This window comes from Eptesicus fuscus, chromosome 9 (genome assembly GCF_027574615.1).
Source record: "Eptesicus fuscus isolate TK198812 chromosome 9, DD_ASM_mEF_20220401, whole genome shotgun sequence".
Lineage (NCBI taxonomy): Eukaryota > Metazoa > Chordata > Mammalia > Chiroptera > Vespertilionidae > Eptesicus > Eptesicus fuscus.
Window position 1 is genome coordinate 877,514 of NC_072481.1, and position 54,063 is coordinate 931,576.

Below are 54,063 nucleotides of genomic sequence, written 5' to 3' on the forward strand. Positions count from 1 at the left end.
TCCGTTTGGCTCCGCTCAGTGACCTCCGCTCCCCGCGAGGAGGTTCTGGTCCCCTCTGCCTCGCTGGCTCTGCTCTCGTCCCGCTCCACATGGCCCTGGAGGGGAGCTGGGTAGGGAAACCCTGGCCCAGGGCTCAGCCCTCATGTCCTGCAGGGGGTCCGCCCACCATTGATTGGTGCTGAGGAAAAGTCGGGTGGGAAACCTTCCAACAGAAACGCCGGAGGGCGGGCGATGGGGTGGCGACCAGGGCAGGTTGGGAAGGACTGTCTGACGTGGGGCTGATGCTGGGCTCTTGCCTTCCAAGTAAGAACAGTTCCCATGGACCCACCTCCTGAAGACAACCCACCTCTACTCCACCCACAGTCACCTGACCACCCATCTGTCCGTCTGTCCATCCATGTGGACTCATCCATCCACTAATCTACCCACCTACCCATCCACTCACCCATCCACCCACCAATCCATCCATCCACCCACCAATCCATCCATCCACCCACCAATCCATCCACCCATCCACCTACCAATCCATCCACCCATCCACCCACCAATCCACCCATCCACCTACCCACCCATCCACCCACCAATCCACTCACCAATCCATCCACCCATCCATCCACCATCCACCCACCACCCACCAATCCATCCATCCACCCACCTACCCATCCACCCACCAATTCATCCACCCACCCACAAATCCATCCATCCACCCACCCACCACCCATCCATCCATCCACCCACCCACCCACCCACCCACCCACCCACCCATCCATCCATCCACCACCCATCCACCATGCACCCACCTACCCATCCACCCACCAATCCATCCATCCACCACCCATCCACCATCCACCACTCATCATCCATCCACCCACCCACCCACCATCCACCTCATTTGTTCCTCTACCCACCCACCAACTCCCCACCCTCTTCTTTCCATCTGCTCCGCCGACCCTCCACCATCCTTCCAGCTGGTCACCTGTCAGTCCTCCTGCCCCCCCCCCCCCACCTGGCTTGTCTCCAGCGCCTCCCACACTGCCTGGCGCAGGCAGAGCAGGTGCTCCAGATCCTCGCTGACCAGCACAGGTGAGCGCCCTCCCGGAGGCCATGCCGCGCTGGGCGCTGAGGCCGCACCCGTGAGTAAGACGCCCCCGCCTTCGGGAGATGCGGACAAGACAGTAAGTGAACGCGGGCGTGCGAAGGCGGGAAGAGGAACCCAGGAGCGAGTGGGAGGAGTCGCGGGGGTGGGTGAGTGAGGGGAGGAGGCCTCCTGAAAGGGCCGAGGCAGGGGAGCGGAGCAGCAGAGGAGGCCGAGCGGGTCCAGCTGGGGGGGGAGGGGGGATTGGGTCCTGGTAGCCACTGGGTGTCACCTGTTGTCACCTGCTGGGACGGGGGTGGGGGAGAGGGCGGGGTTTGAAGGTGGGACCAGAGTTGTGGCCACAGAAAGAGAAAGCAGCGGTGTGACTGCGGCCCCGCACTGGTCTGGGGCGGGAACTCGGCTTGGGCCATGTCTAGTCTAGTCTGCCTGCCTTCCACACCCCGGGGGCCGCTCCGTCGTCGCTGTACCCCGAGCCTCGCAGCTGGCCGTCAGGGTCTGGAGCCGGGGAGAGGCCCAGGAGGAAGGCCAGGGAGGTGGGGCAGAGGGCGGCCAGCGGCCTGGCGGGGTTGCCGTGGCAGCCGTGGTCTCTGAGCCACGCGGAGGAGTGGGCCTGGCTCAGAGGGTGCACTGGGGCCCAGAGGGGGCTGTGCTGGCGAGGAGCAGGCCCTGCGGCCCCTCCCCGTGCCCACTTCCCCGGGAGGAGGAAGCGGGGTCAGCTGGGAGGATGGGGAGGAGGGGGACCAGCGGGCGTGGAGCCGGGTTCTCTGGGGCAGGTGAGCCCACGGGGAGGGGCGTCCAATGAGGTGGCACCGCCAGCCCTTCTGTGCGCAGCATGTGTCCGCTGGGCCCCCCGTCGCCCCCTGCGCACCCCGCCAGCCTGGCTCGTCCTGGCGAGGCTCGGACGGGCAGCCCATTTCTCGAAAACCAACCCCCGACACTGGCCCCGATTTCTCCTTTGGGGGCAGCTCCGAGTCCCCAGGCCGCCCGCAGGCCCTGCGTCCCCCCCGAGGCTGGGCGCGGGGAGGCGAGCGGTCAGCTGGGCCGGCTTCGCTGCAGGACGGGGAGCGCGTGGGGAGCAGCCGCCACGTGTCGGGTGTGGCGGGACTTCAGGGCTCGGTCAGCGTTGCGCACTTTATTAACAACACCAGTGGCTCTGGGAGAGTGGGGCTCCCTGGGCCCCTGATCAGGCCGCCGGGAGGGGACGAGGGTGGCGCCCCGGGAAGCAGAGGCGGCGTGTCTGTGCCTTCAGAACGAGGTGGTGTCCGGAGGGGACACTGGTCCCCGGGGGTGGGCGGCCCTCCTGGCTCCGGGCTCTGGGGCTTTCTCCCTCGCGGACACCCGGAGGTGTTTGAAGGCCATGGGCAGCCTGCGGCCCAGGAACGGGGGGGTGGTCACGTCCTGGATCATGATGACGTATTCCCCTGTGGAGACAGGAGGGGCTCCGACTGGCCCCGCGGCCTCTGCCTGCCAGGCAACTGCCCACCCCCCACGGGACCCCGGAGCCTCCCGCCCCGCCCCCACCTGCCCAGACTGGCTGCCCTCTGCCCAGCTGCTGGGGCACACGGTGAGGAAATGCATTTGGGCCCTGGCTGGTGTGGCTCAGTGGATAGAGCATCGGCCTGCGGACTGAAGGGTTCCGGATTCGATTCCCGGTCAGGGCACATGCCCTGGTTGCAGGCTCGATCCCCAGTGTGGGGCGTGAAGGAGGCAGCCGATCCATGATTCTCATCATTGATGTTCTATCTCTCTCTCCCTCTCCCTTCCTCTCTGAAGTCAATCCTATATAATGAAAGGCTAATATGCAAATAGACCGAATGGCGGAACGACCGGTCGCTATGATGTGCACTGACCACCAGGGGGCAGATGCTCAACGCAGGAGCTGCCCCCTGGTGGTCAGTGCGCTCCCAGAGGGGGAGCGCCGCTCAGCCAGAAGCCGGGCTGACGTCAGCTGGCGGCTGGCGAGCACAGCGGCATGGTGGGAGCCTCTCCCGCCTCCACGGCAGTTGGGCATCCCCCGAGGGCTTGCAGACTGCTAAAGGCGCAGGCTGGGCTGAGGGACCCCCCCCCATGCACGAATGTGGCGCACCGGGCCTCTAGTGAAAATGTTTTTAGAAAAGAAAAAGAAATGAATTTGGGCTAGTGAACCACCTGCACCCTCAGGACTCAGGCCCGGCTGCAGCGTGAGCTCCGGGGGCAGAGCTGGGGCCGGAGGGGAGGGCAGGGCTGTAGGGGGGCTGGGCAAGGCCCCGTGGGGGGCGCGGGGCGGGCGGAGAGCGCCGTTCCCGCTGAGGGGCCACGTGGCTGGGATCCTTTAGAAAACACCTTCCCACCTTTTAGGAGGAAAATAATTCATTTCCTCTAAAATGTTTTTCCAAATAATCAAGGCTCTGAAGACCTGGCTGCCTGTTTTGAAGCCCCCCCCACTCTGCTGGGGGAGCAGTTTGGGGGGTCGTGGAGGACTGGGGTGGTGTGGGGGGGACCAGGGGCTGTTGGGGGAAATGCTCTGCTAGGGGATCAGTTTGGGGGGGTTGTGGGGGAGCAGGGTGTGGGGGGACCGCTCTGCTGGGGATGGGGTGTGTGTGTGGGGGGAATGGAAAAGTCCTTCCCCTCTTTGCAGCCCGTATGCTGCCTGGAGAGCTTCAAAGTTGGGGAAACATAAAAAAAGAAAATAAGGACTAACAGAAAGTGAGGTTGCCATGGAAACCGCCCTCTCCCTCCCCCAGCGGCTGGGCTGGCAGGGGAGCGTGGAAAAAGCTCGCGGCTGGCCACTCACACAGGAATGCGCGCAGCTGAGCGGGCGCGGGAGGGCGGTGCTGCCCCAGGACAGGCCGGGACCGGACCGGAGCGGACGGCCGCAGGAGGGGCTTGGCCCCGAGTCCGTTCCTGCTGGAGCCGCGGTTTGGGCGCCGGCGGCCGCGGGTGGGAGGGGGCACATGGCAACGCGTGTTTCCCGGCGGCCGGCCGTCTCTAGGTGTTGCCAGGAGCCCGGCCGCCCGGGCAGGGGCACCGCGGGGACTCCGTGGGCAGCGGCCCAGCCCGGCCCGCCTCTGACCTCGTCCCGAGGCCTCGGGGATGGAGGGAGCCTGGCTGGTGGCCACCGGCTGCCTCAGAACCTCCGGGCCCGGCCCAGCCCGGCCGCCACGTGGTCCCGGTGGGCCCTGCGCCCGGCGTCCCCACGAGCCTGGCCTGTAAGCTCCTCCTCAGGCCCTGGCGGTGAGGCGACCCCACACTGACCCCCAGGATAGCAAGGGGCGCCCCCTCCTCCCACCCTCACCCCCTCCTCAGTCACACCTGGGGGTCCTGAAAGGGGGTGATCCCAGGGCCTGGCTGCACCCACACAAGGACCTTCCTGGAGGGGGTGGGCCTTGGACCCGGACACCCTCCTGGGCTGAGGGCACAGAGAGAGCCGGGGCCGGGGCCGGGCCCGCCCCTGCCCTGGACACCTCCCCTCCCCGCCCCACAGCCTCCCGGGGGCCACGCCCCACACTGCCCAGGCCCCATGGTCCTGCCTCTGGGGGTGTCCAGGCTGGGCAGGCAGGGTGCCCGCCCCAACCCGTAGCCCGTTCAGAGGAGGGGAGCAAGCGCCCGCCTTCCAGAGGTGATGGATGGTCTACTGGATGGGGCAGCCCGCGCCCCCCACTGCCCGCCTACCTGGGAGGGCCTCGGTCCCCGGCTCTGCCTCGGCCGCCCCATCGGGCCTGCGGGGAGAAGAAGGGAGGCCCTGAGTGCCCCTCCCAGGGCCCACGTGTGTGGCACCCCCTCCCCCCCCCCACGCACGTGCACACGCACACGCACACGGGGCCACAGTGCGGGGGCCTGGAGGCCGGAGGGTACCCGTGTGGCTGTCCTGGCCTCCAGGCCCCCCCGCCTCAGGGTCAGCGTGCAGCCTTCTGGCCGGGGGCCTGCCCTGGAGCAGAGGGGCCACGAGGCCGGGCCGCTCTCTGCCCTCGGCCTTGGCATCTCGCTGTCTGAACCCCAACGTGGCACGAACAGCCGTAGCTGGAGGGACAAACCCACCCCCTCGCCAGCCGGCGCCGCCTCCAGGGCGTCGAGGTGCCAGGGCCTCGCAGGGCGGAAAGCGGCCAAGGCACGGAGTGACCGGAGGCGCGGGCAGGGGGCTGGGGGGCGGGGCCGGGCGGCGGGAACGAACGGTCACCGCCACCTGGCGAGGCGGGAAGGGAGGGCGGTGGAGGCGGAGGGGCGGCCGGCCCGGGTCTCTGGGGCGGACAGAGCTGCCCGGCCTGCGGTCCCAGGTGGGCAGCTCCAGACCCGCCTCGGCACGTCCGTCCCGAGCAGAGGGCTTTGGGGCCGCGTTTGCTGTGCAGGAGCGAGGGGCCCACCCGCCGGCCCCCACGCCCCGGGGTCAGCTGCCTGCAGACCGGCTGTGCCCCTGCGGGGCCCCGAGGCCCGTCCTCGGGGGACGAGGCAGCGGGCGCAGTGTGGGTGCTCCGAGGGGGCGCCCCAGTCCTCTGGCCTCGGACGTGCTGCCTGGGTGGCCAGGAGACCCGGCTGACAGGCTGGGCTCTGCCCTGAATGTCCCAGCAGAGGCCTTGGAGGGAGCCGGAGCACCCCCCACCACGGCCCCCTTTCTTGCCATCAGAGGGCAGGGAGCGGGGCTCCCCGAGGGGCTCGGCGACCAGCCAGGCCGACCCCTGGCCAAGCTGGAATACCACATGCCTGGTTTGGGTGATAAAAATTTAAAGACAAAAGATTTAAAATTCCTTCATTTCGAGTGGGGGAAGCGGGCCTTGGCTGGGTCCCCGGAGCCACGTTTCGGGTCGCGACGGGGATGGGAGGGGGGGCGGGTAAATAACCTAGCGCTAAGAATAACCCTCGGCCGGGCTGCGGCTTTAAGGGAAGTAAACGGGTTACGAGGAGCCGAGGTTTTTTACGGAACCCCCAGGGCGGCGAGGGGGCCGGGGCGCAGGGCGAGGAGACGCCAGAGGCGCCCACGGCTGAGGTTCCCTCGGACCCGGCGGGTCGGGCCCGGCTGGAGCCCTGGGCGGCCGTGGGACCCAGACACACCGATTGGGCACCGACTGTGTACACGGCCGTGGGGGCTGGACACCCTGCGTTCTTAGGTTCTTGGTGCTGGAACGTGATCCTGCCTCACGACCCGAGTGAGGAACCAGGAGGTCAGGGCACAGGCCCGGGTTGCGGGCTCCATCCCCAGTGGGGGGCGTGCAGGAGGCGGCCGATCCCTGATTCTCTCAAAGAAGACAGAGTTGGACCCTTTGGGTCTTTGCTGTTAAGCTTTGCCATGTGGGTTTGAGGGGGTTTATTCCCCAGTGAGGGGGGCCTGGTGCCCAAACCCCGTGGCCACGCCCTCCCCTTCCCTGAGGCCCGAGAGGGTCCCATCAGCTGCGTGACCTGGGGGTCCTGACGCCGCCTCTTCTAGGTCAGGGCCTCGCGGGTGCGCGGACGGAGCGAGCACACCTGACCCCGAGCGGAGCCGTGGCCAAGGCGGAGGCCGTGCACCTGGGCGGCCCCGGGGCCGGGAAAACCCACGGTCGGAGCTGAGAAACCACCACAACCGGCGAGGAAGCAGCGCCGAGGGGGGCGAGCCCCGGCCCCGCACAGCCGGCTCCTCTGCTGGGGCGGCTGGGACGGGTGAGGCTCGGGGAGCGGGCGGTGGACCCGTGGCCGAGCGCACAGTGGGCGGCGAGAGGAGGGGGCCCTGTGCTGGAGGGCCCTTCCCTGTGAGCCAAGGCCCCCAGCAGCCCGCCCACCCCAAGACCATCACGACCCTCGGGGTGTGGGCCTGGCCCCGTGGTCAGACAGAGGCGGCCCGTGCTGCAGACCAGACTCAGAAACCACGGCCCGGCTGCGCGGGGGCGGGGGCGCGGGCTCGGCGTGGGCGTGGGCCCCTCCGTGGCCTGGTCAGGGAGGGCCCCACGGAGTCTGGGTCAGGCCCCGATGTGGGGCAGGCGCTCTGCACAGCCTGTGGGCGCCGCGGTAACGAGGTTCACGTGGAGCGGGGAGAGCCCAGCCCCAATTAGACACAAACTGGGGGGAGTGGTCCCCGAGGGCGGGCGGCTGCAGGGAGCCAGGGCTCTCCCACCTGACCCACCCGCGGGGCGTGAGGCCAGGCTCTCTGTGGGCGGCTCCCTGGGACCCCCAGGAATCGGAGCCACAAGCCCAGGGGCTCAGCCGGCCGTAGAGGGCCCTCTGTCCCTGGGGCAGCCGGAGGCCCCTCCTTACCCGGCTCCAGGGGTCCCGGGGGTCCCAGGGCTACGCTGTCTCTCTGAGTGAGCCCCCGCCCTCCCCGCCCCCCACAAGAGGCCAATGAACCCCCAGCCTGGCCTGGGGGTGAGGGGTTGGCACCATTTAGGGGCCCCGTCCCCTGTGGGCCGTGGGCTCCAGGCCCAGGGAAGCCTGCAGGGTGTTCTCAGTTTGGGGGTACCTGCCAAGGGGGGCCCGTGAGTGGTGCCCCAGTGACTGCGGGCACACCCCCAGCCTCCCTCTGCGTGGTCCCCGTTCCAGCCGTGCGTCAGGCCGAGGCATCGCTGGCTGCGGGGGGCGGGGGGGGGTGAGGGCGGCCAGCTGCTCCCCGCCCCCTCACACCTGCTCCGCTCACGGCCGCCTCTGGGCGCACGGGCTCCCTCACAGCCTCTAGCAGTTCCCAGCGTCACGCACCCAGCCCACCCCTCCTCTCCTCCCTGAGCGCCCGCCTGGGAGCGTCCAGCCGAGGGCCCGGGAGGCCGAGGCTGAGCCCACCCGCAGGCCCTGGCCGGAGGGACAGGGGACAGAGGCCAGGCACCCTGGGGCCTGCAGCCTGGACGCCCTGTGGCTGCACCCCACGTCATGGCCCTTGGCCTGCCCCCAGGGGCCGCTGTCCCTGCCGCCCCTGTGGCTGCTGTGCTCCCAGGAGCTCCCCCCCCCCGCCCGGCCCACCTGAGACAACCCCCGCTCTGGGGCCCCCAATTTGCCAGGACACTGCCCGGGCTCAAGCCCCCCACAGCCAGGAGGAGTCCCCTGACCACACTCCCTGTGACCGAGGCTTCTCCCCACGGGGCTGGCACCCGAGAGAGGACAGGCCGCCACCGAGCGTGTCCTCTGGGACCCGGCGACCCTGGTGGCTGCTGCCCAGAGCTCCTCGGGCCCCGCGGGGCCGGCCGCGTGGGCTCCCCCTGCCCAGGCTGCTCTGCCCTCGGAGGCTGAGGGGACGGCGGAAGGGGGGTCCTGGGGCGGGTGAGGAGTGGGGCGCTGGCCTGCGTTTACTGTGATGCTCGGCGGTCACCCCAGACCTGAGCGGAGGGGGCACGGGCTGTGAGCCCCAACCACTGACCCAACACAACTGTTAACCGGCTCCCTATGTCGCTAACGACCGAGGAAAGGCCTGGTCGCGGAAGTCCCAGTGAAACCCGTTTTCCTCTGGGCGGCGGCTGGGGATCTCCGCGGAGCCCTCACGAGCAGCTGCGGGCGAGGGCGGCGGGCTTCCCGGCCGTGGCGTGGAGCTGGGCTGAGGGCCGTGCCCGGCTCCGACCGCGAGGCGCCCAGCGCGTTTAGGGCTCCTGGGGACAGAGGCCGGGCCGGGCCCCAGGCCGAGGACCCTCGTGTGGCACCGGCTGCCGCTGCGCCCGTGAAATCCAGTCCGGGCTTTGCCGCCGACACCACGCGCTCGGCGGCCTGTCATGTTGTGAAATTCCGTCATGTGCCAGGAATGTCTCCGCAGGAATGCCGAGGCCGCGGGAACAGGCCTCCCGGGAAGCAGCGCTCCGTGACGGGCAGGCTCACCTGGCCCTGGGGCGGCGGCGGCTCAGGGACCACGTGGGGAGAGTGTGAAGCCCCTGTGGGCGGCGGGACAGCCGGTCTGGGGGCCCTCCCCCTGCCATCCTCGCGCCTGTCCGTGGCCGTGGGGGGCTGGCCCTGGCTTTGAGGGTCACCGGGCTGAGGAAGGGGGCTCCTGGCCCGGCTGAGGCTGCGCTGAGGGCGAGGAGGGCCGTGGCCGGCCCAGCCCGGTCAGCTCGACACCCCAGGCCTCCGTGGCTGAGGGACGGCCCCGGCCTTGTCCACTCGGGTCTCCCCCGTGGGGTGTGGCCCCCTGATCGCTGCTTCTCCCCGTCCCTGGACCGGGGGCCGACCCGGGAGGCCCACGCCCCACGGCCACGTCGCCCCCGTGTCCCAGGCCCGCAGACGCAGCGCGGGGAGCAGGGCCGGGCGGCCTGCTGGACTGGGCCCGGCCTTGCGGGCTCTGCCTCTGCCGGAGCCAGCTCAGGGGGGGACCCGAGGAGCCCCGTACCCCATCTCAGCAGCGGGTCAGGCCCAGCTGCCCCCGCCCCCCCTTGCAGAAAGAGGGTCTTCCCAGGGAACCCGTGAGGGCGGGGGAGGCCTCACAGCAGGTCCTCGGGGAGCGGATGAGGCAGCCCCGTGCGGAGAGGGAGGGGGGGTGGCGAGAACATTCGGGGGGCTCCGCAGGGCATCAGGGGAATCCAGCCCTGCCCGCCCCCCGGCCCCTTCACCCCCTTCCTGTGGCTGAGCCCCTGCAAATGCCCTGCCCCCCGGGGGGACCCAGCCGGGAACCACACACCCTCGGCCTCGGCTCCGCAAGGCAAGATTCCTTAATGCGAACCAGACGCGGCGTCTGTGAGGCCCAGCGCCTCTCGCCTGGGGCCGGCGCGGGGGGGGGGGGTGGCTCCCCAGTTCCAGAGGGGGGGCTTTCTGGGTCAGGAGCCAGGTGAGGGCAGAGAGGGAGCTGGTGCTGGACAGAGCAAGGCAGCTGGGGGCGGGGGGGGGGCATCCGAGGCCGAGCAGGCGGGGCCCTAGGGCAGGGCGGCTCCCCAACGTGCCCTGGGTGGGGGCTGGGGGGGGGACTCGCCGGAGCTGGGTCCCTGGTGGAGGCCTGAGGCCCAGGCCCCTCAGCAGGTGTCTGGGCGGGGTGGGCGGGCGGGAGGGTGAGAAGGAGGCCAAGGGCCCCTGAAGACGGGGGTGGGGGGTGGGGGGTGTGGAGGGGAGGGCCCTGATGGGAGGAGGCGCACGGGTTGGCGCTCCCACGTGTCCGTGTGGCCCAGCCCGGTGCCCGCATGTGCTCCTGAGGAAAGCGCCCGCCACTCGCCGCCGCCCCTGCTCCGGGTCATGTGCCCTCGTCCCCTCGTCCCCTCGTCCCCTCCTCCCCTCGGTGCTAGGAAGGGGCGCCGGGCTCCCCTGGAAGCAGCAGGCCTGGCGGGGCCCGCTGTCCAGGCTGAGGCCTATGGTGTCTGCAGGGCTGAAGGCGGGGGAAACCGAGGCAGGTGTGTGGAGAAGGGTGCCCCGTGCCCCCGCCCCCGAGAATGTGCACACGCCCACCTGCGGCCCAGCTGCTGGGGCAGCAGACGTACCCCCAACGCCCTGAGGGTGGCCCCTCCTACCTGCTGCCTCCCGGTGGGTCCTGCGAGGTGGGCGTCCCTGTCCCCGGGCTCGGGCCACCTCTGGGCCTGCCGCTTGCCTCCTGCGGGGAGCAGGGGAGAGTCTCAGGGGCGCCCCGTAGCCCCCAGCCCCCACGCACTGGCTGCAGCGTGTGGATCGGCCCGTGGGGGCCTCCCGCCCCTACCTCGTGCGGGCCGTCCAGGAACGGGACGGGGTGGTACCCGGGCGGAGGGGCCCCGAGGCGGACGCCCTCGAACTGGGCACAGCCTCGCTGCGCTCGCCGACAGCCCTCAGGACAGCGGGACGCGCGTCGCCCGGCTAAGGAGAGAGAGGTTCCCAGAAAGATGGCCCGCGGCCCCAGCCACAGAGCCCTTCCCGCTGCCCAGGTGGGGGCGGAGGGGCTCCCGCCACAGCAGCCCCCTCAGGCCGCGCCCCCCCTCCCCCACAGGAGCTGCAGGTCAGCCGCCCTCCCTCCGCGCTTCCCACAGAGACGGTGACGGGAGGTTGATGCAGGGGGCTCGGCCAGCGGATGGACTGGACGGGGCCCTGGGGCCGAGGCCCGACCGTCCCTCCCTCCCCGGAGCCCGCATGGGGGGTGGGGGGAGAGGCCATGGACCCAGCCGTGTTCCCAAGTTGCAGGTGGGGGAGGCCGTCAGGCGAGGCGAGGCCCCTCTGCAAGGACCTTGTGCACACGATCCGATGTTTGCGCCCCGGGCGATGGCGGGGACCGCGCCTCCAGGACAACAAGGACCCCAGCTCTGGGCCCTCTGCCCTCTGCCCCGGTGACGGCACATGCGCTGGACGGCGGGCACCGAGGCCGCCAGCTCCTCCGGTCGCAGTCTCAGACCCCGAGGTGTCGCCCGCCGTCTCCAGGGGCAGAGGGGACGCTAAGGGCATCGGGGTGCAAATCACCAGCCACCAAGCCGGCCGAGCCCTGCCTCCCTCAGTCCCTGGACACGCGTGTGGTTCACCGCCCTGCGGCACCCGCTCTGCACACACGTCGCGCCGCCCACACGGGCTGCACCCCGGCCGCCGGCTGGTCCACTTGTCCGTCCACGTACGTCTCCCAGCGACACCCCCACCCGGCGCCCCCAGCGGTCCTGGGTCTGAGGCACAGCCCCTCCCCCTCACCTGCGCCCCCTCCCGGCCCCACACCTCCCCTGATGCCGCGCTGCCCCCATCCTGGCCTCTCCTCGGCCCCACCTTGGGGTGCAGCCAACGCCCGGCCTCTCACCCCCTTTGCGCTGTGCCCCCACCCCTCACACTGCAGCATGGAGTCCAGCCCCCCACGCCCTCCTGCGCCCCGGGCAGGCCTCCAGCATGGCCACACCCTCCAGCCACGCCCGCCTTACTCACTCTTCTGGGTCCCCCTGGGCCCCTCGGCCTCTGCACACACCCTGACCTGGGGCGCTCACACTTCCTGCGGCCCCTCTGTACCCCTAAACCCCTGAAGCGAAAAGGCTGAGGCTGCTGGCAGCTCCCTGGGAAGGAAGGGCGGCCCGAGTTCTGGTCAAAGACACAGCTGCCGCCCTGGCCGGCGTGGTTCCGTGGACAGAGCGTCGGCCTGCGGAACGAAGGGTCCGGGGTTCGGTTCTGGTTAAGGGCCCAGGCCCAGGTTTCAGGCTCCATCCCCAGTGGGGGGCGTGCGGGAGGCAGCCGGTCCATGATTCCCTGTCATTATGGATGTTTCTCTCTCTCTCCCTCTCCTTTCCTCTCTGAGGTCAACAAAAACAGATTAAAAAATAAAGAGAAGCTGCCGAGACGCCGTGGCACGGTGCCTCCCACAGCTGAGCTCCGGGGCCTTGAGCACCCCAAGAGGAAGGAGGGTGGGGGACCCGCCTCAGCCGCGGAGGCCCTGAGCGGCTCCTGGCGCGCTTTGGGGCGCTGCCCGGCCAGGGCACCCGGAGCCGGGCCTGTGGGCAGAGGCCCCTCCAGCTCGGAGCCGGCTGCAGCAGCGGCGGAGGGTAGTTATGGCAACTACGGCTTCATCAGCAAGACGGGGTCACCGTGCAGCCCCTGGAGGGATGCGGACAGGCCGAGCAGCCGGGGGAGCGGGCGGCGTGACCTCTCCAAGGAAAGTGTCTATTAATTACCGTTTTACAGCGACTCAATTAGGTCCCTAATCACCTGTGTAGGGCACGGAGGCGACCGCGGAGAAACCGCCGGATAAACAGGACTCCGGGGGCCTCCAGGCGGGAGCCCGCGCAGCCCGAGCGTTCGCTCCGTTTCAGTGGCTCAGAAAGAGGTGCTCGGCCCTCGGGGGACAGCAGGGCGCATGGGGGTGAGGACACACCTCGCTCCTCCTCAGGGCGGACGCAGGGCCAGGATCTCGCTCCTCAGACGCCTCCCCCAGGTCCGGGGCGAGGGACTGGCCTGTCCAGCTGATGCCCAGACCCCCAAGGCCACGGTCACAGGGGAGAGCGCCCGCCATCCCGCGGGCCCGAGCAGGCGTGGCCGGGCCGTGAGACCGTGGGGGGCACGTCTGCCGACGCCAGGCTCCTGGCACCTCGAGGGGCGTCCCGTGTCCGTCCCGGGTGTGGGTGTAGTGACCCTCGGAAAGGGGGGCGCAGAGCCACACCACCGCCAGCGGGCCAGACGGAGCCCCCGCCCCCTCGCCTCTCTCTCCAGGTCCTGGAACTTCTCACCCGGCGGTCCCCAAGGAGCTGCTGGGAGGGGCTGGACGCGTGTGGGTCCCAGGCGCCCGCCCTCTGGCTGCGCCCACGTGGCCGCAGGACACAGCGAGGCAGGTGCCCCGGGTCCCAGACCAGGCCCTGGCGGCAGGAAGGAGGAGACCCGGGTGCTCCATCGGACCCCAGGCTGCCTGTCCCCCCACCCCCCGCTGCCCGGCTCTTCCTCCTCCTTCCTGGAGCCCCCAGAACGCGGGGCAGCTGCCGGGCAAGGAGCCCACGTCCTGGACAGTGGGAGGTGTGGCCTCGGGGGCCCGGCTCCAGGCAGACACACCCCTGACACCCCAAGGTTAGAGTTCACCCCACCCCCGCCGTGCTGGCCCGGGAGCCCTCCCTCTGTGGGCCGACCCCTGGACAGGGCACCAGGGCGCTGATTTTCCGCGCGAACGCGGATCCGGGGGCTGCTCTGCCGCAATTAACTAGACAATTAGCATTAAACGTGCCGTCGCCCCAAGAGGCGATGAAATGTCCACAGGTCCCGCGGCACAGCGTCAGCTTAATGGCCGGATCGGTTTAGCGGCAAAGGGCACCTTGATTGTTCAAGTCCCCGACAGCTGCGGGCGCTTCTCAGCTCCCATCGGAGGACGCGCAGAACCACTCGTTCGACAAAAGAAAAGGGGAAACCACTTGGACCAGCTGGAGACATTTCCTGGGAGGGTTTCGTGCATTAAAAAAAAAAAGGGAAAAAAAAAAGCCAGGCCCGTGTGGCTCAGTGGTGAGCGTCGACCTAGGCACCAGGAGGTCAGGGTTCGATGCCGGTTGGGGCACAGCCCGGTTGTGGGCTCCATCCCAGTGCGGGGCGTGCAGGAGGCAGCCGGTCCATGATTCTCTCTCATCACTGATGTCTCTCTCTCTCTCTCTCTCTCTCCCTCTCCCTTCCTCTCTGAAATCAATAAAAATATATTTATAAAAAGCAGCAGTGCCCTGGCCGGTGTGGCTCAGTGGATAGAGCGTCGGTCCTGCGGACTGAAGGGTCCCGGGTTCGATTCCAGTCAGGGCATGTGTCTTGGTTGTGGGCACATCCCCAGTGGGGGGTGTGCCGGAGGCAGCTGATGGATGTTTCTAACTCTCTGTCCCTCTCCCTTCCTCTGTAAAAAATCAATAAAATATAACAAACAAACTCAGAAGAGAAGCGACCCGAGTTCTGTGCCCGCTGCAGCGTGTTAGGTTCCCAGATCCAATATTCGGAGATTGTGGGAACCGCGGGGCCCGGCCAGCCCGACCAGGTGTGTCCCCATCGCCCCGGCAACGGCCAGCACGGGCATCGGGGGTCAATGGGCCTAAATGACGGGGTCTCGGCAGACACCCCCCTGGCAACAGGAGCATAAAAGGTCCGCGTGAGCTGAAACCGGTTTGGCTCAGTGGATAGAGCGTCGGCCTGTGGACTGAGGGTCCCGGGTTCGATTCCGGTCAAGGGCATGTACCTTGGTTGCGGGCACATCCCCAGTGAGGGGGTGTGCAAGAGGCAGCTGGTCGATGTTTCTCTCTCATCGATGTTTCTAACTCTCTATCCCTCTCTCTTCCTCACTGCAATAAATCAATAAAATATAAAAAAAAAAAAAAAAAAAAAAAAAGGTCCGCGTGAGAGCTGTGGGTGGAACTACGACAGGTTAAGGGACTGAACCAAAAACCATTTGAATAGAAATCAACGAGCTTTGTTCCCAGAATCAGGTCTGGACTGGACCCCGGGCGGCTGAGCACACACCTGGCGACGTCCAGCAGCCTCACAGAAACACAGGTGGGTCCCCTCGGCCCCCAGGCGCTTCCCCACGGCCAGGCAGCACCCACTGGCAGAGCCAGACCTGGCGGGGTGCTGGCACCCAGGGGAGGGCAGGGCCAGCACCTGGGCAGCACGCTATGCCACGCCTCAGGCCTGGGGCCTGGTCTCCATCGCCCCGTGTTAGACTGACATCCTCGGGCGGAAGGTGGGCCCCGGGCGGGCTCCCACGCAGGGGCCGCCGTGTCCGGTCCAGGCTGCCCTCAGGCCTCCTCCAGGCCCGGTCCCTCCCGCCAGAGCCGGCAGCAGCCTGACAGGTCGGCCCAGGTGCACCCGCTGCAGGTCCCGGAACCCGTGATGCCCCATCTGCCGGATGGCGCTGCGGCCTGGCACGGCTCACCCCACCGCGGCCATCGGGCCTGCAGGCTAAGGACCCGGGCCAAGGTGCCTGGGCGCCCGGGGTGGGCAGCCTCAGCCTGGCATCTCACCCGCGGCACGGCAACTGGGCACCGTCTCCCTGGGACGTCCTGCCTCCCAGCTCCCGTGCCACGTGCGGGACACCTGCCGTCACCCACGCGCTGCCCACCACGGTCGCGCTGGCTGCACTCACCGGGCAGGCTGCCGGGGGCATCTCCCTGGTCACATGGGGCGTCCGGGGTCCATGCCACCTCCGGGTCTCCCGTGGGGAGCGACGCGTTGGCCCGGGCACTTTCCAGGCCCGCCGACGGGGGGCCCGACAGCGGGTAGGCGATGCACTGGAACCCACTGCGGAGGGGGGCAGGCTGGGCTCCGCGTGGCACCAGCTGGGGGACCCCTGGCCGTGGGAACACGGGGGCCCAGGGGCACCCCAGGAAGGAGAAAGGGCCCGGCTGCCCTGAGATTAGGGGGTGGAGGGGGCAGGGAGGGGCGGGTCTCGCTCTGGGACCACCTGAGACCCCACAGCAGCCCAGCCCCGCCTCCCGCCTCCCGCCGGTGCCCACTGCGTGTCCGAGCCTTTGCCTCCCTCCCCGAGACGGAGCATGTCTGCTGTCGCTGCGTCCCGGTGCTGGGTGGGAGCAGGTGGGGGCCCGGGGAGCACTTCCGGTCACTCCCCCCCACCCAGGCTGAGGGGGACCCCTGCCCCGCCCACGTCGCCCTCACTCACAACGGGGTCTGGATGGGCGCCTCCCGTCGGCCCGCGTCCACGGTGAAGAAGCTGACCTCTGAGTAGGCCGGGAGCTGCACGTACCTGACGCCCGCCGCGATCCTCAGGACCCGGCCGTCCTCGCCTTCGGGGGGAGGGGCGGGGGGGGGAGAGCACGCTGTACCCAGGAGCGGGGGGACCAGTCGGGGCCTGGGCTCCTCCCTGGGGGCTCGGGGCGGTGGGCGCCCGGGAGGGGCGTTCATACGCAGCCACGGCCACGGCCACCGGAGCTCCCGGCTCACCTCCTGTCTTGCTCCTCCCGGCCCTCTGCTCAGCCGCTCAGTCTCTGACCAAGCCGGTCCGGCCCCCAGGCCCTCACTCTGCCTCTGGCTCCAGCCCGGGCCTCCGGGAGGACGCTCCCTGCTGGCCACGCACCGTGGGAGCAGACACGTGGAGGCCGGGCCACCCAGGGGACAGTGCCCCTCACTACCCACCTCCCACCCGGACCAGGGCCCGGCCCGCCCCACCTGTCCGCACCCCGAGGCACCCCCACAGGCCGGCCCCGTGGGCTCGGGCTCAGGGTCGGGTGGAGCAGGAGAGTCGATGGCCACCACTGACCACTGCCAGGGGGGCCTGACGCCCAGCCTCCCGCGACGCCAAGATCTGGGAGAGACGCCGCCGGGCCCACGGGGAGGAGGGGAGGACTGTGACTTGGAGAGAACTGGAGCCGAGCGTGGAGGGAAGCCAGCGGTGGTTTGCCCGGCTTCCGTCTCGGGTCGGGATGAGTCACCGGCCCGCTCGCCCTCCTGCTGCGGGCAGCCAGGAAGGAGGTGCAGGTCCGCCAGATGGGCTCCGAGGTCCCGGGAGCCGGGCAAGGACATGGTCCCTGAAGATGGGGGCACACTGTGTGGCCCCACGTGGCCCGGTCGCCGTCGCGGGGGACGTGGGCGCTGAGAGGGCACCTGGGCAGAGACCTGCCTCCGGGGAGGACACGCTGGTCGCCGTTTCCCGACAGAGGAAAGCTGGAAGGATCATCGCCAGGAAACCCGTGTGGCAAGAAACAGGGACCGTGAGGTCCTTCGGGCAGGGGCAGGAGGAAGCGGCGGCGGATGGAGATCGGGAAGAAAGAGAAGAACCAGAAAGGGAGCTGGCGGCTGAAGAGGGGGCGTCCTCTCCCTGCTTGGGAGACTCTCTGAAGGTAAGTGACCGTGCAGGCGAACATCGCAGCCACGCCCCACGCAGTGTGCGGAGGCAGGGATGGACCTGTGGGCATAGGAAGACGGGGCGTAGAGAGAAGGAAGGGGAGGCGTGTTCCCACACATGGAGAGGGAGGTGTTGCCTGGAAGTGGACTGAAACGTTAAAGCTGTGCATCGTCAACCTTAAGCCCCTAAAATAAGAAAACAGAGTGACAAATACTAAGCCCATGACGAGGAGATGAAATGAGTCAATAAAAAAAAAAATATCCAATCCAAGAAAACAGGAACAGGGCATGGAGGAGGGAAAGACAGCTGAGGAAACGGAAAGCAAATGGTGAAATGGCAAGTCCCCATCTGTTACGTCAAAATTATATTAAATACGAACGGTGTAAACACACCAGCTAAAAGGCAGAGATGGTTAGACTGGATACAAAAGCAGGACCCAGCGACCCGCTGCCTCCAAAGACCGCACGTTAAACGCAGAGGCCCAAACGGGTCACAGTTAAACAGAGAGATGGTAACACCAGTCGAGAGAGAGCTCCGACGTTAACATCCCGGGGCGTGGATGGCAGAGCGAAGACCCCACCGGGGTAAGGCAGGTAACTTCACGAGGATCAGGAGCCAGTTCGTTAGATGGCACAGAACCCCAGGTGCTTATGCTCCTGTGAACAGAGCATCAAAATAACAAAGCGAAAGTTGACAGAAATGAAAGCAGAAACAGTCCCATCCACAATTATAATCGGAGATTTCAACACACCGCCCTCCATAACGGACAGAACAGGCAGACGGAAAGTCAGCAAGGACGTGGCAAACTTGGGCAACAGTATCAACAAAATAGGCCGGGTTGACTTTTATAGACGATTCCAAACAGAAGAGCAGAACCCACCCTCTTCTCAATGTGCTCACAAAACATGTCCCCAGACAGACCACGTTCTGGGCCATAAAACACGTCCTGATAAATTGAAAAGGATTCACAATATACAAAACACGACCCTCATCACGTGGAGTTAAATTAGAAATTATTAACAGAAAGCTCTCTGGAAAATCTCCAAATATTTGGAAATGAAACAACACGCTTCTCACTCACTCATGGCCCAATGAGAAATCAGAAAGTATCTTGCATTGAATGAAAATGAAAGCACAACATATGAAACCTGTGGGATGCAGCTAAAGCAGTGCCCAGAGGGAAATTCATAGCAATAAACTCCTATACTAGGAAAGATCTGAAATAACCTTACTGGTAGTTCCCACCCTAAGAACTAGAGAAAGGACATTAAATGAAACCCAAAGTAAGGGTAAGCAAAGAATGAATAAGACCAAAATAGGAACTAATAAACTAGACAACAGAAAGCAAAGAGTTGGTTGTGTATCAATGAAATCGATAACCTCTAGCCAGAGGAGTCAGGGAGAGAAGAAAAAAGACACCATGATCCACACGGAACCAGTGGCGCCGTCACGGCACTGAGGGGAGAAGGGCACGGACGGGCTTGGGCGATAAGAGAGCTGGCCGAAGGGGCTTGTGCTGCAGATCACGTTCGATGCTGCTCACGCCCGCAGGAGGGCGCCGGTGGACACACTGTGTGGCCGGGTGGAGCCACCCCAGGCTCTGTCGGTGGCACCGGAAACCCGGCTGCCTCTCGGGAAGACACCCAGGCGGTTTCTTGAAAGTTCAAACGTAGATGTGCCGTGTGCCCCGGCGATCCTGCCCACAGGTGCACAGTCGAAAACACGCGTCCACACGGAAGCTGGAACAGGAGCACTCACAGCAGCCTGACAGAGCGAACACGCTGGCGGTCCCTGGGCGGTGACAGGCATGCTGTGCAGGCGCCACGGAAGACCACTGGGCTGGAGCGGAAGGCGCCCACACGCGTGGCAATGCAGCGACCCCGGAGGCTCGGTGCGAGTGGACACAGCGGAGCCCAGACGCACCCCACGTGTCACACGCGAGATGCCCAGAGGAGGCACACCCACAGAGCGGGCGGGGGGGCGGGGCCTCGGCTGCGTGGGCTGAGGGTGTGGACAGGCTGCACGCGGGGAGGGGCCTTTCTGGGTGCGGGGGGTCTAGGGTGGCGCTGTGATGTGGTGACGGTTGTCCGACTGCGAATTGACTAAAATTTACTGGAAATCGTGGAATCACGAATACAGGCGAGTTTTATGGTGTGTAAGTGACACCGCAGTAAAGTTGTTAAATAAGCCAACTGTGACTCAATACACGTGGTGCCGCTACCCCTCACGGCGTCCTGATTTACTCCTGTTGAGCCGGCTGGCGTGGCTCAGTGGTTGAGCATCGACCAATGAACCAGGAGGTCACAGGTTTCCTGGTCAGGACACAGGCCCGGGCTGCAGGCTCGATCCCCAGGAGAGGGTGTGCAGGAGGCAGCTGATCCATGATTCTCTCTCCTCATGGATGTTTCTCTCTCTCTTCCCTCTCCCTTCCTCTCTGAAACCAATCTGTATGTATAAAAGCCTGAGCGACCGGCCAACCTTCTGCCCGTCTGACCGGTCGCTATGACGCGCACTGACCACCAGGGGGCAGACGCTCAACGTGGGAGCTGCTGAGCTGCAGTGACTTGGCAGCTGCGGTTCTCGGGTGACACAACCGGAGCCAGAGAGGAGGGAGCCCGATTCTGGGGTGCATCACCCGAGAACCGCCCTCTCGCAATCGGGGACCCCTCGGGGGATGTTGGAGAGCCGGTTTCAGCCTAATCCCTGCAGGCCAGGCCGAGGGACCCCACCTGCCGGAGGGACCCCGCTCACTCCTCAGACGCCCTTTGAGCCGAGGCGCCGCCCCGGGTGCAGCCGGCCAGGGAGGGACCACGGGAGGTTGGCTCCAGGGCGTGTCCGGCCCATCTCGCCCAGGCCCGCCCGCCGGCCACCTTCTAATTAACTTCCTTTCAATGTGCACGAACCCGCGCACCAGGCCTCTAGCAAAAATATATTTTAAAAACACCTTGTTAAGCTAAGGCAAGTGTGACATCAGGAATCCTGTGCGGTTACTAACGGGTCCTGCTCCCCCCGCACCCCCTCCCCCCATGGTGTCTCAGGTGGGAAGTCGGCCTGTCCCTCCCTGCCTCACCGCCGGGCTGACAGGTCCGGTCCGGGAAGAGCAGCAGGACGGGGGTGGGCGGGGGGAAGTGGCTTGATTCCCTCCCAGGCGAGGCCTTCCTCCCCTCCTGGCCGGACCGGCACCCGGCGCTGCACCGTCATCGTCCTCTCGTTCTGTGGTTGCGTGACCACCGCACATAGGCATGCACAGCACACAAGCTCACACGAGCTCACACACATGCGCGCACGCACTCGCACACGCACACACGAGGCTCCTTGCTTACTGGAGGCCACGGCCCCGCTGTCCTGCAGCAGCTGCACGCGCACCGTGAAGGAGCAGCCCCGGGCCACGTCCATCACCTCCGGGCCCAGGATCACGGTCCTCGCGGCGCGCCCTGGGAGAGAGCAGAGGCGGCGTGCTGGGTGCCGGGTGCCGCCTGCCTGCGGTGCCCGAGGCGGGAGCCCCCGGTGGGCGACACCCCATTGGCGTCCCGCACCCGGAGGGCTCCGCCTGCCGGTCACACACGCAGACGCAGAGGCCAAGGCCCTGACCGGCCGCCTGGGTGGTGGTGGGGGCGGGGCGGGGGCCGCTGGGTGTCTGGGTTTTGTTTGTGTGAGTCTTTGGGGCGGCTCATTTCAGAACCGCCCGGCTCCCACCACAGGGTCGCCAAGTGCCGGGGGAGCGGGCGCGGGGTCTGGGCACACGCTGGACCGGCCCCACGTCCCCCCTCCTGCCTGGACCCCCGTGTCTGCGGGCGGCTTGGTGTGGGCGGGTCCCCTGCACAAGGAGCCTCAGGGGTCCGCCCCCCAAGAGTGACGGCCTCTCGCACAGCCCGACGGGGCGGTGGGGCTTCGGGCAGGGACCGGGGACCAGGGACCGGGCAGAGCGGGGCCGGGAGCTCATGGAGCTCCGTCAGCACCAGAGCGGGGCCCGGGGCGGTGGGCCTTCCGGGGTGCGCCCAGCAGGGTAACTAACGCCAGAGCCCACTTGGCGGGGGGAGTCGGGGCGGTCGCCAGCCCGAGACCCCGTTGAGGGAGGTGAGGCTGCGTCACACCCAGGGATTCGGACAGGACCCCGAATTTGGGGGTGGGGGGACCTGGATTCCTTCCCGAGGTGATGTGACTAAGGAGCCTGAGGCCGGGGGCCCCGCAGGGCCAGGCTCCTTTGGGAGGCTCCATTGAGGGGGTGCCTGGGCTTGGCCCCCAGCCCTGGCTGTGGGTGGCCCTGCACCCCAGGGGTCCGCCCTCCTCCCAGGCCCCGGCACCCCCTCTCCCAGGACCTAGGCCCCTGCCTGGCTCAGCGGTGCCCAGGTGGCTGGTCCAGAGCCCCCAAGGGGTGGGGGTCACCCTTGTCCTGTTGGGGCCACTTTAATGCTCAGGGGGCATCCCCCCAGAGGAGGCCCCTGCAGGCCACTGGCCACCTGTGCTCATGGCACGGGCAGGCTCAGGTGGGACTGGACGGGGCTGTGGGTGCAGACGCTCAGGGCCCGTGGGTGGGGGACCCTGGGATCGGGAGAGCCCAGCGCTGGAGGCCCTGCCCGCACGGGCCCCCCTGGGTGCAAAGCCTGACGGGCCTCGCAGGTCAGGAGCCCTGGGAGCCGCGGGGAACGTTTCCTCGGGGGTTTAGCTCCCACTTCAGCCGGGCCCCCCAGCTCCGCCCGGGGACTGGCCAGGGCCCCTGGGAAAACGCAGCCAGACCCGGGCAAGACCCAGGAGGGGGGCGGGCCACCTACCCATCGGGTAACCGCTGATCCACATGCCCGTGTAGACGACCCCGGAGCAGTGGGCCACGCTGCCCAGGCCACTGAGGACGTCGCTGTGCCACTGTCCCTGCGGGGGAACGCGGGGAGGCTGGGCGGCGCGTGGTTAGGGGTGCACCCGTCGGGGGGCCTCAGGAGACGTGTGCTCCCGTGAAGTCAGACCCTGCGCGCTGCGGGCGAGACCATCACCGGTGCCGGTGGGACCATGGGCTCCGCGACCCCCCCCTCCCACGGGCTCGCCTGAAAGGCCTCCCGCGAGGGCCTGCGGGACCTGGGTCTGCAGACCGAGCCGCGTCCCCCGACACCGAGGGGCCGCTGTCCAGGCAGACCCGCTCCTCACTTCCGACCGGGCTGCAGCCTGGGGACCCCAGGCCACGTCCCACCCTGGCATCCACTCGGAGCTGCGGCGTGGGCAGGGCTGGGCTGCCCCCTGGTGGCGAGTGGATGGGCGGCAGACACCCCGCGAGCCGGGCGTTTGCAGGAGCCGGTCCCACCTCCCGGCCTCTCGGCCGAGCCAGTTGCAAGGGAGGCCCAAGGGGGGCCCAGCCGTGCCCGGGCCAGGGATGCCAGTGGGCGGCCATGACCATGGCGAGGCCCTGGGCGGCCTGGGGGCCGAGGGAGGGCCAGGTTCCGAGAACAAAGCTTTTTCTCGCGCCCACTCTGCCGGGTCCTCCTGCCCGCCTCCCCTCCGCCCAGCTCCAGCCCGGCCCGCCCTCCCCGCGGCTGCTCCCGCCACCACTCAGGGTTCGGCTCCCCTGGCGACACCCGGGGACGAGGACGGCAGCCTCCAGCACCAGCCGCACCTCGTCCACACGTGGCCCCGGTGACCGGGCAGGGGGCTGCCTGGCTCCGTGGCACTCAGGCCGCGTCCAGCAAGAAGGAGCGATGGGCCTGGGCCTGGGGGGGGGCGGGGCTCCCCACGCGCCTGAACCTCCTCACCCACGTGTCGCCCCTAAAACCGGAGGTGGCACTTTCCGCAGGGACGGGGGGGGGGGGAGGGAGGAGAGGGGACAGGGGAGAGGGGAGAGAGGAGAGGGGAGAGGGGCACCCGCACGCCCCCAGCCCTGCAGCGCCGGCCGGAGCCTCTCATTGCAAACGCTTCCCGGCGCCGGGCCCAGAGGAGCAGAACCGGTACCTCGGCGCCCTGGAGAGCGGTGGGTCGTGGGTTCAGGCGCCAGGCGGGACCAAGGGCCGTGAGCTCCGAGCCGCGGTTTGGTTGCCAGCAAAGTGGGGACAGCGGCCCCCACCTCCCAGGGGAGCTGCGCCGGGAGCCTGGTACCTCGTAGACGGAGCCGTCCGCGCAGCGCAGCACCCCGTGCCCCTGCCGCTGGTCCCGGACCCAGTCGCCCTCGTACTCGTCCCCGTTCCTGCGGGACACACAGAGGCCGGTCTCAGGCTGGGAGCCGGGGGCGGCCTGACTCAGACCCGCTCCTCTGACCGCCGGGCTCCGCACGGGCACCGGCAGAAATGGGCCCTGAACGACGGCCGGCGCCGGGGCAGGAGGCTGGGCACTCGGCAGGTGCGGTGACAGCCCGGTCCTGAGAGCACATGGCCACCCCCCAGGTGCGGGACTCAGCCCCCCGGTGTGGGACTCAGCCCCCAGGTGTGCGGGACTCAGCCCCCAGGTGTGGGACTCAGCCCCCAGGGGTGGGACTCAGCCCCCAGGTGTGGGACTCAGCCCCCAGGTGCGGGACTCAGCCCCCCGGTGCGGGACTCAGCCCCCAGGGGTAGGACTCAGCCCCCAGGTGCGGGACTCAGCCCCCAGGTGCGGGACTCAGCCCCCAGGGGTAGGACTCAGCCCCCAGGGGTAGGACTCAGCCCCCAGGGGTGCGGGACTTGGAGAGGACAACAGGGAGGAAAAGGGGGAGGTGAACCCACAAATCCCAGCGGCAGGATTTTGGATGAGAAACTGGCCTGGGAGGTCAGGAGGCCGACGTCCAGCCAGCGGCCGAGGGGGAAAGGCCTCCGTGGGGCGCAACCCCCTCCCGCCCGAGGGTCCCACGGGGCTCAGAGCCCACAAGCCACACGCACAGCAGTCAGTGCCGAGGGGAGCGCAGGCCCCCCACGCTCCGAGGGCCCCCTACTCACGGGAAGGCCATGTGCCCGCGGCCGTGGCGCTTGTTGTTGTGGAACGCCCCCCAGTACACGCGCCCATCCGGGTCCTCGAGACACCCGTGTCCTGGGGAGGAGCCAGAGCCCAGCTGCAGCCCACGCGGGGCCGGAGGCAGGGACTCCAGGACACGCGGGGCCCAGGGGCCGGAGGCGGGGACTCCAGGACACGCGGGGCCCAGGGCGCAGCACAGGGACCCGGAGCCGGGCCGCCCAGGGGCTGGGGTGTGATGGGGCGGCGCTGGCAGCCACCAGTGGAAGTGGCTGCGGCTGCAGCTCTCCGAGGCCCTGAGGGAGGGGCGCATGGAGGCTGACGCACCTGCTGTGTGCGTGGGGGGGGGGGGCGATGCTACGCGCCCCAGACCTGCTTGTGGGGCGTGTGCGTGTGCGTGCGTGTTCGTGTGCGCACGCGTGTGTTTACTGGAACCTGCGTGCGAGTGGCAAGGCCTGATGGCCATTCTAGGGCCTCGCCTAGAGGCAGAGGAGACCCCGCGGGGACGCGGCTGCACCATGTTCCGGGTTTTCTGGTTTGGACAGTCGGCTGTGCGAGGCCATTCCTACTGCTTTCACTTATTTATTAAAAATGTGTTTTTATTGATGTCAGAGAGGGAGGGGGAGAGAGAGAAACATCACTGATGGGAGAGAATCATGGATCGGCTGCCTCCTGCACGCTCCCTCCCCCCGCCCCCCGGGACGGAGCCTGCAACCCAGGCCTGTGCCCTGACCGGGAATCGAACCCTGACCTCCTGGTTCCTAGGCCGACCTCAGCCACTGAGCCCTGCCGGCCGGGCCCATTCCTACTTCTAACACGAGCAGCACTCAGAGGACCTCCTGCTCGCCTCTGGGCGGCTCCCCGGGAACCGTGAGCCTTTGGCCTTCGGGCTGAGCCCACCGCCCACCCGCCGGCCTGGGGCAGTGAGCAGGACGTGACCGTGCCGAGGCCTCCGGGAGCCCAGAGGCTGCAGCGAGGCCCCGCCCGGGTCCAGCCACCGTCGCCACAGCCGTTGGCAGACCCCACGCGAGGCCAGAAGACCTGGCAGGCTGAGCCCAGGCTGACCTCTGACCCGGGATTGCAAGCAAGCAAGAAAAGGGGGTTGTTTTCAGCCACTAGGGTTTGTTTTTGTGTTCATCCTCATCTGAGACATTTCCCATTGATCTTTAGAAAGAGGGGAAGGGAGGGGGAGCGACAGAGAGAGGAACATCGATGTGAGAGGCACATGGGCTGGTTGCCTCCCGCATAGGCCCCGACCAGGGCCGGGGATGGAGCCTGCAACCCAGGTACGTGCCCTTGACCGGGATTAAACCCGGGACCCTTCAGTCCTCAGGCCAATGCTCTACCCACTGAGCCAAACTGGCCAGGGCTGGGCCGCCACTAGGTTTTGGGGGGCTTGTCACACAGCGGTGGTTGGCGTCACAGGCACAGCCCCCCTCCCCCCCCACACACACTGGTCCGGGGCAGGAGGAGTGCACCCTCGCCTCCTTCCCACCCCACAGTCACGCTGGGGCTGGGGCTCTGGACCTGGAGGGACACCAGCCCCTGGTCAACGCGGGGCCCTGAGCCCACCCATCCCACTGAGTCCGGGTGCTCGGCAGGGCCCCGGGGGCGCCAGACCTTCTCTCACGCCGTGGGACAGCTCCCCTTCGTAGCGGCCCCCCGCTTTGTACTCCATGACGCCGTGGCCCTGGGGTTCTCCAAAGACAAACTGACCAGAATAGGTGTTCCCTGGGGGGGTGAGGAGGGGGCGCGAGGTGAGGTTCGGAGCTGGTGCCCGTCCCCGCCCGTCCCCTGAGCGAAGGCGGCAGCAGGACCGGTTCAGGGCGGACTCTGGTTTGCGAGGGAACATAGGACCTGGTGGATCCGGACTTGCCCTCCTGGTTCCTGCAAAGCCCACCCCGAGGCCCTCGGTGGGCAGCGATGTTCCAGGTCCGAGGGGTGAGCCTTCTCCCCCCGGGAACTGACCACCACGTCTGCCTGTGAGGGTCTGAGGGTCGGGAGGCAGCCCTGGCCACGCTGTGGGCCGCACGCCAGCACCCCACCCCGGCTGGCACGGGCTGTGACAAGACCCCTCAGGGAAGCCAGGGCCCCCCGTTTACAGCTGGAAGTGCCTCCCGCACCCGGAAGGGAGACGGTCTGTGGGAAGGGGGTCCGCAGGTCCCCGGGCTAACCTGTGTGGGCCCAGTGGCGGCAGCCTCGGCCCATGATCTCCCCGTCTGCAAACTCGCCCTCGTAGTAACTCCCGTCCTTAAACAGCAGCTTCCCGCGACCTGGAAGGAATGGGGACGTCACGCCCCACAGCGGCCGGAGTACCTGCTGGTGCCCGCATGTTTCACAGAGAAAAGAGCTGGAGGAAGAGCCCTCGATTGGAGTAAAAGTGAGAAATCTCTGGCAAAAGCACTACCATAAAAGCCAAAAGGTTCGAAATATAGAAAACGCTGGCGCCCATGGGGACAAGAGCTCACGTAGACAATGCCACAGGCCCCGGCCGCCCTGCTCCGGGGTTAGAGCGTCAGCCCACGGACCCCAGGGTCTCGGCACAACCTTGGCTGTGGGTTCGCTTCTTACCCGCCGTCGGGGTGCGTATGGGAGGCAACCGGTTGATGTGTCTCTCTCACATCGATTTTCTCTCTCTCCCTCCCTCCCTCTTCTCTCTCTCTCTCCTCCTCCTCAGCAGAACCCCAGACAGACATAGCACTGAGAGACCGCCAGTGACTTTCAGACACTCGCTTCTCTGCGGCTGAGCCTTCCTACGAGAGACAAGCTCTTTCTCATCAGAAATGAACCCTGAAGGCGGCTGCAGGTCCTGCCTGTGAGAAGGGGGCAGGCCCAGGGGTCTCCTGTGACCCCAGGGCCACTGCCCGGGCTTGTGGCCACCCCACGGCCTTTCCTGGGCGACAGCGACAGTGTGGGGGCCCAGTCCCACTGGCACCCGTCCCCCCTCGCCCCAGCTCCCCGAGGAAATGGGCTGTCAGCTGCAGGTGGCAGCCGCGGGGAGAGGCCAGACGCTTCTTACCGTGGGTCTTCCCTCCTCTCCATTCCCCTTCGTATCGAAAGAAGGAGTTGGGGTACACGTAGACGCCGTAACCTGAAGACGGACAAGAACGCACGGTGAGCATGTGGCACAGGCAACCTGGATGAGCCCGGCCAAGGCTCCAGCTGGGCTGGGCTGGGGGCTCCCAAGGTGTCTGTGCACTTCCCAACATGGCTGCCGAGGCGTCAGTCTGGGGGTGGGGACTTGTCCTGTTTACTGTCCCCCCCCCCCCCCCACTCTTTCCTTTGCACCAAACATGCTGAGCGGCCCTACTCAGTGCAGAGAGGCAGGCCCAGGGGGAGGGCCTTGAGAGAGGGAGCGGGGGCTTCTGAGCTGAGCCTGACCAGCCGGAGGACGGTGAGGGCGTGGCGGGGGAGCTGGCCCCGCCACATCTCCGCACCGCCCCTCCGGGGGCCTCCCGGCCCGTCAGAACCAAGCCCTCACTCCTGCCACGCAGCTGCTGAGCGCACCACCCCCCAACTCCCTGGTGTGGCGGCACAACTTGCGGGGAGCGGTTCTAGGGAAGGGTGGGCGTGTCAGACTCCCGCATCTGCCGACCACGAGGTCAGGATCTACGTGAAGAGAGCGGAGTGAGACCCCTCCCCGCCCATCCCGCGGGGCCCCGCACACGCGGAGACGAAGACCTTTCCAGGGCCAGGGGCGACGAGGGGGCTCGTGGAGGCTCGCGTGGGGATCGGGGGCGCGGGCTCCGGACAGAGGCCCGGTAGGGCGTAGGGCAGCCGCCCCCGCCCCCCGCCCGTTGCCCAGCGCTGCAGCCGTTACCGTCCTGAGGCGGCCGCCCCTGCGGGTCCCGACGCTGCGGGCGGGAGCTCTGGCTTCCTTGGCTGGCGGCTGCCATCTTGCCGCCAGAGGTTTACCTTGGCAACCACTAAAGCCTCTTCTATTGGCTCGTTAGTCGCTAGGGGTGTGGCCACGGGCCCAGGCTCTGGGCGATCACAAGATCTGGGGTGGCGTCGTTCGGGCCCGGAACCAGAGGACGCGCCTGCGCCTGCGCGGCACAGCGCATTTCCGCCGCTTACGTTCTTTCCGCCGGGAAAAGGCGCCCGCACCGGAAGCGGAAATGGTTGGAGGCTCTTGGCTCCGCCCCGGCGTCCATCTTGGAAGCCCGGAGGCGGCGCCGCGCAGTACAGAGCGGAAGTGCTAGTCTGCCCCTTCCCGGACCGAGCGAAGCGCCGGCGCGGCCCCTGCCCGCGTCCTCCTCCCCGCGGCCCTCGGAGACCGCGCTCGGCCGCTGCAGAGCCGCGAGGTACCGGCGGGCGGGCGGGCGGGCGGGGGCGGGGTCGGCGGGGCCGGAGGGACGAGCCGGGCCCCCGGGGTCGGTGGGGTGATCGGTCCTCCCTCCCGCCGCGCGTCTGGGAGGGGCCGGCCGCCCGCCCAGGTGGTGCGGGGACGCCGGGGTCCGGGTTGTCCGGAGGGTCCGGTGGGAAGGCGTCGGGCTGCAGTCGGGTTGCTCGAGGTGACATGTCGGTAACAGGGCACATCCGAGGGCGCCGCCACCAGGCCGGCCTCGCGGGCAGCGCCTCGGGTCGGACCCTGTGCCGAGGCCCGGGCCCTGGAAGCTGCCCGCAGCGGGCGCCTCGCTGCGCAGGGCTGTGTGCGGTGGGAGCCCGGGCGCGAGGGGGTCCTCGGCGGTGGACTCGCTCGGCCGAGTGCACGCGGTGCCCCCGCTCGGGTGCAGCGTGGGGCCGGGTGGACACCTCCGGGTGGTCACGCCCGGGCGGGAGGAGCCCTCGGCCGTGCGGGGAGCTGACGAGGCCTGGAAGGGCAGGCATTTCGGCGGCGGGACCAGCACCGGAGGCCGCAGGAGGACGAGGGGCGGGAGGGGAGCAGAAAGGGAGGGAGCCACGCTGGCGGAGGCGGGAGCCTGCGCTGCTCACTCCGAGGAGAGGGGACCCCTGGAGACGGCCCCGACAGGCTGCGCACGACCTCAGCCTGGTGCTCGGTCCGCTTTGTTTTCTTTGTGACTGAGAATAAAGCGCTTCAGTCCAACTGACGGTTTACCCGCCGCCTGCTGGTCCCAGGCCTCCCTGGGCGACAGGCCCGGCCCGGCCCAGACCAGGCCCCCCTCCAGGAGCCTGCGCGCCCCGGGGAGGAAGTAGAGAGAAGCCAGGAAGGACCGAGGAGAGGTGACCGACCGCACGTGCTGTGCTGGGGCCGGGCGGCCAGGCAGCGCGCTGGGCCCGGTGGCCCTGGGCCAGGACCAGTCCGCGGGTGCCAGGGAGGCCTCCCGGCCGGCCGCGGGGAACCCCACCTGGAGGAGGCACGGGGGTGCGGAGATCGCAGGCGGGACGGGGCTGGAATGTGCCCGTCCTTGACGAGGAAGCAGCAGACTCGGACGCTGAAAGCGGAGCGTTTGACTCCAAAGTTCACATCCTTCATGTTGTTGTTGACGTGTGTGTCCTGGAGACGGAGCTGGTTTCACGGACGCCGTTGGTCAGAGGCCGGGAACTGGCCGCTGTGCACCCGCAGCGTCCGCACGTTTCTCCCGAGAACACGCCTTCAAGGGCAGCCAGGTGCTCTCTGTCCCGCTCGGTGCGAGGAAAACCGCTCCGTGGTGATCACCTCGGTCTTGAGAAGCTGCCACTTGGGACCGTCCGTCAGAAACCCCAGGATGGAGACTGCTGGGATGCGCTCCTGCTGCCGGGCTCAGCTCCTTAGGAAACGCGGCATTCTCCCCAGCGGCATGGAAAGCTGCCCTCCGGGAGCCGTCCTGGGCAGCCCTCCGTCTCTGTGTGCGTCTCCCTGGAGCAAAGGGCGCGCCCCAGCCTCCGGGACACTGGCCGGCGCTCTGCCATGCTGACTGCCGTGGCAGAGGGGACGCTCGGTGACTTTAAGTGGAAGTTGTGGCTGGAAAATGTTTCCCTTTGAGACCCAGGACCACAGCCCAGCTGCTGCCCTCGCTTCAGAGAGGACGTCCTGCGAGCTCCCGGTGCGACAGCGTGATGGGCGCGTGGGCTCAGGCCTGGCGGAGGCGGGCAGGTGCACGCGGTGAACGGAGGGCTGACGGCCCCGGACGCCTCCAGCCTCTGTGCTGTCTGAGAGTGGGAAGGGGCTGCTTTAGCGTGAGCGCCGTTTTCCAGACGAGGAAACCGGCCTCGGCCGCACAGCTCGGGGGCCTTGGAAACAAACTGGCTGTGATTGGGGAGACGCCACCTGTGGGTCGGGGGCAGCGGTGAGCTTTGTCCTGGCGTCTTGGCCAGCTTAGGGACAGCAAGCGCCTGGGTCCTGGGTCCTCACTCCGAGGACCCGGCAGCGGCCGGGGGGTCGGAGGCGTGCCCCTGACCTCGGGCGAGCGGCGCACACTGTCTAGACCTGCTCCTTCGGAGTGAAGTCGGGGCGATGCTGCCCACTCGCTGGGTTACGGGGTTCTCGCAGGGCCAGTCCTCAGGCAGGCAGCACAGGTGTTGAAATAGTCATGAGCAGCTGGCGTTACTCCACTTGCCGATAAGGAACTGGGGCAGAGCTGACCCCGGGTCGGACGTGGCCTTTCCTCTCGGTGGAGGGGCCGGGAGATGCTGGCTGGCACGGCCCCGTGGAGGGCGGGCTGGGCTAGAAGAGGGGGCGCTTCGGGAATGAGGACGTGACAGGAGCAGGTGCTGGAGAGGTGTGTCCGAGGAGCGGGGCAGGCGTGGGTGCGGTGGCCCAGCCTGTGGCAGGGCGGCTCCGGGTGACGGCGGCAGAAATGAAAGTCCACCCAGTGCTGCTTTGCATGTCACGTGCCTTCCTGGCCCTCCACCAGCCGTGTCACCTGCTGTTCTTTGCAGGCAGCTCACGGGGAGGCGCCCAGAAGACAGGGTGGTGCGGGGGAGGCTGGCCCCGAGCCGCTCCATGGAGGTGGCGCAAGGCCCAGACCTGCCTGCTTCCTGATCTAACAGCGTCTGCGCTTGCTCAGTTACAGGATGTCCGAAGGGGACAGCGTGGGAGACTCGGTCCACGGGAAGCCTTCTGTGGTGTACAGGTTCTTCACACGCCTCGGCCAGGTGGGTGTCAGGTGCCTGTGCGCATGTGTGCACGGGAAGCTGTGGCCCGGACGGTGTCCGCCGGGGCGGGGGGGGGGGGGGGGGGGCGGCGGGGAGTGTTTGTCCGCGGGGCGGGTGTGCACAGGAGCCTCGCACTCGCTCTCAGGACCGAGCGGCTCCCTCTGTCAGGAGCCGTGTCTTCTAGGAGGGGCCAGTCATGAATGACCCCTGGTCTTTGCCACACACTTGATTTCTGGGTTATTTTCCAACCTTTAATAATGAGAAAACCATCCTTAGCTCCCAAGTGGGACAGACATAGCGGCGCCCCAACTCTGGTCTGGCCGTCCCTTTCCCGGCCACCTGCATCTGCATCCGTGGCCCCTCGCCCGGTGTGCACCCGTGGCCGGACCGGCGTGGGCTGGGACAAAGCCTGTGCGGCCAGCAGCGCCTCCACGGTGCCCAGCACCACGCGGTCTCCGTCTCGGCGGTCAGCCCCCGGGCGTCTGCGTGCCGTGCTGTCAGCGTTAACCTCGAGAAGGGTTTGAACAACTCGACGTGGGTGTGGGGGGAGGTGCCTGGGTTCGCACATTCTGTAGTTGTATGACCAGGTGAAGGTTTTCACAGTTAAAACCTAAATGTTAAAATTAAGCAATTTCAAAAGTTAAGTTGGAAACATACATACTGTTACACACACATACATACATACACGCGTGTGTACATATAAATTCGAGTTCCTCTGCAAACTCCACGGCTGCAGTTATGCCACGCTGCCGGGGCGGGGCCGGCCCCCGGGGCCAGTGGGCTGAGTCCGTGTGCAGGTGGCGACTCCACGGTGCGCATGTTCCTGCCTCGGGCCGTCCTCTTTTTTTTTTTTTTTTAATATATTTTATTGAGTTTTTACAGAGAGGAAGGGAGAAGGATAGAGAGCCAGAAACATCGATGAGAGAGAAACATCCGACCAGCTGCCTCCTGCACACCCCCCACCGGGGATGTGCCCGCAACCAATGTACATGCCCTTGACCGGAATCGAACCCGGGACCCTTCAGTCCGCAGACCGATGCTCTATCCACTGAGCCAAACAGGTTCCTGCCTCGGGCCGTCCTCTTGCTGGTGCTGGAGGACGTCCGCGGTGAGAACTTGTTCGGTGTTGTGTTTGCCCGAGCACTGACCTGCCTTGAATTGTTGCCGTAAACGTGGGGTCGGCCATCGTGGCTGCGCTGCACGGGGGTGCTCAGCCTGCGGCCCACGGCGGCTGGGGAAGTGCGCTCGGCGGGCGGCGGGCGGTGGGCGGGGTCGGCGTGACGCGCATGCACTCCTGTCCTTGCAGATCTACCAGTCCTGGCTGGACAAGTCCACTCCGTACACGGCTGTGCGATGGGTGGTGACGCTGGGCCTGAGCTTTGTCTACATGATCCGGGTCTACCTGCTGCAGGTGGGTGTGGCCGCGGCGAGACCGCCGTCGCGGTCCCCGAGCGTGTGCTGGTCTGTCTGCCTGCCTCGCGTGCGCTTGCGCTGTGGGACTGCCTGGCCCGAGGCGGGTTCTCTTGGCGAGGTCGGCTGGTTCCCAGGCTCAGGCCTCGTCCGGGTGTTCTCTCTGGAGCGGGAAGCGTTTCCTGGTCGTGCCAGCGCCTCCCAGGCATTGCCCGGACGGAGGAGGACGTGGTCCGCGGGGGGACAGCGTTGGCTGGGCGCTCCGATGTGTCCCATGCGGACGCCCTCACAGACGCAGAGTAGGAACTCGCCTTGGTGTTACTCCTGGATGTGTCCCTGCCAGTCAACCCACGTGGCTCCTGGGCCAGCGCAGCAGGACGGGTCCGCAGGACGGGACGCCTGCGATTCGTGGTGAATTCACTGCTGTTGGTTTTAGTTTTGTTTTTTCAATTGGAACCCGGTCCGTTCTGTGACGTAAAGAATGAGCCAGGAACCTTGCTTTAGAGAGTCCAGGCGGGGTCACGTGGCTGTTCCAGTCACACCGACGGGCCGGGCCCCTCGGCTGGGCCTGCGCGGAGCTGTGCGCGGCCACTGGCGTCCGCACGGGCTGCGTCTGACCTGGAGGATGGCCGGGCTTCCCAAAGGGAGTTCAGTGCAGGGAAGCGTGTGCACGTCGTGCAGGGTTCCTCCCGCCTCGTCGGGACGTAGGGCTCTAGAACATTCTTTTTTTTTTTTTTTTTTGCCCCATATTCCTTTTCTTTTTATTTTTTTCTTTTTTTTAAAATTTCTTTATTGATTAAGGTGTCACATATTTGTCCTCATCTCCCCATTCCCATCCCACACCCCTCCCCATGGATGCCCCAACCCCCTGTTGAACTTAACCGTTGGATAGGCTCATATGCATGCACACAAGTCCTTTGGTTGATCTCTCCCCCCTCCTCCCAACCTCTCCTATCCTCCCTCTGAGGCCCGATAGTCCGATCGATGCCTCCTTGTTTCTGGTTCTGTTCTTGTTCCTCAGTCTATGTTGTTCATCATTTCCCCTAGATGAGCGAGATCATATGTCACTAGAGATATACTTATAAGAACTGAATGTGAGACGGGCAATAATAGTTATGCTGACAGGCAGATGAATCAGTCTGTAGTGAGTTTCTTTCTGGACCAACAGTTCTTTTGAGACCCAATTTCAATGTCCACCAGTTCCTTATGTGTACATGTCAGCACTGACCCCTCAGCTCTGGATGGTGGACAAATGGTGGTAACGGAGGTCCGACTCCCTCTGGTTTGGTCTCGGCCGGACCCAGGGGCACGGCTTCACCCGGACTAAGGGGAACGTGGCCTCACCCAGATCCAAGGGGCGCGTGGCCTCACCCGGGCCCGGGACCCAGCCTCACCCGGATGGATCCAGGGGCGCAAGGCCTCACCCGGACCCAGGGGCACATGGCCTCACCCGGGCCCAGGGACCCAGCCTCATCCAGGTCCAGTGGCGCGTGGTCTCACCCGGACCCAGGGGCGCGTGGCCTCACCCGGGCCCAGGGACCCAGCCTCACCCGGGACCAGGGGTGCAAGGCCTCACCTGGACCCAGGGGCGCGTGGCCTCACCCGGACCCAGGGACCCAGCCACACCCGGGTCCAGGGGCGCGTGGCCTCTCCCAGACCCAGGGGCGCGTGGCCTCACCAGGACCTAGGTGCGCGAGGCCTCACCCGGATCCAGGGACACATGGCCTCACCCGGACCCAGGGGCGCGTGGCCTCTCCCAGACCCAGGCGCGTAGAACATTCTTAACCGCATTCTTGATTTCCGGATTTTTTGGTTCTGGTTTCTCCTGGGACAGTGGTCGGCAAACTGCGGCTCGCGAGCCACATGCGGCTCTTTGGCCCCTTGAGTGTGGCTCTTCCACAAAATACCACGTACAGTGCGATTGAAACTTCGTGGCCCATGTGCAGAAGTCGGTTTTCGGCTCTCAAAAGAAATTTCGATCGTTGTACGGTTGATATTTGTCTCTGTTGACTAATGAGTTTGCCGACCACTGTCTTGGGCGAGAGGAAGGCACTCGGTGTGTGTGGGGACAAGTTCAAGGTGCAGTGGGGCTGTCAGCCAGCACATGCAGGCGCGGCCCAGGCAGGCGCGGCCAGGCACGCGGCTGTGAGGACCCTCCCTCTGCGCTCCTAGGAGCCGGTGGCTTCAGGGGTTGTGTATCTCACTGGCCCACTGGCTCCCCGTGGACGGTCGCCACACTTGGCTGTCCCTCGTGACCCCCGCCGTGAGGAACGTGCCTGCTCTCAGTTTGGCCCACGGTCGAGTCTGCCGGGCCCGGGCGAGGGCGAGGGCAGCGTGCCCACGGGCGCTTCCTGCCTGACCTGCTTCTCTTCCAGGGCTGGTACATCGTGACCTATGCCTTGGGGATCTACCACCTGAACCTCTTCATCGCTTTCCTGTCTCCCAAGGTGGACCCGTCCTTGATGGAGGACTCAGGTAGGTGCCGTCCGCGTGCTGCACAGGGCCGCTCCGTCCCCGGGACACACGAGACCCCGTGCGCCTGTTCTCTGTGTAAGACGTCCTGGAGCCGGGTCTGGCGGTTCAGGTGTTTGTAGAGCGACTCGCTGAGCCCCTGCACAGCCACGTGCGCTGGGTGTTCGCTCTCATCCCCGACGTGCAGACAGGACACCGAGGCTCAGGGCTGTGGAGCTTGTGAGGCCGCGTGCAGAGGGGTGCAGGGGTGAAGATGGACGCCCTCCGGTCTGCTCCTCCCGCAGCCGCCAGCCTGGCTTGGAGGCACCTCCACACTCGTCAGTTGGGCCCCTCACGTAGCCAGAGCTTCCCACGGCAGCGGGGCTTGTGGCCGCCGGGCCCGAGCCCCGGGCCAGCTCCGTGGGTGGCGCTCTGGATCCCGGGCCCTGGGCTGAAAGGCTGAAAGGTCTTGGCCCGGCTGCTCCGGCCGTTCCTGGGCAGGTAGGGCGAGTGCCACAGGTGGGCAGCGGGAGGGAGCCCTGTCCCAGCACCTGCCCTGCCTGAGGACGCCCTCGTGGGGAGAAAGCGGGGAGAAAGCGCCGCGTGTCCTCGGCTGTGCAGTGCTGACCAGGAGCCCCGACTCTTCTTTGCAGACCATTGAGTGGAAATACTAAAGGGAGCCCACACCCCGTGAGATGTCGCCCTTGGCGGGAGGTGGGGAGAACCTGGGGCCGCAGCTTCTCTAGCAGCAGGCACCTGTCTCGGCGGGGTGGGGGGTGGGGTGCGGGGTGCGGTCGGGCGGGCTCAGCCCCGCGCGGACGCCCGTCTCCTTCGTGCTCCGTGGTGTGGTGCGGGTGGTGTGTGCCTGAGGGAACTCACGTGCAGTTGAGTTTTTAAGCAACTGAAACACGTGCAAGTTCTTCCTAAAGGGAATTCTAGCCGGGCTTTCTGAGCAACGGGCTGGACTCTAAACTGGCTGAAGGCCCCGCTCTACTTGGGGCCTTCTTCCGGAGCGTCGGGGAGGGTGTGGGGAGGGTGTCGGGGGAGGGTGTGGGGAGGGTGTCGGGGGAAGGCATGGGGGGAAGACGTGGGGGGAGGGTGTCGGGGGAAGGCGTGGGGGGAGGGCGTGGGGGAGGGCGTGGGGGAGGGTGTGTGGGGGAGGGTGTGGGGGAGGGTGTGGGGGAGGATGGGGGAGGGCGTGGGGGAAGGTGTCGGGGGGAAGGCGTGGGGGAAGGTGTCGGGGGAGGGTGTGGGGGAGGGTGTAGGGGAGGGTGGGGGAGGGCGTGGGGGGAATGCGTCGGGGAGGGCGTGGGGGGAGGTGTCGGGGGAGGGTGTGGGGGAGGGTGTAGGGGAGGATGGGGGAGGGCGTGGGGGGAGGTGTCGGGGGTCGTGGAAGTAAGAGGCACCGTGCGCTTTTGCTGACTGCGCTCTGCCTTTCAGATGATGGCCCCTCGCTACCCACCAAACAGAACGAGGAGTTCCGGCCGTTCATCCGCAGGCTCCCCGAGTTTAAGTTCTGGTGAGTGCGCCCCTGGGCGCCTGTCCTCGAGGCTGCTTGGGGCCCGGGAACAGACGGGTTTGGTCCGCGTGGCAGCAGTTGGACTGTTGAGAGAAACGAGCGTTGTCGTCACTGGTTTTGAACGTGGTTCACCCCCAGCAGGAGTGCCGAGCTCGCGGGCGCGGGTGGGCCCAGGCCCTGGGGGACCGCTGCCCGGGGCCTCTCCCGGTTGCTCTTTGAAATGAGCAAAGAGGCTTTTTTGGGCAGAGCCTCTGGGTGCGTTGCTGACTCGCCCCCCCAAAGGGTGGGCTGCTCCACACACGGCACCCCTTCTGGGGAGGCAGCCGGACCAGCTCCCGTCCGTCCGCTCAGGTGTTCCCCGCGCCTGGGCCGCCCGGACGGGCGCTGGGGTGGCTGCGCCCTGGGAAGTGCTGTGCTCGGGGACGAGGTTGGCTGCTACCCAGGTTCCCTAGAGGCAGTGACCTCTGTGAGGCGGTGACCCCAGTCGGGAGGGGGGCTCTGGGCCCGTTGTCCTGTACTTGACCAAAACCCTGAGGGGGAAAAAAAAAAAAACCCTGAGGGGACTGAGCCACATCTTTGCTCTGTGCTCTGGGCGTGTTGGCGCTTAGCGTGTGGGACTGGGCGTGACTGCTGGGGGGGCGCCTGGGAGCCCCGAGGAAGCTGGCCTTTGCTCTGTAGGAAGGGGATCCCAGGAGGGGGGTCAGTGGGGCCGTGGGCCGGGCTGCATGGTGGAGCCCTCGTGGTCCCTGGGGGAGCGGGTCAGCACCCTCACTGCGGTCAGACGGGGGAGTCGGGAGGACACGGAGCTGCGTCCGGCCCTGCGCTGCCGTGAGCGCACGCAAAGCCCGTGTCAGATGCTCCCTCCCCCTCCCCCAGGCACTCGGCCACCAAGGGCATCCTGGTGGCCATGGTCTGCACCTTCTTCGAGGCGTTCAACGTGCCGGTGTTCTGGCCCATCCTGGTCATGTACTTCATCATGCTCTTCTGCATCACCATGAAGAGGCAGATCAAGGTACACCCGCGGCGCCGGGCCCGGAAGGCGGTGCCTGCTACAGCGGCCACGGCGCGTGGGGAGGGCAGGCGGCCACGTGGAACCTGCCTCGTCTGCACGAGCGGCAGGAAGCTCTGCAGGCCTGGGCGGGGACACGGGCTCGCTCCCCTCTGCCAGGGGTTCTGGGCCACAGCCGGTGTCGGGGAACGGGCCCGGGCAGACAGCCCTGGGGCTGGGTAGGAAAGGTCCTGGGTGTGCCCTCCTCCTGGGCACGGCGTCCTGTGGGTCAGGGCCAGGACCTGCCAGACGGTGCAGGGCTGATGCACACTGGACCCTAAGCAGGCCGGGGCAGACCCTCACCGACGCAGGGCGCCTCCCGTCCCGGCCCCATGCTGCTCTCTCGACCTTTCTGCTCCCCAGCCCTGGTGGCCCAGCAGGTGACACCTGGGATGGAAGCTTGCCGCCCAGTCCTGTTCTATCGCCTGACGTGTGCCTGTCGTTCTGTCCCCAGCACATGATCAAGTACCGGTACATCCCGTTCACGCACGGCAAGAGGACGTACAAGGGGAAGGAGGACGCGGGCAAGACGTTCGCGAGTTAGACGGGCCGCCCGCCGCCCCTCGGAGCCCTCGGCGGGCTGAGCCGTTGTAACAGCGCCTTCTTTCTTCACATAAAGTAGTTGATGGCGAGGGAGTCGGATTTTCTTTTTAAAAAGGAGCTTCAATTATTTGTAACTGAAATAATGGGTTCTCGAGGAAACTGCCATGGAACCCGAATTGCATTGATTCCTTTACAGTGACACCAGGTGTTTAAACGGACAGAATTAGGAAGTCAGGCTGGGCAGACGGCCGAGGGGGCTGGGGGCGAAGGACCCCTGAGGAGGCCGCGGCCACGCCCAGCGGAGCCGGAGCCACAGCGGGAGCTGCGCTCACAGGTTTGCAGAACGCCGGGTCCCGGCCGCTTCCCAGCCTCCCCTCGCCGAGGTGTTCCCACGGCCTCATGACTGGAGCTCTGTCTTAGCCACGTGATTGCTTTTGGGGCCTGGAATTATAAATATATATTATATTTTAATTGTTTGAGATTATTTTGACACATTTCTTTCATGCGTAAAGAGTTGCTTGATTAATTTGAATGTTCCCATGCCGCAGCGAGCGGGAGCGCCCAGTTCTGTGGGTCCTGCCCGGCCCACTTTCCAGGATCAACTCGGACCTGCATGCCGACTTTGATGTGATGAGAACAGACACTCGTGACCCTTTCTAAGTGACTTTTATTCAAACTTTATTAAAGGTGGCGTCCCCTTCCTCACGGAGTCTGTATCCAGAGGCGCCCGCGGGACTCTGCCCAGGCAGCAGGGCGGGCAGCGCGAGGCAGGCTGGGGCCGGCGCGGAGCCGTGAGCGTTCTTTCTCGGGGGTCGGGTTCAGACTTGGGCTGAGCAGCTGCCCACGTCTCAGGGTTTCTGACATTGGGTGTGGATGTGTTTCTTTTGCCATTTTTGCCTGCCTGGACTTGAGCTCCTCCTGCTTCCTAACCCGCCCCCCAATGATATGTGTCCATTTAATTTGAGAGCGAGGAGAGGGGAAGAGAAACATGGATGTCAGAGGGACATCTATGGGCTGCCTCCCATATGCGCCCCCCTGGGATCGACTCCACAAAACCCTTTGGTGCACCGGACGGTGCTCTAACCAACGGAGCCGCCGGCCAGGGCCGCTCTTGCTCTGCACCTGCCGCTGTGGACCTTCACGCGCGGATGCTGCCCGAGCAGCACTTCTCTGCTGCCAGGGCTCCGGGCCCGCCTCACCGCGCACCGCCGTCCCAGTGAGCGCCCGGGCCGGCTGGTGGGGAGCTGCGCGCTCGGCCGAGTGTCAGTCAGGATTCCCCGTCGGGAGGTCTGCTGCTCAGGCTGGCTGGTCAGGACCTGTGGCCTTCATCCCGCGGAGAACAGCGTCCCTGTTGCTGGACAGTTCACTCTAGGGAGCGGCCTGCGTGGCCGTGGCCCCAGGCCCGTCTGCACTCCAGTGGGGGTGCCACGCAGACCCGAGGTCCTGGCCAGGGGGGTGGCCCCAGCCTTAGGGCTTTCTCAACGCACCTACTTCTGTGGGGTTGGTTTCTTAAGGGGGTTTACGGCAAAGTTCTGTCTCTGTAGAGTCAAACGATTTTAAAACCTGACAATGCGTGGCAGGAAGTAGGCTGGACATAGGTGATGGCTGTCCCAGTGCCAGCCTCAGAGGGGGTCTGTGGCCTCAGTGTTAGGAAAACTTCTCAGGCAACCTGGCTCTGCCCCAGGAGCCTGGGCGGGGGAGGGGCCTCAGAGTCTGTAGGGACCAGGACAGACCCGTGTCCTAAATGGGGAACAGACTTGACATGTGAATTAAGGCAGGTGTGGCTCAGCGGTTAGAGCTTCCGCCCACAGACTGCATGGTCATGGGTTCGAGTCTGGTCAAGGGCCTGTACCTCGGCTGCAGGTTTGATCTCCAGCCCAGGTTGGGGTGCAGGTGAGAGGCAACCAGTCGGTGTGTGTCATGTCCATGCTTCTGTCTCTCCCCTTCCCTTCCCTCTAACCGTCAGTGAGGAAGTCCGCAGGCGAGGAAGGCCACCTGCCGGACAGGGTGTGGGCGGGCGCCCTGGTCTCCACGCCTCTGAGGGGCTGTGCCTGGCCGCCGCGCAGCGGCTGCGGTGGGGACGGTTTGTAGGTGCGCCTGGCGGGCTGCCACGCGCCCGGAAGTGTTGCCCATTCAGGCCACGTCCTCTCGCCCGCCAGACGCGGCTCGTCTTCTCATCACAGAAGGGACTGGTGTGTCCTCAGCTGAGCGGTGGGGAAGGGAGGGGCCTAGGACCTGTTCCCGGGAGCGGAGTCCCTGCGGAGCCACCGCCTGGCACTGTGGGGTGGGGGTGGGTGCCCACGCGGGGCCTGGCGGGGAGCTGAGCTGAGTGGAGCCCCTGCCCGAACCTGGCCGTCCAGCTCCTATCCTCCTGAGCTGCTGGCACAGGGTCTTATGTGACAGGAAATAGAAAACCAGAGGACTTTACGGTTTCTGCGCAAGTTCATCAGAATCCATCACGTCTGTCCTGACAGGCGGCTGCCGGTGGCTCCGTCCGTCCGTCCGTCCTGTCACCGGAAGTGCCGCAGGTAGACCAGCTTCTGGGGAGGGAACCTCTCCCTGCACAGGGGACACTCCGTCTGGGGGGAGGGAGAGGTCACATGGGCTGTGTCCCTGCGAGGCCACTGCGCCCTTACCACCGGCACCGGCACCGCCATCAACGTAAGACAGCATTTCTCCGAAGCCGCCAACCGGGAAGGGCCATCACCCGGGCATTGGGAAGAGCAGGGGACTGCAACCCAGAGCAGGACCCGCCGCCAAGACAGCCGGCCTGTCACTCAGTGATGGGATGGGGGCTGAGACACCCCCGGGGCTGCCTGTGCCCCTCTCAGTCCCATTTCCTGAAGCCGGGCGGTCCCACCCTAAGACCACCTGGGTGAGACCAGGTCAGCTTCCCTCCCACCCTGCAAGGTCGGCTGCTCGCCTGCCAGGCACCCACGGGGCCCACAAAGCAGGGACGGGGACAGCAGCCGAGCCTGGTGAACTGAGCACGATGCCCCGTGTCTGCCTCCCCCCGGGTGGCCCTCCCACTCCCCTCAGCCCCGCCCCGGAGACGCTGTGGGGCCCAGGACCGGCCCCCGGGCCAGCATGGAGGTGAGCGGCTCTGCTGTCACCCGGCTCCTGCACCCCTCGCCCTGCGGCCTCCAAGGCCAGCGCAGGTGGCTGTCCAGAGCTGCACGGACATGGGGGCGCCTGTCTGGCTGGAGGGGAGGGTCTGGATGTATGACCAGGAGCCTCCCAGGAAGGGACACCCTCCCGGGACGCACGTTCTCGGATGCTTTTGGCAAAGTGTCCACACAGCAGCTGTGGTGCCTCGACTCCTGACCCGACCCCCTACCTGGCTCACCAGGGCTTTCAGACACCCGCCCCTCCCCCAGCTCAGGGCGGCCGCCTGGCGGTCACCTGCCGGGACCTGCGCCCCGAGGGCGTGCTGACCTTGGTGTCGCACCACTGGGTGATGCACTCCCAGCAGAACAGGTGGCCGCAGGGCGTGGCCGTCGAGTGCCTGCGCTCCTCCAGGCACAGGGTGCACAGCGAGTTCCGGGACACGGCTCTCTCCTCCGTGAGGCTCCTGCGGGGCGGAGGGGGGGGGGGGATTGAGCCTCCAGGTCCTTGCTGAGCGCCCCGAGCCCTGGTGCCGGCCCCACGCACCTGCGGCGAGACAGCCTGCGGTGCAGCTTCCACTCCCGCTGGGCGCGCTGCCGCTGCCGGAAGCCGTAGAGCTGCAGGCCCAGGGACAGCGCCAGGTGCAGCAGGGAGACCAGGCCCAGCAGCCGGTAGCTCGCCCGGGCCCTCAGGTCCTCTGCAGGCGGGCGGTGGAGGCGGAGCTGCCAAGGACCCCCAGGGGACGGTCACGTGACCGGCACAGACTGGGCAGCCTGGAGGCCAGCCTCTGCCTGCACTCGCGTGTCCTGTCAAATGAGGCCCAGCCCTGCCCCCTCGGTGCCCACGGGGAGGGAGGAGGGCAGGGGCACTTCCCAGGGCCTGAGCACAGGTGGGGGCAGTCAGGGGCGCTCCTGGACAGCTCAGGGCTCGTCCCAGCAGAGAAGGAGCGAGAAGTGTGCTGACCACTCTGGCAGCACGTGAGGATTTGGGGGGGGGGGGCATCCAGGGACCCCATCTCAGAGGCAAAGAAGCCTGAGGAGGAGCACCCAGCGGGGCAGGAGCAGCTCGTGCGGCAGCGGCTGCTAACCAGCTGTGTGGCAGGAACAGGTGCCTATGCCACTGGCGGGACAGGTCAGCAGCCCCTCCTGCAGCCAGTGACGGGGCAGCTTCTGGCCGTGCCCACGGCCCGCCTCCCTTCCCTTGGCTGGGGATGGAGGCAGCCAAGTCAGCAGACCGGCCGGGCCCTGGTGCCTGGCAGAGAAGCGCCCGCGCCGCCCGGGTGCCCCAGCAGAGGGAAGAGCCTCGGGGCCGAGCCTTGAGTTTCCAGGCTCCTGTGTCACAGCAGCTCAGCCACACACAGGAGCACGTGAGGCTGCGACTGACCCACAGGGAGGCACAGGCGCCCGGATCTGCTGCTGGGGGAGGTGAGGAGGGGCAGGGGGCGTCGGGTGGGGCTTTCTCAAAGGGAGCACCATGCTGAGAGCAGCCAGGAGAGGGGGCCGGAGACCCTCTGGTGGGCAGGCAGGTCCGAGGGCGGCTTCTAGGTGACTGGGGGCAAGGGAACTGGGACAGGAGGGTGTGAACTGTCGTCCAGCAGAGCGGGCGGGCAAAGACTAGGGAAGACTAGCGGGATGCTGTCAGCGAAGGGGCTCACGTTCGACAGGAAACGCACCTACACGTGACCCACCACCAGGGCAGGCTGGGAGGTGTGGCCACAGGCCTGAGCTCCGAGGAAAGAGCAGGCGCAGGGCCTGGCTCCGAGCGTGGCCCGAAGGCAGACTTGCCCTACCCTCAGGGTTTGTAGAAACTAAACTTCCCCGGGTTTTTGTTTTTTAGCAAAATGTGAACCAACAAAGCCCAGTGGAGGGTTTGGGCCAGCCAAGACTGCCGGTCCACAGAGGCCTGAAGAGCCACCTCTGCGCAGGCAAACCAGGTCCGGCCAGTGTGGGCGCGCCGGCACTTACGTAGGTGACGCCCGTGAGCCGCTTGGCCAGGTGGTAGAAGGCGCCGTGGATGTAGAACCAGGCGACGTGCAGCCGGTGGAGGCAGCCCAGGCCCTGCCTGAACACCAGCACGGCCCTCAGCAGCGCCTTCCTCTGCGGCTCCGGCAGGGCCGCCACCTGCCTGTGCACCCAGCGCCGGGCTCCCGACCGGCCTCTCGCGCTGGGTGCCAGGCTGCCCTGCGACGGGCGGGCGCCGTTGCTGTCGGCCTGCAGCTCCTGCTCCAGGTGGAGCAGGGCCTTGTCCAGCACGTAGGGCAGGACCGCGTGCAGCGCGACCAGCACGCCGCGGCGCAGCCTCAGAGGCACTTGGCTCCGGGACGGGTCCACCTGGATGAGCCCAACGTACTCCTCGCCGAGGGTCTGGTAGCCTGGGGGCGGGGAGACACCCAGGGGAGGGGCTGAGGCAGGTCTGAGTTCTCCTGAGCCCCGCTTTCTTCTGGAGGGCAGGCTCCCGTGACGGGCTGTGCCAGGGCCCCTCTCGGACCACGGGTTCGGCCACGGAGAAGCGGTCTCCATGGCACCCGGCGAGGCCCAGGAGAAAGGTCCCAGGGACACAGAGAGGATGAAAGGACACCAACACGACAGGTGCACGGCCGTCAGAGCTCCCAGAGGCCCTGGTGGCTGGGGGCCGGGCCTCCCCTTAGGAGAGGGTAGGGTCTTGGGGTCCAGCTCCGGGGACGCTGGGAAGCACCTCCAGGAGCTGTTAGCCCCGCTTCTGTCCTCTGGGCTTGGCGTGTGTTGTGGCCCCTCGGTCCTGGGTCCCACGGGGAGCATACCTGCAAGTGTGGTGAGGCCAAAGTAGGCCACGTCGGACAGCAGCTCGAGCTCCTTCCTCCACTCCAGCCACTTCTTGGCGCCTGAGAGCAGAAACAGCATCGTTACTGGGGGGGGGGGGGGGGCGTCAGGTGAGGTCCTCCCGCTGCCCAGGCCCCGCACAAAGCGGAGACTGTCCTAAACGCACACCCTCTCCCTCCACTGGCCTCGCAGCGTCCCATTCTGCTCCCCCTGCACCTGCCTCGCCTGAGTCCCCAAGTCTCCCGAGTCCCTGCCCACCAGGAGTCCATCTCCCCCCGAGGCCCGCCTGGGAAGTGTCCTGGCGCCCGGAGGGCCACAGGACAGACTGTGTAACAGACTGAGTGACGGTCCAGCACCCACCCTGCTCGTCACGGCCTCGGGCAGTTCCAGGGTCTCAGGAACCCCCGTTCCCAATCTGGAGGCTGGGCACGCCGAGGCCTACTTTGCAGGGTGCTCGGAGGATTCAGTGAGTTATTTGTAAGGCGCCGACGTGCGCCTGGCTCTAGGAACAGACCACGCGTTCTGCGCGTGCCCGGCCCCGCGCGCTCGTCGGCTGCCGTGGGGGCTCCCCACGCTCCTCGCCCTGCCCCGCTCAGCACCGGCCCGGCCCCACCCGCCGGCGGCCGGGCGCCCACGGCCCTCGCTTCCTCCTTCGGCACAGTCTCTGGGTGCGCCGGGCAGGTCTGGGGGCGCCCAGGACCACCCACGGGCCGGTCACCGCCAGCGGCGCCCTCGACGCTCACCCGCCAGGCTGTGCAGGGCGCTGCCCGCCGCGCTCCGCAGCCCGCCGCGGTAGTAGTCGTCCTTCTGGGCCGCGCGGACCACCTCGGGGGGACTGGCGGCCGCGGAAGCCATGGCCGCGGGGACCCGGATGGCCACGCCCACACGGCGCTGCCTGATGACCGGGCTGGGCGTGGGGCGCACACCTCGTGCGTCACGGCCCGCGGGGCGGGGCCAGGATGGGGGCGGGGCGGAGGACAGCCGGGCCCGCGGGCTCGGATTGGGCGGTGAGAGGGGCGGGGCCAGGCTGGGGGCGGGGCAGAGGACAGCCGGGCCCGCGGGCTCGGATTGGGCGGTGAGAGGGGCGGGGCTAGGCTGGGGGCGGGGCGGGGGACAGCCGGGCCCGCGGGCTCGGATTGGGCGGTGAGAGGGGCGGGGCCGGGGGCGGGGCCGGGACTGCCAAGGGCGCCGACCAGCGGGAGCGCCGGGCGGGGTGCAGGGGAGGCCGCGACCTAGGCGGGCCTGGTCCGAGGGCGCCGGACGCGGCGGGGTTCCTGGGTCTGATGGACCTGCTGCTCCCGTGCGAGTGGACTGCGAGGGGCATGGAAGCCAGAGGCGGGTGCTGACCCTCCGCGAGCGGGGAAGCCTCGCCCGCCTCCCGCCCTCCGGGCCGGCTGGGAGCCCGGGACTGAGGTGGGTGCGGCGTCCCCCTCCGGGCCAGGCTGCCCTGCATGGCCCCGCGCGGCTCCGCAGGGACCTCACGGGACCCTCCTGCGGGCTGGAGCCCTCCCCGGCCCCCACCAAAGGGGCTCTGGGGACCCCGTTTGGGAGGAGGGGCTCCGAGTCTTGGGACCCACGGTCATGAGGACAAGACAGGCCCCTCCGCTCACCCACCAGGCTGCCCGCCTGGAGCGCAGACCCGGCCCCTCCGGCCGCTGCCCTCGTGGAGGAGGGGCCCAGGGAGGCCTGGGGGGCTTGTCAGGGCCACACCCCAGAGGGCACAGCCTCAGGCACAGCCGGAGGGTCCCGAGCAAGGAAAGTGGGAGGAGGCGTGGTGTGGGGGACAGAGAGGCCGGAGCCTCAGGTCTGCATCTGTGCCCAGCGGCCACCTGGTGGGGGGAGGGCAGGGGCCCCAGATGGACTTGAGTGGCCTCCGGCCAGCCTGCCAGCTGGGAAGCGCCCCGCCGTTACAGGCCCTGAGGGGAACCCCTGGGGGGAGCTGCACCCAGGGGGCTGGGAGCCACAAGGCCCCCTGACCCGGCCCGGAGCGCACGGGGCAGGACCTGTGGCAGCCCTTGGCCTCACCTCTGCTCTCCAACCTCAGGCGGCTCAGCCGTGGGAGGGACCCCGCCTGGCCAGCCCAGTGGTACGGGGCACGGCGCCAGGTGCCGAGGAGACGGGCTCCGAGCTGGGGGAGCCCCAGCAGCAGGCAGGCCCTGCTTGGAGGGAGGGCACAGCCGGGGGGCCTGGCACTCTCACCTGTGCCCGTGCCCCTCGAGGGCCACGCCCCTGCCTGTGACCCGTGTCCTGGACGCAGAGGCCGCCTGCCGCGCTGGTTGGCGGCCTGGACACACCTTGGCAGGCGGTGGTGCAGGGCAAGGCGTGGCCCAATGGAGACACGGAGGCCTCACACGGGCGGGTGCCACGTCCATCGGCACCCAGTTGGACTCGGAGCTGGGTGGGGTCCCTTCCTGGGGTCCTGTCTGTCGGGGGCCAGGCCAGAGCTGTACCCGAGGGCCCTGGGATCACGGGGTTCAGATCGCCTCAGTTTCCTCACGGGTGCCCAGAGCTGCTTGTTTGGGGTGCCGCTGGCAAAGAAAAAAAAAGTAATAATTGCCTACCTTTTTTGCTCCAAAGTGACTTTTAAAAAGGTGCCTATACTTGTATAAGGATTTCTCGTACCCAAAATTAACCCATCAGATGCAACCTTATCATGCGACGTGGCCAATAAAGATGTAACTCTATTATATCACCTATATACAGGGCGCCCCCCCCCCCCCCAAATCTATGCACATGGAGCAGCTGCAGCGCCAGGACTTGGGCTCAGACTCCAGAACGGCCAGCAGGTGTCGCCATCGGCTCATCGGCGCCACCAAGTGAGCAGGTTGAATTTCTGGGGGTCAGGGCGTGAGTTACACCTCGGAGTGTGAACTTGGACGGGAACCAAAGACAGAGCGGAGTGACCGCTCCCCGGCCTCCGTGTCAAGGTGTGGACGTGGCTGAGGGGGTGACCGACTGGGTCTCGGAGCAAAGTGAGGTGGAAGGGGCGGCTCTGTGCCCCTGGTGACCACGGGCGGCCAGGCCGGAGCCCCGTGGGCTAGGCCTCAGGTCTCGGTGGGCGGGGCGGGGCGGGGGCCCCTGGTCACCACTAGCCCCGTGCGAGGGCTAAAATATTTAATACTTTTCCTCCCGCCTTCTAAGTTCTAGCTGGGCCCGTATTCAAGCCAACAGACAGGTTCGCAGGAGAAAGTCGGATCTTAATTCCCGGCCTGTGGGCCGTCACGGGAGCATGGACCTCCCGACGACAACGGGGCAGCGCGGGCACAGGACCTGCTGACGAAGGAGAAGGGGCGGGTCTGCGCTGTCAGAGCGGGAGCGGGTGCCTGACGGGGGTGGCGGGTGAGGAACACGCAGAGGAGGACAGGCGTGTCGCACGCAAAGGCCTCCACGGGCCCAGAGAACCAGGTGTAAGTGGGTGTGGCCACAACAAACAACAGCTTCCATTTCCACAGGAACGCAGGCTGATTCCACAGAGACGGGCTGAGCACAAAGGGCGGAGATAGACGAGTCATCCTTAACATAAAGTAACAGAGCATCTCAATAAAAATTAACATTTCTTCTTGAACAGTAACTTGCCGGACACTGAATAACTGCACAAATTAACAAGCGTCACGCACGTAAACCTGTTTTTCCTGTTCTCCGAAAGCGAAGTATTTCCTGTTGCGCACACGGAACACGTCCGTCCCAGACTAATGACGCGGCCGGCGGCTGCTAGAATATTCGCTGGCAGCATTCGTGGAGAGAAATGGAGCGCCTGCCCATAAGGCGCGTGAGGGAAATGAATGCAACACGATGATGGTCATCGGTCATTAGTGGACGTTGTAGTTCGTTATTAATAATTATGTGTAACAGGATGTTGTAAAATTTAAGTTAGGAAACTTTCATTAAAACGTTCCTTACACACCGTTACATTGGCGCGGCTGCAAAAACATCCGCTGCGGGCGCGTGCGGCCCTCGGGCGCGAGTTTGACACGCTCGGAGTAGGAAGCTTCTCGCCAGGCAGCTCAGAGCCCCGGAGACACACGCGTCTCGCTAACCGGCCTGGAGCCCCGACCGGAGCTGGGGGAAGGGCTCCGGGCGGCGATTTTCAACCCGTCAGCTCACCGCGCACGTAAGCTAACGACTAACATGCTGCGTTCTTTTCTGATCTGACAAAAAGTAGTTATAATCTTAATAGATTTAATACAAAAAAAAAAAAGTAATTGCCTACGATTTTTGTTCCAAAGTGACTTTTAAAAAATCAGGTGCCGCCCAGCTGGCGTGGCTCAGTGACTGAGCGTCGATCTAGGAGCCAGGAGGTCACGGTTCAATTCCCGGTCGGGGCACAGGCCCGGGTTGCGGGTTCCATCCTCAGTGGGGGGCCTGCAGGAGGCAGCTGATCCATGGTTCTCTCTCATCACTGATGTTTCTATCTCTCCCTCTCCCTTCCTCTCTGAGATCAATGAAAAGTATATTTTAAAAAATCACGTAAGGATTTCTGGTACCAAAAATAGCCACTCAGATGCAACCTTCTTATGTGAGGTGACAAATCAGGACGCAGCGCTATTGCATGACCTACATACAGGCCGTCCCCCCAAACCTACACACACTGTAACCACAGAGGGCTCAGTTTTGAAGATGGAGTGCGTTTTGTGCACACTGCCTTTGTAATTGTGCAAAGTGTGTGCGTGCATTTTGGGGGGACACCCCGTATTTATGGCCTCAGACAGGCCTTCCCAGGGCACGGCTAACGGTGAGCTGTTGTCCGTTTTATTTGACGGCCTCAGGGGCAGGAGGGCGGTGCCCGCCGGAGTCGGCAGGCCTGGCCTGTGTGCAGGTCCTTGGGGCACACCAGGGTGCCGCGGCACACCGGGCTGAAGACCCCTGCCCCAGGGTGCCGAGGCCGAGGCTGCCTCCTGAGCAGGTTTCTCTGAGCCCCGGGCAGGAAGGCGGCGGGTTGGGGGTTCTCTCCGAGTCTCTTGTCTCGTCCGGAAGGGCAGCCTCAGCCCGCGCTCCGGTTCCTCCCTCGGACCGGGGGCCTGTGCCCACGTGGCTTCCCGCCGCTGTGGGTCCCGGGGACGAGGCGGGAGGGAGGCCCTGCTGGGCTGCAGGCAGGTGGCTGGGGGCCCAGCCTGCCCCCCCCCCCGCCCTGTGGCCCCCCCTCCCTCGCAGCAGGAGCCTGGGCCGGGGCCTGGGGGAGGAGGGCTCAGCGCTCCCTGCTCACTCGGATGAACCCGGAAAACAGGTTTCTCCACCTGCAGCCGGGCAGGCCCTCCCCTCCTTGGGTGGCGGCAGACCTGGCCCTGGAGGTACTGGGTGGTGGCCAGGGGGGTGGGGGTGGGCCTGGCACAGGTGGGCGGTGTAAAAGCCCCTCAGCCGGGCAGTGGGGCACCCGGCAGCGCCCCAAGCCGTGCCTGGTCGGGGTACGGACAAGGGGCCCAGAGCAGAGCAGCCTGGGAAACCCCGTCCGGCCAGGAGTCCGCCTTCCTGTTCTGGCCACGACAGCACACGCTGGCCCGCACAGCCAGAGCCCCGGCACGCCTGCACCCCTTCCTCACGGGCCCGGGCCCCATCGTGACTGATCAGGGCGTCTGTGGAGTGGGTGCCGCCCCGCCCGCCAGGCCCCCCAGGACACACCTGACGCGTGTTCAGGAGACACCCGCCCCTCCCGCCCCCCCCCCCTCCCCGCTTCGGTCGTCTACAGAAGGCATGGTGTTTGTTGCAGTTATTTTTAAAAAATATATATTTTATTGCTTTCAGAGAGGAAGGGAGAGGAGAGAGAGAGAAACATCACTGATGAGAGAACCATCGATCGGCTGCCTCCTGCACGCCCCACACTGGGGATGGAGCCCACAGCCCGGGCCTGTGCCCTGACCGGGAATCGAACCCTGATCTCCCGGTTCATAGGGCGACGCTCGACCCCTGAGCCAGGCCGGCGGGCATTGTTGCAATTGTTTGTGATGGACCGTAGCGGCACCAACGTGTGGTCTCGCACCCCTTCCCGCCTGTCTGGCCGGTTGTGGGGACCCCGGAGCTTCCGGCTGGAGCGTCCTCCTGTGGGGACGGAGTCGTGTCCCCGCAGGCGGCTGTGATTGTTAGCGGAGGGGAGCGCGCCTTGTCTCCCCGGGGGCTGCTGGGGGCAGGGGGGGGGGCGTGGTGCCGCCGGCATCAGCATTTCCGGAGGCCCGCGGAGGGTGAGATGGTCGGAAGCTTTATTTCCGCGGAGGTCCCCCCGCGGGTCCCAAAGCCCCATTTCCCGGAGCCAGGCCTGGAGTGAGAGCCGGTGTCTGGAGCTTCTGTTCCACGTTGGGGCCGGTCCCCCCGCGCCAGCCCGCCTGCTGCCGTCAGCCCGCCAAGGTGGGGCCGCGTGGCCGTGGGCGACACAGGCGAATGGAAGGACCGAGAGGCCGCCCCCAGCAACAAAGTCCCCCCACCCCTCCCCTGCCCCCCGAATCCGGAAAACACCGGAGCGGGACCGCTTTGTGCAGGGCCACGCCACCTGGCCAACCAGCTCTGTCCCCGTGTGATTGACAGGCAAGCGCCTTCTCTCCGTCACCCCAACGGCACTGGGCACGTGTGGACCTGCCCGTGGTTGGACCCGCGCCCGGGGACAGGCTGATCGGGCCTGGCCTTCCCCCGGCTTCCTTTCCGTCACTCACAACCAGTGACGTCGCCCCGGCTTTGGACCACCTGCCGCTGTGAGCTGTGGCGAAGCGCAGCCACAATTAAAACCAATTAGACTATCGAACCCTGTGAACAGGCCGTGATCTCAGGAACACGGGCACGCCGCCCTGAGCACGCGGCCTCCTCCTTGCGGACACCTCTGCCCGGTGTGGGTGTCTGTCCCGCAGACTGGGGCTTGGCGCTCAGGCCCCCCACAGCCCCCCGACTCCGAGCTCAGAGTCCCGGGTCGGCGCTGGCGATCGGCGGCGGCGGGAGAGTCCACGCCGTGGAAACGGCTCACACCACCGTCCGGGCTCTGCCCCGGGGCTGGCTGTCCGTCCCGACCACACACCCTGGCGACGATCGTTTGCTGTGTTTTTTTGGAAATATTTTTACTGATTTCAGAGAGGGAGGGAGAGGGAGGGACACCAACGATGAGGGAGAATCATGGACCTGCCGCCTCCTGCACGCCTGTGCCCGGGCCTGTGCCCTGACCCGGAACCGAACTGTGACCTCCTGGTTCATAGGTCGACGCTCGACCCCTGAGCCAGGCCGGCCGGGCTGACCGTCTGCCATTTACACCAGAAATGAAAACGGCTCATTGAAAACTGCGGGTGGACTCAGTCTCGTTAAAAGCAACAGCGCGCCGCTCCCCGTTACCGTGAATGACGTTTTACAAGAAGGAACTTTCCTCCCGAAACCAAGTCTCCGTGAGGAGGGGACGTGGTGCTACGTTGGTGCAGCCCCTGCGCTGGCCCCTGGCTCCTGCAGCTCCGGGGCCGTGGCCCCAGAGCCCCCGCGGGGGACAAGGAGAGGCCGGCTTCGCGGACGATGCGGGGGGCGCAGGAGGGGGGAGCGAGGGGTCTCCTTGGGCGCAGCGCCCCGCGGCAGGCGGCGGCTTCCGACGGTGGGAGAGCCAGCGGCCGTGCTGCCCGGGGCTCTGGCCGCTCTCCGTCCGCCGCCCGTGGACGCCACGCGTGGTTAGAGTCACGCTGGGCCGCCCGCACAGGACGGGTTTGCTGAGTTGGCAGCTTCCACAGGCCCGTGGATCTCCTGCGGGAAACGTCCTTTGCGGGTCGGGAGGCACCAGGCTCGGGGGGGGGGGGTGGGGGGGACGGGGACACCAGTGATCCACAGTGACGGCCCCGCCACCTGGATTTCCCACCGGACGCAACCCACAGAGGCGGCGCCCACGCCCCACAGCCGCGCACCCTGTCCTGCCAGCAACCGCGTGCCCAGGCCGCTCAACGCCTCTCGGAAAACGGCTCTCCCCCTGCCCCCCCCGTGTGTCCCTCCCCCCGTGTGTCCCCTCCCCTGTGTGTCCCCTCCCCCCGTGTGTCCCCTCCCCCCTGTGTGTCCCTCCCCTGTGTGTCCCCTCCCCCCGTGTGTCCCTCCCCCTGTGTGTCCCCTCCCCCCGTGTGTCCCTCCCCCCGTGTGTCCCCTCCCCCCTGTGTGTCCCTCCCCCTGTGTGTCCCCTCCCCCCTGTGTGTCCCTCCCCCCTGTGTGTCCCTCCCCCCGTGTGTCCCTCCCCCTGTGTGTCCCTCCCCCTGTGTGTCCCTCCCCCCGTGTGTCCCTCCCCCCGTGTGTCCCCTCCCCCTGTATGTCCCTCCTTGTGTGTCCCTCCCCCTGTGTGTCCCTCCCCCTGTGTGTCCCCTCCCCCTGTGTGTCCCTCCCCCTGTGTGTCCCTCCCCCTGTGTGTCCCCTCCCCCCGTGTGTCCCTCCCCCCGTGTGTCCCTCCCCCTGTGTGTCCCTCCCCCCGTGTGTCCCCTCCCCCTGTGTGTCCCCTCCCCCTGTGTGTCCCTCCTTGTGTGTCCCTCCCCCTGTGTGTCCCTCCCCCCGTGTGTCCCCTCCCCCCGTGTGTCCCTCCCCCTGTGTGTCCCTCCCCCTGTGTGTCCCTCCCCCTGTGTGTCCCTCCCCCCCGTGTGTACCTCCCCCCGTGTGTCCCTCCCCCCGTGTGTCCCTCCCCCCGTGTGTCCCTCCCCCCGTGTGTCCCTCCCCCCGTGTGTCCCTCCCCCCGTGTGTCCCTCCCCCTGTGTGTCCCCCCCGTGTGTCCCTCCCCCTGTGTCCCTCCCCTGAGCTACCCCCCTCCCCGCCCTGTCCAGTTCCTCCTGCCTGGGCACGGCCTGGCTCCAGGTGGCCCGAGGGCCTGGGTGCCCGCTGTCCATTGAGGGCCCTCCCCCTGTGTGTCCCTCCCCCTGTGTGTCCCCCCCTGTGTCCCCTCCCTCTGTGTGTCCCCCCCCCGTGTCCCCTCCCCCTGTGTGTCCCCCCCCTGTGTCCCCTCCCCCTGTGTGTCCCTCCCCCCCGTGTGTCCCTCCCCCTGTGTGTCCCTCCCCCCCGTGTGTCCCTCCCCCTGTGTGTCCCTCCCCCCCGTGTGTCCCTCCCCCTGTGTGTCCCTCCCCCTGTGTGTCCCCCCCCCCCGTGTGTCCCCTCCCCCCTGTGTGTCCCTCCCCCCGTGTGTCCCTCCCCCTGTGTGTCCCTCCCCCCGTGTGTCCCCTCCCCCTGTGTGTCCCCTCCCCTGTGTGTCCCTCCCCCTGTGTGTCCCTCCCCCCGTGTGTCCCTCCCCCCGTGTGTCCCTCCCCCTGTGTGTCCCTCCCCCTGTGTGTCCCTCCCCCCGTGTGTCCCCTCCCCCTGTGTGTCCCCTCCCTGGTCTCCTCGCAGAGAACATCTGAGCCATGTGAGCTCTGGGCTGAGGCTGAATAAACTCGTCACTGTCCAGCGTGTTCTCGGGGTGCCCAGCACCCTTGAGCTGCTGCCCGGTCGGTGCTGGGGCCTCCTGCTGGGGTGCATTATTAGGAAACAGGTCAGACCTCCTGGGCCCTGAAAGTCTCTGGGCACCCCTGGGGTTCCTCGGGCCACACTTTGGGAAACAGTGCTCTCTGAGCAGCTTGGGCCCCACGCCGCAGGCTGCTCTCTGTCTCCCTCGCTCTTCACGGTTTCCCCGCCCCCCCACCGCCCAGGGGCCTCCAGCACCTACCCCCGACAGGGTGGTCGTCCCCACTGCACACCACGTCACTGCCCTGGCTGAGTGACCCCCTCCTCCGGGACCTGTCCCTGCACAGGCTCTGCTCTGGGCGGCCAGTCTGGGCCCCTCATCACCCAGTTGCTCCTGTCTGCCCTGGGTGAGCCACCCTGGCCCCACACGCCCCACCCCCTGGCCCCACGCGCCCCACCCCCTGGCCCCACACGCCCCACCCCCTGGCCCCACACGCCCCACCCCCTGGCCCCAGGGGAGCGAGGGGCCTGCAGTGGCCTGGCTGGACCCGCCCAGCGCCGGCCTTCACTCTTCACCTCCTCCTCTGGGTCTGGGCTGCGGGTGGGGGTGGGGGGGGGGGTAGGTGGCGCCCGGGAGAAGGTACAGCTTCCCTCACCCGCCGGCCATGGGGGTGCTCTGACCTGCCGCCCCATCGTCGGAGTTCCTCCTCCCTGGACCCCACTCCC

General features: G+C 67.0%; 3 protein-coding genes and 1 long non-coding RNA gene across 6 annotated transcripts; 2 read left to right on the plus strand and 2 right to left on the minus strand.

The window, feature by feature from the left end:
- Positions 1-2,213: 2,213 nt before the first annotated feature.
- On the minus strand, positions 2,214-28,110 carry MORN1 (MORN repeat containing 1). 3 transcript variants are annotated; one of them, XM_054720449.1, is made up of 14 exons: positions 27,892-28,110; positions 27,091-27,162; positions 26,246-26,344; positions 25,692-25,802; positions 24,059-24,149; positions 23,250-23,337; positions 21,944-22,040; positions 20,495-20,605; positions 15,990-16,113; positions 15,456-15,610; positions 10,626-10,759; positions 10,444-10,523; positions 4,748-4,794; positions 2,214-2,517 (listed from the first exon to the last, which is right to left on the minus strand). In XM_054720449.1, the coding sequence occupies exons 1-14, from the start codon at positions 27,965-27,967 to the stop codon at positions 2,342-2,344; spliced, it is 1,461 nt and encodes a 486-aa protein (XP_054576424.1). In that variant the 5' UTR covers positions 27,968-28,110; the 3' UTR covers positions 2,214-2,341. The 3 variants fall into 3 exon arrangements, with proteins under 3 accessions (XP_054576424.1, XP_054576425.1, XP_054576426.1); XM_054720451.1 differs by lacking the exon at positions 2,214-2,517 and adding an exon at positions 4,020-4,303; XM_054720450.1 differs by lacking the exon at positions 10,626-10,759.
- A 149-nt stretch (positions 28,111-28,259) lies between these two features.
- Positions 28,260-38,556, plus strand: RER1 (retention in endoplasmic reticulum sorting receptor 1). The gene is made up of 7 exons (XM_008151712.3): positions 28,260-28,375; positions 31,022-31,109; positions 32,416-32,520; positions 34,895-34,994; positions 36,411-36,489; positions 37,366-37,501; positions 37,992-38,556. The coding sequence occupies exons 2-7, from the start codon at positions 31,029-31,031 to the stop codon at positions 38,079-38,081; spliced, it is 591 nt and encodes a 196-aa protein (XP_008149934.1). The 5' UTR covers positions 28,260-28,375; positions 31,022-31,028; the 3' UTR covers positions 38,082-38,556.
- Positions 38,557-38,741: 185 nt separating this feature from the next.
- Positions 38,742-44,867, minus strand: PEX10 (peroxisomal biogenesis factor 10). The gene is made up of 6 exons (XM_008151713.3): positions 44,727-44,867; positions 43,965-44,045; positions 43,150-43,556; positions 41,732-41,907; positions 41,516-41,651; positions 38,742-40,659 (listed from the first exon to the last, which is right to left on the minus strand). The coding sequence occupies exons 1-6, from the start codon at positions 44,836-44,838 to the stop codon at positions 40,591-40,593; spliced, it is 981 nt and encodes a 326-aa protein (XP_008149935.1). The 5' UTR covers positions 44,839-44,867; the 3' UTR covers positions 38,742-40,590.
- A 1,824-nt stretch (positions 44,868-46,691) lies between these two features.
- Positions 46,692-47,892, plus strand: LOC114235223 (uncharacterized). The gene is made up of 2 exons (XR_008556956.1): positions 46,692-46,799; positions 47,436-47,892. It is a non-coding gene; the product is annotated as an uncharacterized LOC114235223 (long non-coding RNA).
- Positions 47,893-54,063: the final 6,171 nt, after the last annotated feature.

What these genes read in the sequence shown, in the direction of transcription:
- MORN1 (XM_054720449.1), bottom strand. Translation starts at nt 27,967, where the DNA reads ATGGCAGCCGCCAGCCAAGGAAGCCAGAGCTCCCGCCCGCAGCGTCGG. An exon ending in GAGAGGAGGGAAGACCCACG is followed by an intron (nt 26,345 to 27,090) that starts GTAAGAAGCGTC and finishes CATTCCTTCCAG; the next exon opens with GTCGCGGGAAGCTGCTGTTT. An exon ending in CAGCGGGGCCGTGGCCTCCA is followed by an intron (nt 16,114 to 20,494) that starts GTAAGCAAGGAG and finishes CTCCCCCCGAAG; the next exon opens with GCGAGGACGGCCGGGTCCTG.
- RER1 (XM_008151712.3), top strand. Translation starts at nt 31,029, where the DNA reads ATGTCCGAAGGGGACAGCGTGGGAGACTCGGTCCACGGGAAGCCTTCT. An exon ending in TCTTCACACGCCTCGGCCAG is followed by an intron (nt 31,110 to 32,415) that starts GTGGGTGTCAGG and finishes CTGTCCTTGCAG; the next exon opens with ATCTACCAGTCCTGGCTGGA. An exon ending in TCCGGGTCTACCTGCTGCAG is followed by an intron (nt 32,521 to 34,894) that starts GTGGGTGTGGCC and finishes CTTCTCTTCCAG; the next exon opens with GGCTGGTACATCGTGACCTA.
- PEX10 (XM_008151713.3), bottom strand. Translation starts at nt 44,838, where the DNA reads ATGGCTTCCGCGGCCGCCAGTCCCCCCGAGGTGGTCCGCGCGGCCCAG. An exon ending in TGGCCTCACCACACTTGCAG is followed by an intron (nt 43,557 to 43,964) that starts GTATGCTCCCCG and finishes CCCCGCCCCCAG; the next exon opens with GCTACCAGACCCTCGGCGAG. An exon ending in CGCAGGCTGTCTCGCCGCAG is followed by an intron (nt 41,652 to 41,731) that starts GTGCGTGGGGCC and finishes TCCGCCCCGCAG; the next exon opens with GAGCCTCACGGAGGAGAGAG.